This window comes from Rutidosis leptorrhynchoides, chromosome 5, assembly GCF_046630445.1.
Source record: "Rutidosis leptorrhynchoides isolate AG116_Rl617_1_P2 chromosome 5, CSIRO_AGI_Rlap_v1, whole genome shotgun sequence".
Taxonomy (NCBI): Eukaryota; Viridiplantae; Streptophyta; class Magnoliopsida; order Asterales; family Asteraceae; genus Rutidosis; species Rutidosis leptorrhynchoides.
The window spans coordinates 103,230,947-103,303,035 of record NC_092337.1 but is presented as its reverse complement, the minus strand read 5'-3'; positions in this window follow the sequence as shown (position 1 = coordinate 103,303,035).

Genomic DNA, 72,089 nt, shown 5'->3' with positions numbered 1-72,089 from the left:
CCGGTAAACCCAGAGGAGGTTCCAGCTCCACCCAGCTTTAGTTTTCCGGAGCCACAGTATCGTTGGCATGGACCCATGATCGATGGAGTAAACGAGGATTGTCCATTTCTAAACGAACATGGACATTGGGCCAGATACACCGCAGATGGGCGGGTTGTGAATATTACGCCTGGCAGATTTCGGTTCATGAGTACTGGTACATATTGTCGTACACATGATGCAGACAGTTTGTCATCATATTCTCCTACACATGACTCAGATTGTTCGTCATCAGACGAGATCAGTGAGGAGGAGGATTTCGCTAATGAAATAAAAGAAGTCACTAAGGAGAAATTCCAACTTACTATAGATAATAAAAACAACCACAATAATAAAAAGTCCTTAATTATTAAAAAGGAACAGGACCATTCGGTTCGTCACCACCCTTACCATAGTAAACCCACTGAGGCACCGGGCACCTCAAAACCCCAACCAAAAATTAAATACACTGCCAGAATGTCTGTCGGACCATGTGCACACAAACAATTGGCAGAGAGAACCAAATGGGAAGAAGTTTCTGATAGTTCTGAATAAACGACCTCGCAACGATAAATCTTCCATGCGCTATTCTATTGCTTATGTGTGCTACTCTATCTTGTTATGTAAAATAAGCTTATGTAAAATATCAGTATTGTATGGTATTGTATTATTTTGGTTTATTATTAATAAATGCATGGAATGATTATTTGTATTATTACTACTTCTTCTTATTATTATTACATAATAACATAGTAACTCGCTATAATTTTTCATAGTGGAATATTATTAGGATTTTAGTAGTTAATTCCTTGTACTAGCTATTATGTATGAACTTAACGGGTAGGTAATACCCTAGAAATAATTATAAAATGCTAATAAGAAGAAAAGGATTTTATAATAATTGGTTCATATTATTAATATGCTACGATTAACTATTGACAACTCATTTTACTTATAATATTCTATATGATTAAATTATCTCTTTTGTGTTTATTGAAGAAACATGTCTCAAATGTCGGATGCTGAGTTCGAGGAACTAGTCGAGAAACGTGTGAATGAAAGAATTGTTGCAGCCAAGGCAGCAAAAACAGCAGCCGAAGCAGCAGCCAAAGCAGCAGTTGTGAACACAAACTCACGAAACGGATGCTCATACAAAACTTTTCAAGGATGCAAACCACAGACGTTTAGTGGAACCGAGGGACCAGTTGGTCTAACCCGATGGTTTGAAAAGATGGAGTCCGTTTTCAAAATCAGTAATTGTGCGAACGGAGACAAGTCAAAGTATGCTTCGTGCACGTTGCAAGACAGTGCACTTACTTGGTGGAACAATTATGCTAAAGCAGAAGGAGTAGATACGGCATATGATATCTCTTGGGAAGAACTAAAAAAGATGCTAATCGAGGAGTACTGTCCTCGAAACGAGATCAGAAAAATGGAATCTGAGTTACGTAATCTGAAGGTTTTCGGCGCGAAACTCAATAACTATGAAAAGCGTTTCATGGAACTAGCCTTGTTGTGCCCCGAATTGGTGCCAAACGAGAAACGAAAGATAGAAATGTATATTGACGGTTTATCGATCAATATCAAAGGAAATGTTACATCGTCCAAACCGAATACGATGCAGGAAGCCATGAAAATGGCACACCAACTCATAGACCAGATCACAGAGAGTTCGATTAAGGCACCAAATACCAAAGTCAAGACAACTGAAGGAAAGAGGAAATGGGAAGACTATAAGGGCAAAAGTACTCACTTGAAGAAACAAGATGGGGCAACTGCAAGTCCAAACTATAAGGGACCCCATCCGTTCTGCAAAAGATGTTACACAATGCAGGTTATTGCCAAGTGGTCTGTGATAAGTGCAACAAGAAAGGACATGTGGCGAAAGATTGTTATGCCACCGTTTCTGAAGTAAAGACAAAACCGATCGATGTCAAAAAATATTTTGGATGCGGGAAGTCTGGTCACTTTATAAATCAATGCCCTGATAAGGAGAAGAACAAAGAACCCGCACGTGGGAGGGCATTTAATGTTAGTACCAGTGAAGCACGTGAGGATCCTAATCTTGTCACGGGTACGTTTACCGTTAATAATCAACTAGCTTCTATTATGTTTGATGCGGGTGCTGATAGAAGTTATATGTGTAAAGACTTTAGTTCTAAACGAAAATGTGCATCATTGCCTCTAGACGATAAATATACTATTGAATTAGCTAATGGTAAACTGATAAAAGCCGATAAAATTTGCCATGGTTGCGAAATAAATCTCGCTGGTGAAACCTTCAAAATCGATTTGATACCCGTAGAATTAGGAAGTTTTGACGTAATTGTTGGCATGGACTGGATGTCCAAAACAAGAGCGGAAGTTTTTTGTGCTGAGAAAGCAATCCGCATCCCTCATAAGGATGAAACGTCATTAATTATTTATAGGGAGAAGAGCAACTCAAAGCTGAACTTTATCAGCTGTATGAAGGCCCAGAAACTTATAAGAAAAAGTTGTTATGCTATTCTGGCACACGTAAAGAAGATCGATACTGAAGAAAGAAGCATTGATGATATGCCGATTGTAAGAGAATATCCCGGAGTATTTCCAGAAGAATTACCGGGGCTACCTCCACACAGATGTGTAGAATTCTAGATTGATCTCGTACCAGGAGCCGCACCTGTAGCCCGATCCCCATATAGACTTGCACCTTTAGAAATGCAAGAATTACAAGACCAGTTGCAAGAATTATCGGACCGTGGATTTATTCGTCCCAGTTTTTCACCTTGGGGTGCTCCTATTCTGTTCGTCAAGAAGAAGGATGGATCTATGAGAATGTGCATAGATTATCGAGAATTAAACAAATTAACGATCAAGAATCGGTAATCATTATCGAGGATTGATGATTTGTTTGATCAATTGCAAGGATCAAGTGTTTATTCTAAGATTGATCAACGCTCTGGATATCATCAGCTGAGAGTGAAGGAAGAAGATGTTCCTAAAACCGCATTCAGAACCCGTTACAGTCACTATGAATTTTTAGTCATGCCTTTTGGATTGACTAATGCTCCAGCAGCATTCATGGATCTAATGAATCGCATCTGTAGACCGTATTTAGACAAATTTATCATTGTTTTTATCGACGACATATTGATTTACTCGAAGAACAAGGAAGAACATGAGCAACACTTAAGACTGGTACTAGAGATACTCAAGAAAGAAGAATTGTAAGCAAAATTTTCGAAGTGTGATTTCTGGTTACAAGAAGTACAATTTTTGGGCCATGTTGTCAGTAAACATGGAATTAAAGTTAACCATGCCAAGATCGAAGCCATTAGTAAATGGGAAACACTAAAGCCACTGTGATGACCCGGAAATTTCCGACTAAATTTAAACTTTAATCTTTATATTATTCCGACACGATAAGCAAAGTTTGTTAAGTTAAATCTCAAGAATTTTAAACTGTGTTCATACATTCATTATAACCTCGACCAAATTCCGACGATTCACGAACCGTTATATATACATAGATATGTTATGTATATATATATATATATATTATAACTTGAGAATATTAATAAAGTATTAAACGTATAATACTTTACACGAACGTATTTGTTTCAATATGATTTTCCACGAAATAAAAAAAATATATATATTAAATGATTGAATTATCAGAAACATTGAATTATGATTACAAGTCTTTGTTGAAAGGTCCACTATGATTTGAGAAAATCTATTCCTCTTAACGATATTCAGAATAATTTGTAAAGCTATTTATAAATAAAAACAAAAAGTGTCATTTACGAAAGTTAGACAAAAGTTAGTGGAGAATTGGTTTCCATAATATTCTATTAATCTATTTTCAAACGTACAAAGACGTTTTCAGTTTAAAAAGAACTTTATTATTAAAACGTATATAACTTTTATAATTATCTAGAATCACTTTTGACAACTCATTACTTAACCAGTATAATAAATATAACGATATTTATATTTTATTTCATTAAATATATATAACGATTTAAATTAATATTATATATATTTATACGTGTATTATACATACATAGTTTTTATACTTTTACTATACTTTAACTATACCTTTACTTTACTTTTACTTTTACTTTACTTTAACTTTAATAATTCACTTTAATAATTCATACTTTAATAATTCACTTTAATAATTCATACTTTAATAATTCACTTTAATAATTCACTTTAATAATTCATACTTTAATAATTCACTTTAATAATTCATACTTTAATAATTCATACTTTAATAATTCACTTTAATAATTCATACTTTAATAATTCACTTTAATAATTCATACTTTAATAATTCACTTTAATAATTCATACTTTAATAATTCACTTTAATAATTCAAAAATCTATTATAAATAGAATTAAATAGGTTTCATTATTTCATAGAAACTTGAAAATATATTTCTCTAAACTCTCTCAATCGATATATATATATATATATATATATATATATATATATATATATATATATATATATATATATATATATATATATATATATATATACATATATATATATATATTTGCTCTGTTTTATTTCAAGATATTATTAGTATACATAAAATATTACGACGGAGTACTGTCCGAGTGATTTCAAAATAGTTTTTTTGAATGAGTCGAAGCTAGGAAATTATGGGTTATAGCTATGGAGGTGATGGGTATGGTTCATGAGTATGCTCGTGAGGTCAATCTAGTGTTTATCATCTCCGTTGCGTCTACGTACTTTCCTGCAATATTGAATCTCAATATTGATACGTTCGTGAATCCGAGGCCAACCTTGCACTTGTTAAATGACGTTATATGTATTTTTACTACGAAATACAGTATTGCGAGTTTCATTTGCTCCCTTTTATATATATTTTTCAGACTGAGAATACATGCGCTGTATTTATAAATATTTTACGAAATAGGCACAAGTACTAAAACTAATTCTACGTGGGTTTAAACCAGAAATATACCCTTAGCTTGGTAACATTAAACTACTTGTCTATGTACGGTAGGCGCGAATCCTAAAGATAGATCTATTGGGCCTGACAAACCCCATCCTGACTATGGGATGCTTTAGTACTTCGAGGTTATTTTAAACACACCTGATCTGGTGTACTTCAGAGGGTAAAACATGAATGTTAAGGCTTGTTACCGGGTGCCTACAACTTATAGAATACTTTTATACACTTGCGAGTGTACATATATTTATAAACGGAAATCTTGTGGTCTATTAATATATTGAAATGATTGTTATGATAAACCTATGAACTCACCAACCTTTTGGTTGACACTTTAAAGCATGTTTATTCTCAGGTATTAAAGAAATCTTCCGCTGTGCATTAGCTCATTTTAAGGATATTACTTGGAGTCATTCATGGCATATTTTGAAAGACGTTGCATTCGAGTTATTGAGTTCATCAAGATTATTATTAAGCCAATTATAGTTGGATGTATTATGAAATGGTGTGCATGCCGTCAACTTTCGTTGTAAAGAAAGTTTGTCTTTTAAAAACGAATGCAATGTTTGTAAAATGTATCATATAGAGGTCAAATACCTCGCAATGTAATCAACTATTGTGAATCGTTTATAATGTATATGAACGGGTCCTTTCAGTTGGTATCAGAGCGGTAGTCTTAGCGAACCAGGTCTGCATTAGTGTGTCTAACTGATAGTCGTTAGGATGCATTAGTGAGTCTGGACTTCGACCGTGTCTGCATTTCAAAAGTTTTGCTCATCATTCTTGTCGAAAATTACCTGCTTATCATTCTTAGTCTAGACACATCTTATTGCATTGATTGCATGAATAGTGTATAGACAAAATTCATATCTTAGCGTATCTGCTAATTCATATCTTAGCGTATCTGTTACTGTAAACTTTGCCTGACATATTCCGTAAATTCCTCCGTAATCTACGAAACCTTTTGCTCTATATAATTAGAATACCACCCGATAGCCGGAAAATCATTTCATATCGAAAAATTCTTTATTCAATCGTACGAAATGGAATTCGTCATTAGTTCAAGTCCCTCGGATTCCGAAATGGAATCCCACTTAAGTTCCGAAAGCAGTGTGACCGGAATGGATCAACCAATTAGTCATCATCTATTCTGGATGAATTGAGGATGGGTTCGTAGCCTCCTTAATCATTGTAGACAAGAAGAAGGTGATCCCTTCCATCCACCACATTGCCCTCTTGGCAAAGAACCTGAAGCACTTACCGGCGAACCTATCCGAAACACCATTTTCTCTCTTATTTCTAGAGTATCTCTTCACGATTACATACTACACCAAATTCTAGATTTTATTTATCCACTCATCCAAACTGACAATCACCCCGGTGTAATAGAAGAAGTGAACGAGCTTCGCGCTCGGGTAGTGGCTTTGGAGAATATGGTGCAAAGATTACAAACACCAGCATCAGCACCAGCAGCATAAACAGTACCACCATCAGCAACACCAACAGTACCATCACCACCACTAATAACAACATCCACATGACACACCACAACATCACAATCTGTATCTCAAACATCAACGTCATACCCCCTGTAAATATCCAGGAATATCAACAACAACAAACGATGAAGTATTAATTCATAAACTTCATTGAAGAGATATCTCTGCGGCAGTTATGTAATCTCCAAAATCTTAGAGATTATTTAATTCTGACCGTAAATCGGATGAGTGAACGGAGATGGTAGAGTAGAAACTTTGATCAAAAATGGTGTACGATTTACAAGCTAGATTTGTTTTACCAACAGCATCAACAGGACCGTAGCATCATCAACACAGTCAGTGCCGTCAGTATCGTCAGAATCAACAGCATCTGTAACATCACAAACTCTGTCAGTTCAAGAATCATTATGGACATCATTACGAATCAACAACAAATATATTGTATCAACGAGTTATGAAGTATTAACTCATTTCCAATAGAAAGATTTATATGTATATTTTATATGTATAAATTTTTAAACCATAATAAATCTTCCCGTACTAAGCTATTATGTTTGAATCTTAACTACTCAGTTAATTCATATTACAAATATGCAATGATGTACGTCCTTCGTTCGCAACTTAACCATCGTTAATTACAATCTCTATCTCAATTCAATAAAAATACAATTCATAATAAATCAAGTGTATTATTCGAATATATGTTTGATTTTACACTTTCATCATCGATGTACTCGAAACTTTTCAAATAACATCATTCGTACCTTGCGAAGTTCACAAGAATTTCACGAAAACCAACAAATAACAAAGTAATGACTCATAATTTCAATATTATTGAAGAAATACTTATGCAATTTATAAAGTTTTAGGGATTACTCAATTCTAGTTCCAACCATAAAACAAATGAGTTTAATTTAATATTAACTCATTAAATCTATATTACATCTAAAGAAAATATACACATATATTTTCATAAAGACTGTAATAAACTTCTTTTGTACAAAATATTAATTGTTAAAAAATTTTAACGGGTAGGTAATACCCGAGAGATATATAAATTCACAATTAATATATTACATTTTTTGAAACTGATTCAGCAATCATCAACTATACTCCCTACTTTCACAACAATATCCATTCTTTCATATAAATTAAAACAATCATACTCATTCAAATTCAATTACATATTCTGATTTTGAAATTGCATAATTCAATTCGAAATATAACCAATATCATCACTCTTAGATTCCTATATCTTTCAAAGCTATACTTTGACTTCAAAACTGTGTTAGAACATCATATGTATTAACGATTACAATATGTGCTCAAACCCTTCGAAATTCCTGAAGACACTTCAACTAAGGAACAATCGAGATGATGATCCAACCACATGTTACCCACAGTTATACACCTGAAAAACTCTCAAAACCCAAGTCATAATTCGACATGTATCCGTGTTAGACCCTTTAGCATTTACTAGCTAAAATAACTTTTCAATTCCGTTTCAAAATAGATAGTTTTGTCACATCTCCAGCAAGTCAACTTCGACTTCTTAATCAAAACAGTCTTATTATAACCTCAATAGATACGTTGCCCTTTCGCCAACGTTACCGGGGAATCATTTATATTCACCACATTAGCAATAAACTTACCAACAACTTCACTGATCTTTGACTTTCAAAAAAAAAAAATCATTATAATTATCGAAACCCTATCATATACTCATTCGTACCTTATAACAAGAATTGCCATACCAATTATTGAGAATCAGCAATCAGTATTTTGAAACCACGCAGCATGTCTACATCAACAATTACATATACACACAACGTCTACCTCCAAGACTTACATTCTTTGAATGAGAAATTTCTGAAAAACACCCTAAACTGCGAACCAGTTCTCAAAATTTTGAAAAATGCTGATGAAGCAGCAAAAACTGTAAACGACCTTAACAGTAAAAAGTTGGATGATAAAGGATAGTATATTGGCAAAGCTCAGAAAAAGAGAAGCTTTGGAACTGGAAAAGGGATTGAGCAAAGTATGAAGGAGGCTGTGGACAAATCACAAAGGCTGAACCTGCCTTCAAAGAATCCAAATGATTCAGTACTTGCTGAAGTCATTAACGAATACCTTGCTCCTGACTCTAAATCCCTGCGGATAATATCCTTCATCATCCTCTGATATTAGACATTCTAAGATATCATCGTATCTTTCATTATAAATATCATCCATACTTCTGAAGATATTTTTATAATTATTCTTATCTGAAATCATTTACCTCTTCGCGCTATCTGTATTATATCATAATAGAAACTATTTTAGTTTCTAAATTCTGAAACATTCGAGTTTAAAATAGGAATATTCTTGAAGAAGTGTTGGGAGTTGAAGCATGAGTTAGTATAATATAATGACACTTGATCAACGTGATTATATTACAGTAATTCATGCTGAGTTTCTAAATGGAACATGATGATTCACAGATCATAATGTCATCATGTGCTATGTTACACGACTCTTGTATTCTCTTTGATCTCTAAATATCAAGAAAATATTTCTTGATGATTCGGCCTTTTCCGAGGTATTCTGGTAATTTGACAAGTCAAGATCGTGTCATTACAATTTCCTTCCTAGAACATTAACAATGTTCATTCTGAAATTTATATCTGCGAATTCTGGACCATTACAAGCGGTGCTTAATCGCAAGAAGAAGAAACGAAAGGACAAGGCTCCGAACTAGAAATGGGAGTATAAATCATAGCAAATAGAAGAGAGCATTAACTGTGGATGACAATGATTATAGAAGAAGTAAGGACTTTGAAATATAAGGGAAGATATAAAACCCAACAACAACCCAGAAATCACAAACCGTATATATCAATGCATATAGCAATATAAAGACACGGGATAACTAAAAACACTATAAAACCAAGAGTATAGTAGAAGTAAATAGATTCTTCCGGAGGCAGATGAAAAAGAAGAGCGACAGATATGAAAGTGAGGAGTATATCAAGAATCAGCACTGGATGAAGCATATTGACAAATACTTTAAAATATGAGTTGAGAAGGTGTGAGTTGTAAGAAAACAAATGAGGTAGATTTATAGTGAAATATCCGACAGAGAAATCAAAATAGATTATCGCATTAATTCGAAGAGGATCATAATTTCCTTAATCGCCGAATAATCAAATCCAATATAGATTACAAAGATTTTATTTTCGGAGATCAATCGTGATGACGTTAAAAGATACAACGAATCACTATTATCTTATTTCATTCACGATAACTTCACTCACACGCTTCGAGTAATCGAATTATTTTATCCATTCTTCTTAAACATGATAAAACTCTATAATCGTTATAATAACATTCTCATTGTTAGTCATGACGACCTCTATCAAATTTCGGGGACAAAATTTCTTTAACGGGTAGGTACTGTGACGACCCGAAAATTTCTGACCAAATTTAAACTTTAATCTTTATATTATTCCGACACGATAACCAAAGTTTGTTAAGTTAAATCTCAAGAATTTTAAACTGTGTTCATACATTCATTATAACCTCGACCAAATTCCGACGATTCACGAACCGTTATATATAAATAGATATGTTATGTATATATATATTACAACTTGAGAATATTAATAAAGTATTAAACGTATAATGCTTTACACGAACGTATTTGTTTCAATATGATTTTCCACGAAAAAAAAAATATATATATTAAATGATTGAATTATCAGAAACATTGAATTATGATTACAAGTCTCTGTTGAGAGGTCCACTATGATTTGAGAAAATCTATTCCTCTTAACGATATTCAGAATAATTTGTAAAGCTATTTATAAATAAAAACAAAAAGTGTCATTTACGAAAGTTAGACAAAAGTTAGTGGAGAATTGGTTTCCATAATATTCTATTAATCTATTTTCAAACGTACAAAGACGTTTTCAGTTTAAAAAGAACTTTATTATTAAAAAGTATATAACTTTTATAAATATCTAGAATCACTTTTGACAACTCATTACTTAACCAGTATAATAAATATAACGATATTTATATTTTATTTCATTAAATATATATAACGATTTAAATTAATATTATATATATTTATACGCGTATTATACATACATAGTTTTTATACTTTTACTATACTTTAACTATACCTTTAATTTACTTTTACTTTTACTTTACTTTAACTTTAATAATTCACTTTAATAATTCATACTTTAATAATTCACTTTAATAATTCATACTTTAATAATTCACTTTAATAATTCACTTTAATAATTCATACTTTAATAATTCACTTTAATAATTCATACTTTAATAATTCACTTTAATAATTCATACTTTAATAATTCACTTTAATAATTCATACTTTAATAATTCACTTTAATAATTCATACTTTAATAATTCAAAAATCTATTATAAATAGAATTCAATAGGTTTCATTATTTCATAGAAACTTGAAAATATATTTCTCTAAACTCTCTCAATCGATATATATATATATATATATATATATATATATATATATATATATATATTTGCTCTGTATTATTTCAAGATATTATTAGTATACATAAAATATTACGACGGAGTACTGTCCGAGTGATTTCAAAATAGTTTTTTTGAATGAGTCGAAGCTAAGGAAATTATGGGTTATAGCTATGGAGGTGATGGGTATGGTTCATGAGTATGCTCATGAGGTCAATCTAGTGTTTATCATCTCCGTTGCGCCTACGTACTTTCCTGCAATTTTGAATCTCAATATTGATACATTCATGAATCTGAGGCCAACCTTGCACTTGTTAAATGACGTTATATGTATTTTTACTACGAAATACAGTATTGTGAGTTTCATTTGCTCCCTTTTATATATATTTTTGGGACTGAGAATACATGCGCTGTATTTATAAATGTTTTACGAAATAGGCACAAGTACTAAAACTAATTCTACGTGGGTTTAAACCAGAAATATACCCTTAGCTTGGTAACATTAAACTACTTGTCTATGTACGGTAGGCGCGAATCCTAAAGATAGATCTATTGAGCCTGACAAACCCCATCCTGACTATGGGATGCTTTAGTACTTCGAGGTTATTTTAAACACACCTGATCTGGTGTACTTCAGAGGGTAAAACATGAACGTTAAGGCTTGTTACCGGGTGCCTACAACTATAGAATACTTTTATACACTTGCGAGTGTACATATATTTATAAACGGAAATCTTGTGGTCTATTAATATATTGAAATGATTGTTATGATAAACCTATGAACTCACCAACCTTTTGGTTGACACTTTAAAGCATGTTTATTCTCAGGTATTAAAGAAATCTGTCGCTGTGCATTAGCTCATTTTAAGGATATTACTTGGAGTCATTCATGGCATATTTTGAAAGACGTTGCATTCGAGTTATTGAGTTCATCAAGATTATTATTAAGCCAATTATAGTTGGATGTATTATGAAATGGTGTGCATGCCGTCAACTTTCGTTGTAAAGAAAGTTTGTCTTTTAAAAACGAATGCAATGTTTGTAAAATGTATCATATAGAGGTCAAATACCTCACGATGTAATCAACTATTGTGAATCGTTTATAATGTATATGAACGGGTCCTTTCAGTTTCCAACACAAATCCACCAATTCTTAGGTCTTGCTGGTTACTATCGAAGATTCATTCAAGATTTCTCTAGAATCGCCAAACCCTTAACTGCATTGACTCAAAAGGGAAAGAAGTATGATTGGTCCACAGAACAGGAATCCTCATTCCATTTATTAAAGAAGAAGTTAACGTCTGCACCCATTTTGTCATTACTAGAAGGAAATGATGATTTCGTGATCTATTGTGACGCTTCGTGCTAAGGTTTAGTATGTGTATTAATGCAACGCACAAAAGTTATCGCATATGCCTCACGACAACTAAAAATTCATGAAAAGAACTATACGATACACGATTTGGAACTTGGAGCAGTAGTTTTTGCACTTAAAATATGGAGACACTATCTATATGGCACCAAGTGTACAGTGTACACCGACCATAAGAGTCTTCAGCATATTTTTGATCAAAAACAACTCAATATGAGGCAACGACGCTGAGTAGAGTTGTTAAACAATTACGATTGTGAAATTCGTTACCATCCCGGAAAGGCTAATGTTGTAGCTGATGCCCTAAGTCGGAAAGAAAGAGTAAAACCTCTTAGGGTCCGAGCTTTGAATATTACAATTCGTACTGATCTTACAAAGCAAATTCAAGCACCACAGTTAGAGGCTTTAAAAGAAGAAAATGAAAAAGGCAAAATGAGCAGAGGGTTAGAAACAGCTTGAAGTAAAAGCCGATGGAACCCTGTATTTTGCTGGTAGGATATGGGTACCAAGACATGGTAACCTAAGGCAACTAGTACTAGATGAAGCACACAAAACGAGGTACTCAATTCACCCAGGAAATGGGAAAATGTACCACGATCTCAAAAAGTTCTATTGGTGGCCTAATATGAAGACAGAAATTGCTACTTATGTAAGCAAATGTTTGACGTGTGCAAAGGTCAAAGCTGAGCACCAAAAGCTGTCAGGATTACTGCAACAACCAGAAATTCTACAATGGAAATGGAAAAGAATAACCATGGATTTCATTACAAAATTACCAAGGACTGCAAGTAGTCATGATACTATTTGGGTGATAGTTGATCGTCTAACTAAATTAGCTCACTTTCACGTGTCAAATTTAAAGAAATGTTTAGCTGAAGAGGATGTCGTAATTCCTCTTGACGAAATATGAATCAATGATAAACTCCATTTTATCGAAGAACCGGTTGAAATCATGGACCGTGAGGTCAAACAATTAAAACAAAGCAAAATACCGATGGTTAGAGTTCGTTGGAATGCAAGACGAGGACCCGAGTTTACTTGGGAACGTGAAGATCAAATGAAGCAAAAGTATCCACATTTGTTCACTGATATCGCCCATGAAACAGGTACTACTCAAAATTTCGGGACAAAATTTTCTTTAACGGGGAGGTACTGTGATGACCCGAAAAATTTCGACTTATTTAAACCAATTCTCTATACGATTTATTATTTTGACACGTTAAACAAAGTCTGTTAGATTGAGTCACAAAATTTTAGAACTGTTTCATATATTCAATTACCTTTGACTAGTCTCGACGATTCATGAACAATTATATGTATGTATATATATATGTACAAGTAAAAACGACTTTCCTACAGTAAAACACTATTTACTACAGTAAAAATGACTTTGCTACAGTAAACACTATTTGCTACAGTACACACTATTTGCTACAGTAAACACTATTTGATGTCGACGAACTAGCAAACAAAAACGGATAAGGCGGCCATGCGATCGCATGGCAAAAACACTGAAAACTCATGCGATCGCATGAGCTACAGTAAATGGAAAAGTATTATAAAAGGTCAGTTTGCTCGACGAAGTAATACACATTTCAATCTCTCTGATTCTTTTTTATATTTATATTATAATTATAATTATAATTTATAATTTAAGTTTAGTAATAATAAGGTATATACGCGGGTGTTTTTAATTCGAGTTTCAAACCGCTTTAAGCTAAGGAAATATTGGGTATTATTTGGGGTATTGTTCTTGAATCCAAGGCCAACCATACAGTCGTCTACCATCATCACGTCTACGCAATTTGCCTACAATATTGAGTCTCAATATTGAACTGTGAGTTTATAGTCTCCCTTTTTAAATACTTTAAATATTTTTCGGCTGAGAATACATGCAGTTTATTTTAAACGCAAATAAGACACAAGTACATACTAAATTCTACACTGAGTTAAACCGAAAATCCCTTAGCTTTGGTAACTAGTAGCTGCCAGTACATAGGATATGGACTGGTGGGCGCGAATAATTGTATATGGATCCATAGGGCTTGACATCCCCGTCCTAGCTAGAGCGCTAGCCTTTTAACGGACGTATGTTATTTGAGTTTAAGACACGTTGGTTTGCGTGTATTAAAACGAATGGGGTAATTATCACTATAGCGTTAAGTTTAGTTACCATGGTGCTCTGTTACGTAGAATCTATTGATAAACTTTTGATGAAATCTTGTGGTCTATCCTTATATATATTTATGGCTCGAGCAATTAAACCTATAACTCACCAACATTCATGTTGACCTTTTTTAGCATGTTTTATTCTCAGGTCCTTAGACTGCTTCTGCTGTGATGTGCTTGTTGCCTGCATGGAGTCTCTCATGCTTTGTATAAAGTTTATTGCATTCTAAATGAAACTGCGTTGTGTAATAAATAATTGGACTGTGATGTCAACCTGTAAATTAAAGACTTATGTATTTTAGGGTTTTTTTTATACCTTAGCACTCGCCCAAATGTTTATAACTTTCTATGTTTAGAAAGTCACTTATTTTAATGAATGAAATATTTTATCAAAACGTATCATATAGAGGTCAAAACCTCACTGTGGAATCAATGATTAACGTGCCGCGTCAATAGCGATTTTGACGGGTCGTTACAGACCACTTGGCGACCCTGTTTGATGCTGAGGTCCGTGGATTTCCAGCTGATTTTCGAGAAAACTTTTCAAGGTTTTTCGTAGACTCTACAACTGGTCTGGACAACAACTTCCTGACCTAAATCAAGAAGCGCGTTTCTTTTTCTCTCAGAAGACTTTACTTACTTTTAAATTACAATAAACTGGGTAAAACTGATAAATATCGTCCAAAACAAAAGTATCTTCAATTATTTGTAAAAAAAATATGTGATATATGTTCTAAATAACTTGGTAATTTTTCCCACACTTGGCTTTTATTTTCCTTTCTTTGCCTTTTTATTTTCCTCTATTCCATTTTAAATGAATTCAAGCGTTTTGAGTTGTTTCTTAATTTATGTTCTTTCTGAGGTAACAATAATTTCGGTGTTAACACCTAGTTTTATCGTTCATTGATATTGCTCTAAACATACATATTATTCGACGCAATATCAGTTATATTTCATCAGCTTTTATCATTTACAAAGACATTCAACGTATAATATTCAAGAAAAACGACAAAAGTAGACAAGAGCTTGCTATTTGAAGAAACAACGATAAACGATGAGTTTAAATCAAATATATATCGAGAAAACGTTTATCCGAGTTCAAGAATAAAAGTACAAGATAAAAGAAGAAAAGAGTTCAAATGGGAAGTGCCAAATCAGTACACGTCAACACGGGATCAACAAAGAATAAACAAAAAGGAAAAAATGAAGAAAACTGTCAATTGGTCTTACACTAATCGTGTAACACTACACGAAACGTGTAGCCTTTTGGTCATACGCGAATCATGTATCCATACACGAAACACGTAATGTTAGGCCAGATTACTGTTCCAGTTTCCAGAAGGGGGCGGCTACTTTTATGTTTTTAAAACAATTCTTTTGTCTAAGTGCTACAGCAAGTGGAGCTTTTTGACTCAACTACTACTTGAAGATTCAATGATAAATACGGAGTACTATCAACACAAAAGGAAGAGGAGAATACAACACAAGTTTATACATATCAATTACTATACATAAATACTACTGTCATTTTATTACTCTGTAAAATTAGTTTCAAATATTTAGGGGGTATTGTTCGTGATTAAGGGTGTATTTGTACGCGTGAAAGGGGTGTTATTATTGTAATTTTCCTACCGTTTGAAGTTAATGAAAGTGAAGATATTTTAGTAAGTTTACTCTGTTAAAATTAGCATTGTTATTATGTTTGCATATCTATATTTTTATGTTTACCCTAGTGTAATGAATAGCTAAATTTCCCTAGTGTTTGCTTAAATGTAGAGCCCCTAGTGAAATGGATTGTTACCATTTGTAAAAGTTAAAAATGTAACTTTAGTATTTTTAATATTGAGCCTAGTTAAAAGAACCATTTTTATGTAATTAGGTATTTAACCCTTGCCACTTAATTTATTAAATTTAAATAACGAAAGTTGTTTTTATTTACATAAATTAAGTTTCAACATTAAAAATGATCTAGACGAATTTATGGATAAGTTATTAACACCAATTTAGAAATAAACTTCGGTGGTTTGGGTAATATCAATAATTATATGACAGTGAAATTGTAAAAAGGGAAACCGTTACGATTTGGGTATTGGCGAAAGTCAAAACTAGGCTAGGTCTCAATTTAAATACTTAAGGAATAGTAGCTATCTAAAAAGAATCCGATGAAAATTAGATTTTATTTAGTTAGTCTTAACCTTATATTTATTCGAAAGAAAAATATAAAGTTTATTACTAAAACATTTTAAATAGGGCGTAAACTCAAAACAATCCATGGACCTAGGGGTGACACATTTAAGTAAACACTCCCATTTATCCCATTATTATTTCTTGTAAACGTATTATTATTATTATTTACGAATTATTATTATAAAATATAAAAAATTACATAAAAATACTTAAAATTCGTACCAGACTGTTTGTCACATCGTATAAGTCATACGCGAATCGTGTATGGTATACGCGAAACGCGTATGCCTGTAAATCAAACTGTATGATCAGAATCACACAATTCGCGTAGGTTTTAAATTATACGCGATACGCGTATAAATACGCGAAACGCGTAAGGTAATAACGCGGCTACAGTACCAGTTAGGGTAAAATTAGGGTTTTAATTATTTATATTTAGGTTATTACTATATAATTAATTTTAGTTATTATAAAATACCTTAATACATGTTTTAACCTTATAATTAGTGTTAATTAAAAGTTTATAACTTATAATTAGTTTGTAATTAGTTAAATTACTATTCCTAATAATTTATATTAATATAATTAAAACTTGTCATTTAGTTAATTTAAATAAGTTTATATTATAATTACTCAAAACAAAATTCTAAACATATAGTTTTATTAAAAATTACTATTTTACTAATTACCATCTAGTAATATAATTAATGCATCATAATTAGCATAATTTCATTTAGTTCCTTTTTAAGTTATTTATTGTAATCTTGTAATTTTATTTATGAAGTAAATTAGTTAAGTTATTTTTCTTTTACTGTTATATTATAAATTCCTAATCCAAAACCTCCTTTAATTAAGTTTGACATCAAAGACTATTAAAAACCATTAAACACTCCATCTCCCTGTGGAACGAATCAGATTTACCGACAAACTAAACTACACGGATAGGACTAGTTGCCTATATGTGTGTGGAAATCAAACTAAAATCAATAAAATACCACATATACAATAAATCAATTCGTGTAACAAAACAACTCAAATCCGTTTATAAATAAAGGTCTCGATCCCGCACATTAACTTTTTGGCGCCGCTGCCGGGGAGTTGGCAGTTAAATAAATAGATAATTTTTCTGATTCGTAGTAGTAGTTGGATTTGTACGTGGACCGGGTTGTTGGATCACCAATTTTATTGGTCAATAGAAGGATCCTGCCCCTCTGCTGCATCTTTTGGCTATTCGAAACGTGGGCAAAATCAGAAGGAAAATCTGTTTGTTTAAGGGTTTTTATCATTGTTTTTATGTTATTCGATCCTCTCGAGGAAATTCATTTCCAAGAAAGTTCAAAGTTTTTGAATAAATCCTTTAATTCTTTGTACAATTTCCCAAATTGTATGATCCGTTCAATCCTAAACTCGTTAAACTTAATCCGGAACCTCAAAGAATTAATAAAGGACAAAAACAACAAAAAGAAATAGGAAGTACTAGTAATTTTAAAACACCGAAAAACACTAAAAAAGAGAAACAAATAGGTAACCCTAGATAAACCTTTAGTGAAGTGATCTCATAATAGAAATTAATGTATGAACTTACGTTCCTCCAACGCTGAATTAACTCCTTCACATCCTGAACCCGAAAGGAAATTCCACGAACGCTTAAGAGCTCAAGAAGTAGAATCTCTTGCTAAAAATTTAGAGTCACTTTTCTTAGAATCCGACTCTGAACCAATAATTCAACCAATCATAGAGCCGATTATTAAAGAAGAAGAAGAAATGGCTGATACAAATCAAACGATGGAAGCATTAATGAAGGCCACAAGAAAAGGTCAAGGCCACGCAATCATCCAACCCACGATGAGTGATGGCTTTGAAATAAAAGGTCAATTTTTACACATGGTAACTAATACATGTCAATTCGGTGGAGCCCCAAATGAGGATACTAACGAGCATCTTCGTAAGTTTGTAAGCATTTGCAAGCTTTTCAAAATCAAAGATGTCACCGATGAAGTTGCATGTTTAAAAATCTTTCCATGGTCCTTAAAAGATGATGCAAGAGATTGGCTAGACTCATTACCAGAAGGTTATATTGAAAACTGGAATGATATGATGGATAAATTTTTGTCAGAATTCTTTCCTGCTTCAAAAGCAGCAAAATTACAAAGTGACATAAATCACTTTAAACAAAAGCCTAATGAAACTCTTTATGAAGCTTGGACCCGATTCAATAAAATGCTTCGAATATGTCCTCAACACGGGTTGAATACATTCCAAAAGGTCCAAATATTCTATAAAGGAGTCAATGTGGCAACTAGAAAAGATATAGATGTTGCAGCCGGAGGTTCGATCATGAAGAAAACACCTGAAGACGCTCACACAATCATTGCTGATTTAGCTTCCCATTCTCATAATTGGCATCAAGAAATAGAATTTTCTAGATCATCAAATGTTGCTAGTATTGAAAGCAATGATGAAATTGCTTCTTTAAAAGTTCAAATAGCAAATCAAGCAAGGCAAATCGAGAAAGTAACCAAGGAAATGCATGCTATCAGAGTAGGATGTGAACTGTGCCAAGGTCCCCATCTTACTAGAGATTGTGATCAAAGTACAATGGAAGAACAAGCAAATTTCTTAGGTTACTTACGAAGAGGTGAAATGAACTTCAGTGATTTTCCAGCTATAGAAGCAAACAACCGAAAATATCCTCCTATAAACAGCTATCAAATAGGAGGACCTTCAGGATCAAATAATAATAACTATCAAAATAATAATAACTATCAAGGAGGAAATCCAGGTTACCAAAATAACCGGAATTTCCCAAATCAAAATCAAAGAAATCCGCCACCAGGTTATAATAACCGAAATCAACCTCAACGAAATTATCAAAATAATTTCCAACACAATCAACCACAACCACTAGCATTCAATCAACCACAACCATTAGCAATTATGCAACCTCAACCTGAGAGGAAATCTGGTTTAGAAGATCTCTTAAGAGATTTTATGGTTAAGCACGAGCAAAATGCAGAGCTCCAAACTCAGCAAATCCGAAATCAACAAGCCACAATACAAAACTTAGAAAGGGATGTTGGAAGGATATCACAGTTACTATCAGAGAGACCACCAGGTACTCTCCCCTCAAATACTCAAGTGAATCCCAACAACCCCCAAACAAGGAACGAGCATGTAAATGCTATAACTACTAGAAGTGGTTTAACTACTAAACCGGAGACTCTTAAGTCCCCGAAAGTTTCTTTATCTCCTTCTGTTTTACAAATACCGGTTGATGAAAATGAGCAAGTTGATAAAGAACAAGAGAAAGATGATCCACCTGAGGTCATATCAAAGAAAAGTGAAGAACCAACAGTAAAGGTGCATAAGGAACCTATTCCATACCCAAAAGCATTAAAAAAGGACAGACTCGCAAGGCGATATGAGAAATTTGCGGACATGATTAAGCAAATTAGCATTAACATGCCACTCGCGGAGGTTCTTAGGGATATGCCCAATTACGGGAAGTTTTTAAAGGATCTCATATCCTCGAAGGGTAAATACCACGACGTTTCTGCCACATTCCTCCATGAGGAATGTTCGGCCATCTTAAAGAAACAAAATGTACCTCCAAAATTAGGAGACCCTGGTAGTTTTATCATACCATGTATGATGGGTGATTCGGTGGTTTACGATGCACTAGCCGACCTAGGTGCAAGTGTTAACTTAATGCCTTACTCGTTATATTTAAAACTTGACTTAGGAGACTTAAAACCAACCCGAATGGGTATTCGATTAGCAAACCAATCATTTGATACTCCCATAGGTATAGCCGAGGATATACTTGTAAAAGTTGGCTCACTTATCTTTCCCGTCGACTTCGTTATTCTAGAAATGCAAGAGGACACAAAAGTTCCTATCATTTTAGGACGTCCTTTCCTAAACACTGCAGATGCTATCATTAATGTCCAAAAAGAACAATTGAGTCTAGGTGTGGGAAACGAGAGAATAATTTGTCACATTGACAAAGCCATGAAAAGACCCACTTCTACCGATGACTCTTGTTTTCAAATTGATGTTATAGATCTTTGTGTCGAGAATGAATTGAAGGAGCTACTTGAAATTGATATCCCGGGGTTAGCCCCGGTAAGTGAGAATGAATACATCAATATTGATAAAGATTTGATGAGTTGATGAAGGTGGTCACGGATGACGAGACCATAATAGAAGAAATTCCCATGGAAGAGGAATCGTTTGAGGAAATCAAAAATGAAGATAGATTTCGTATAAAAAATTCCTTAGAAGAACCACCCGTACTAGAACTTAAAGAGCTACCCAAACACTTGGAGTATGCTTATCTCGAAGGTACATCTAAATTACCAGTAATTATTGCTTCACATCTTTCAGATAATGAGAAGGATAAGCTAATTTCTGTATTAAAAACCCATAAAAAGGCTATAGCCTGGAAAACAACCGACATTCCGGGAATAAACCCATCTTATTGTACACATAAAATTCTCCTTGAGAATGACTACAAACCCGTAGTACAAAGACAACGCAGGCTAAATCCCAACATGAAAGAGGTTGTTAAAAAGGAGGTCGTCAAGCTTCTTGACGCCGGGTTAATCTACCCCATCTCCGATAGTCCATGGGTTAGTCCAGTACAAGTAGTACCCAAAAAGGGGGGTACAACCGTTATATTAAATGAAAAGGACGAACTCGTCCCAACTAGAATAGTTACCGGCTGGAGAGTCTGTATTGATTACAGACGTCTAAATGATGCCACTAGAAAGGATCATTTCCCGTTACCTTTTATTGATCAAATGCTTGAACGATTAGCGGGAAAAGAATATTATTGCTTTTTAGACGGTTTCTCCGGTTACTTCCAAATTCCAATTGATCCCAACGACCAAGAAAAGACCACATTCACTTGTCCTTTCGGTACCTTTGCCTATCGCCGCATGCCGTTTGGTTTATGCAATGCACCCGGAACCTTTCAAAGGTGCATGATGGCAATCTTTGATGATATGGTAGAGGATTGTATGGAAGTCTTCATGGATGACTTTTCCGTGTTTGGAGACTCCTTTGAATCGTGTCTTTTCAATCTAGAACGTATGCTTATCCGATGTGAGAAAGCAAACTTGGTCCTAAATTGGGAAAAATGCCACTTCATGGTGAAGGAGGGCATTGTACTTGGTCACAAAATATCTCGTGCGGGAATAGAGGTAGATAAAGCTAAAATTGAAGTTATCTCTAAGCTACCTAAACCATCAAATGTTAAAGCAATTAGAAGCTTTCTTGGTCACGCAGGATTCTATAGGCGATTTATCAAAGATTTTTCTAAAATCGCCCGCCCATTGACCAAGCTTCTTGAAAAGGATGCTCCATTTGACTTTGGCACTAATTGCGAGAATGCATTCTCGATTCTAAAGTCAAAACTCACACAAGCTCCCATTATGGTATCTCCAGATTGGAGTATGCCATTTGAGCTAATGTGTGACGCAAGCGATTATGCCTTAGGTGCTGTTTTAGGACAACGTCAAGATAATCATTTTCTTCCGATTTATTATGCAAGTAAAACTCTAACGGGAGCCCAAATTAATTATACCACCACGGAAAAAGAACTCCTAGCGGTTGTTTATGCATTTGATAAATTTCGGTCATATTTGGTGTTGTCCAAGACCATTGTTTACACGGACCATTCGGCACTTAGGTATTTATTCTCGAAACTAGATGCAAAACATCGTCTCATACGTTGGGTTCTTTTACTTCAAGAATTTGACATTGAGATACGTGACAAGAAAGGAGCTGAGAATCTAGCTGCCGATCATTTATCCCGACTTGAAAACCCCGAATTAGATAAAATTGATGACACAATCATCAAGGACACATTTCCTGACGAATCTCTAATGAGGGTTGAAAAAGAATCTGAAATCCCATGGTTTGCCCATTTTGCAAACTATCTTGCTTCAGGCATTCTACAAAAAGGACTTACTTATCAGCAAAAGAAGAAATTCTTTGCGGATTTAAAGTCTTATTTCTGGGAATACCCAGACCTATTTCGTGTTGGTGCGGATCAAATAATTCGCCGTTGTGTGTACGGACAAGAAGCTCAACAAATTCTTGAGCATTGCCATCAAGGGCCAACCGGCGGTCATTTCGGACCAAACCACACTGCAAGAAAAATCCTTGAATCGGGCTTTTATTGGCCCACGATCTTTAAAGATGCCCATGATTTCGTTCGGACTTGTAACGCATGCCAACGAACGGGTAACATCACGAAAAAGGATGAGATGCCTCAAACCGGCATCCAAGTTTGTGAAATCTTTGACATTTGGGGAATCGATTTCATGGGACCCTTTCCAAGTTCACATAAGTGCAAGTACATACTAGTAGCCGTTGAGTATGTATCTAAGTGGGCTGAAGCAAAAGCTTTGCCTACAAATGATGCTAGGGTGGTGGTAAACTTCTTGAAAAATCTCTTCTCACGCTTTGGAATCCCAAAAGCACTCATATCCGACCGAGGAACACATTTTACCAACAACCTTATTGAAAAGGTGTTGAAGAAGTATGGCGTAACTCATCGTTTCTCTACTTCGTACCACCCGCAAACAAGTGGTCAAGTGGAGAACACGAATCGTGCTTTAAAACGCATACTTGAGAAGACGGTTAATAACAACCCTAAAATCTGGCAACGCAAGTTAGATGACGCGTTGTGGGATTTTAGGACTGCGTATAAAACACCAATAGGTACCACACCATTTAGACTTGTATACGGTAAAGCGTGTCATCTACCTGTTGAAGTTGAACACAAGGCGTACTGGGCTATGAGAGAATGTAATACTGACCTTGTACAAGCCGGAGAAAATAGGTTATTACAACTTAACGAACTAGATGAATTAAGATTACAAGCGTACGAAAATTCTAAAACATATAAAGAAAAAACTAAAGTATGGCACGATGCACGATTAAAAAAGAAAGAATTTGAACAAGGGGATAAAGTATTGGTATTCCAATCACGTTTCAAGTTTTCACCTGGTAAACTTAGATCCCGATGGAATGGGCCATATATAATAAAACAGGTTTTTCCATCTGGATATGCAGAGTTGTATGGTAAAGACGGTGGAACTTTCAAAGTGAACGGACACAGACTCAAGTTATACTTTGAAGAAATTAATACTACGGAAAGAGACGAAACCACCTTTTACCCTAAGGACAAATAAATTCAGGGTAACTCTAAGGTTTTAAACTCCATTCTCGATTTTTATTCTTATCTTTAAGAGTGGGGTTAGATTGGTCTTTCCCTAGCAGACCCTAAAGAACTAGTCTTCTCCCTCCATTCTACCTTTTTAATTTCTTTTTGTTTTTATTGTGTAATTTCAAGATGCGCAGTCAGTATATCTACAACCATTTCATTTTAAAGTGCGATAAGATTTTACCGAGGGATGTGGTGTTAGATATTAAGAAAAGATGCGATAAGGCGAGGAAAGAAGAAAGACAGAAACTAAATGAGACAAACTATGCAAGAGGAAAATCTAAATCAGCTAAAAGGCGTAGAGCACGTCATTTGGGTAAATGTGTGAAATGTGGAAAACCGACTCACTCCGGAGATTGCCCAAAGAACCAAACGGACTCTAATTACGAGTACGTAACCTTATGCCGAGAAGGGCCTTTAAAATGTGCAGAAGAAAACCTCTTAAACCAGCGAGGTTACGCCTACAAAGCAATGGGGAGCGAAATAATGCGACTCCACTACGAGGCGAGCCAACGAGGCTTCACTCTTTAAATCTTTTTCTCGCCAATTGTGTGTTTGTGCATTTTTGTGTGTAATGTTTTGGTGTGTTTGGTTTGTTTTTGTTTGTTGTATGTTCTTTTAAAACGGTCTACCATTTAAAAGTGATGAACCTTGAGTTCAATATGTTTTCATTAAAAACGATAAATGTTAAGTGTTTCAACTGAATTATCGTTTTTCAAATTGCACGAAATTTCTTATTGGATTCATGAGATATCTGTTAAATAGTAAACCACGAAAACAAAATAAAAATTAAAAAAAAAAAAAAAAATCCTTTCTACTAAATTGAAGGTGAAACGCCTTGAGTTTAACTTGTTTCTTTGAAAATGAAAATGTTAGGTGTCACAACTGAATTTTCATTCTTCAAAATTGCACAGAATTATTTTTTGTTAAATTCTAAAAGTCTATAGTAGATTGAAAAAAATATACCTTTTTATCAATAACCGTAAAAATATATAACTTGTAAATCTTTGTCGTGGATAATGATAGGTATGACGACCGAATTTATCTCTACCTAGTCGATAGGAAACAAAGTTTTAAGTTTGAAAATTAGTTGATTTAAGGGTATACAACAAAAATAGAGTGTATTTTAATTCATTTAATTTTTATTTTTCATGTACTTGTTTTTAAAATTAAAAACGTTAATCTTTTTAACACAAAAATAGAGTGTTTTATTTTATTTTAATTTTTTTTTCGAAAAAGATTTAAAACTTTAACTTTTAATGGATTGAATTTTATAAATTGAAATTAAAAATTTATAAACGGATTAAGATCAGGTATAACAACCGAATTTCCGTTCTAAATATAAATTTATAAAAGATATTTTAAAATCAATTGATTATAAGTTTTAAAATAAAAAAAAATATATTAGCGGTGTGTTTTAATATTCTCTTTTGCTTTTATTTGTATATACAGAAATTTTAAGTGTGGGGTAAAATTTTTGTACTCTTGAAGTACAACCCCATATTTTGTATGTTTTTAAAATGGTTTTGATAGGTACAAAAGAAAATGCAATTAGACGAAACGAAACATCAAATTCCATTGTGATACAAAAATTGGATACAATCATAGGTAAAACAATTTAAGAAAATCCAAATCGGTTAACAAAGGAAGTTCCAAATATTCTACACTTTTTGTCCTCTCAAATTTATAAATTATTATCTGATTTTATGTAATGAGGGCATTACATAATCTTAAGTGTGGGGTGGGAATATATAAATTCTCGAGAACTTATAAGTTATTGGTTTTTATGAAAAATTTGAAAATTTGGAAACAAATATATCTAATCAATTTTTAAGGTAACTACGAGCAATTAAAGATCAGGTGTAAAAACCGAAATTGTTGTCTCCATACAGTAAAAATACATAAGTATATTTGTTTAAAACGTATAAAAGAAAAAGAAAAAAACATTTATAACAAGAATTTATAAATCCTTATGTTAAGAACCATTTATCACATGTTTCTATGAAGTTATTGCAGATATCATTGCTTTGGAATGTATAAACCTGAATATTCCGTTATCACGAGTAATAGAGGATGAATCAAGTCCATCCCTTAAGGAAGTAAAGTCTTCCGAATTGACACACTTGCTAACTTATGTTAGAAGATGTAGTCCAGAACAGCTGTAGGTTGACGAAAAATCTTGAAAAGTCATCTCTATCATCGGCTGGAAATCCGCCTAACCTCAGCATCAAACAGGGTTTTTGGTGGTCAGACTTATCCTAACCATGAGAAGGATATGTTTCGTACAATGGGGGGGCACAATGCAAATTAGCTTTTAAGACTAATGAATCTAATCCCCAGATGGATGATCACCGTAAAGATCAACTGCATCTATGTTTGACCGCGGTCAACATACATATGCCATAACAAATTGAGGTGTGCAAACTCATGGTTCACCGATGATATTTGGACACGATATAATTTTGTTCTAAAACTTATGCTATTTTATGAATTATATTTGTGTAAAACCATTTTTTGGACATTCGGCTTCAAGTTCCATGATACTACAATCATGGGGGCGAATAGCTTGCTAATCGCCGACTGAGACTTCGGTTTTCAGTTACCCTCAACCGGAATTTGAGGTTAAAACCGGAAAACGTGTCTAGTGTAAAAACTAGCATGACATTTTATAAAATCATAAAACGTTTTCACAAGGTCCAATTTTCCCTAAGGATCCAAATTTTTAAACCCTAATCACGAGTTTCATGTTTGTTTCTGTTGTCAGAATTTCGTTTCGTGTGGTGTGCGTGTGATCCAATAAATACTGTGTTGTGTAATATATTTCATATAGCGTGTGTTTCATTTCGTGTAGTGTGTGTTGTGTGATCTAATGTTCGATAATAAAAATATATATAATGTTCTAATTCTGTTCAAAGATGTAATTGCTTGAGGTCAAGCAACGTTCAAGTGTGGGGTATTTTGATATTGCTCTAAACATACATATTATTCGACGCAATATCAGTTATATTTCATCAGCTTTTATCATTTACAAAGACATTCAACGTATAATATTCAAGAAAAACGACAAAAGTAGACAAGAGCTTGCTATTTGAAGAAACAACGATAAACGATGAGTTTAAATCAAATATATATCGAGAAAACGTTTATCCGAGTTCAAGAATAAAAGTACAAGATAAAAGAAGAAAAGAGTTCAAATGGGAAGTGCCAAATCAGTACACGTCAACACGGGATCAACAAAGAATAAACAAAAAGGAAAAAATGAAGAAAACTGTCAATTGGTCTTACACTAATCGTGTAACACTACACGAAACGTGTAGCCTTTTGGTCATACGCGAATCGTGTATCCATACACGAAACGCGTAATGTTAGGCCAGATTACTGTTCCAGTTTCCAGAAGGGGGCGGCTACTTTTATGTTTTTAAAACAATTCTTTTGTCTAAGTGCTACAGCAAGTGGAGCTTTTTGACTCAACTACTACTTGAAGATTCAATGATAAATACGGAGTACTATCAACACAAAAGGAAGAGGAGAATACAACACAAGTTTATACATATCAATTACTATACATAAATACTACTGTCATTTTATTACTCTGTAAAATTAGTTTCAAATATTTAGGGGGTATTGTTCGTGATTAAGGGTGTATTTGTACGAGTGAAAGGGGTGTTATTATTGTAATTTTCCTACCGTTTGAAGTTAATGAAAGTGAAGAAATTTTAGTAAGTTTACTCTGTTAAAATTAGCATTGTTATTATGTTTGCATATCTATATTTTTATGTTTACCCTAGTGTAATGAATAGCTAAATTTCCCTAGTGTTTGCTTAAATGTAGAGCCCCTAGTGAAATGGATTGTTACCATTTGTAAAAGTTAAAAATGTAACTTTAGTATTTTTAATATTGAGCCTAGTTAAAAGAACCATTTTTATGTAATTAGGTATTTAACCCTTGCCACTTAATTTATTAAATTTAAATAACGAAAGTTGTTTTTATTTACATAAATTAAGCTTCAACATTAAAAATGATCTAGACGAATTTATGGATAAGTTATTAACACCAATTTAGAAATAAACTTCGGTGGTTTGGGTAATATCAATAATTATATGACAGTGAAATTGTAAAAAGGGAAACCGTTACGATTTGGGTATTGGCGAAAGTCAAAACTAGGCTAGGTCTCAATTTAAATACTTAAGGAATAGTAGCTATCTAAAAAGAATCCGATGAAAATTAGATTTTATTTAGTTAGTCTTAACCTTATATTTATTCGAAAGAAAAATATAAAGTTTATTACTGAAACATTTTAAATAGGGCGTAAACTCAAAACAATCCATGGACCTAGGGGTGACACATTTAAGTAAACACTCCCATTTATCCCATTATTATTTCTTGTAAACGTATTATTATTATTATTTACGAATTATTATTATAAAATATAAAAAATTACATAAAAATACTTAAAATTCGTACCAGACTGTTTGTCACATCGTATAAGTCATACGCGAATCGTGTATGGTATACGCAAAACGCGTATGCCTGTAAATCAAACTGTACGATTAGAATCACACAATTCGCGTAGGTTTTAAATTATACGCGATACGCGTATAAATACGCGAAACGCGTAAGGTAATAACGCGGCTACAGTACCAGTTAGGGTAAAATTAGGGTTTTAATTATTTAATTATTTATATTTAGGTTATTACTATATAATTAATATTAGTTATTATAAAATACCTTAATACATGTTTTAACCTTATAATTAGTGTTAATTAAAAGTTTATAACTTATAATTAGTTTGTAATTAGTTAAATTACTATTCCTAATAATTTATATTAATATAATTAAAACTTGTCATTTAGTTAATTTAAATAAGTTTATATTATAATTACTCAAAACAAAATTCTAAACATATAGTTTTATTAAAAATTACTATTTTACTAATTACCATCTAGTAATATAATTAATGCATCATAATTAGCATAATTTCATTTAGTTCCTTTTTAAGTTATTTATTGTAATCTTGTAATTTTATTTATGAAGTAAATTAGTTAAGTTATTTTTCTTTTACTGTTATATTATAAATTCCTAATCCAAAACTTCCTTTAATTAAGTTTGACATCAAAGACTATTAAAAACCATTAAACACTCCATCTCCCTATGGAACGAATCGGATTTACCGACAAACTAAACTACACGGATAGGACTAGTTGCCTATATGTGTGTGGAAATCAAACTAAAATCAATAAAATACCACATATACAATAAATCAATTCGTGTAACAAAACAACTCAAATCCGTTTATAAATAAAGGTCTCGATCCCGCACATCATTCATAAATATGTATAAACATAATTTTGAATTCATTTATTTGAAAATTTTGAAAAATTTTACTAGAATTGGGTAGTCAGTATATACGACTAGAGCAGTTCTTTATTATCAGAGAGCACTAGATTCTAATACAACTACTGCGTTACTAGTATTTTTAATGGTAATCAAGTGTATAAGTCAAAAATTTAAAAATCCGAAAGAATTTAACCCTTTCCCACACTTAAGATCTTGCAATGCCCTCATTTGCAAGAAATCAGTATAATTTAAATTATTGAGGGTTATTAGCGTAGAAAAATAATTAAATTTTAGCAAAGTTTCCAAACATATTGGCGTTTTTTTGTTGAATGATAAATGGTGCACATCATTTGTTCATTCCTGCAGTTGTTATTTCACATATATTTTGCATCTTATCGTCAAAATTAGTTGCTTTTGCTGAACTTAATGTCAGTCTTTGAAAATGTGTTGTTTTACCCTGTTTTGTACATGAGATAAACTACAAACATATATATACATATTTTTGAAGTTGGGTATATCACCCCACATTTAAAAATGATTAAAAATCTAATAATAAAAGTTAGAAATTTATAAAAACTATTATAGTATCAAAAAGAAATATTAAAAGTATAAAATTACAAGCTACCAAATAAATAAAATAAGCATAAAAGAAAATCAGGGTTGATGAGGATGGTGCCAGTAGGGATCCCATTCATAGCCGTATGTGCTGTAGAATACTTGAACTGGGTCATATGTAGGGTACGGTGGTCGGGTCTGTATAGTCCAGGGAGGAAATACGGGCATTGGAGTAGCAATGTAGTTTGCATCTATGTGTGCACGATGACTTATGATTCGGTTTTGATGATACTGCCAATATTGAAATGCTCGTTGTCTAGCCATTTCATACTCATGATGAGCCATAAAAAGTTGCATTTCTATCATCTGATTCCCCCCTCCCGCATTACCTTGCTGCTGATCTCTTTCGACCTGTGGATGCGGGCCATCATATGGTGCTGCAGCGTTATGTCATTTCTTTAAAACCTTGGCACCATGATATACTTTCAAACCAATTGTATCACGGGGTTCTGGTGCTGGAAATATTAATCCTCCCTGACTTCTATCAACACCGAGATGCTCAGCAATTAAAGTAACAAAGATACCACCTCCTATTATACCATTAGGCCGTATACTCTTAACTATAGCTGATAAATAATAACCCACACAATAAGGTATACTCACAACGCTCTGTGGGTCTCGAATACACATGAGATAAAATAAATCATTCTCATTTACTTTCTCTTTGTTCTTACCTCGCTGTGTAATCGAGTTTGCTAAGAACCTATGGATTACTCTTAGCTCAGCTCTATCAATATCAGTATAAGAGTTATTCCCCCCACGAAATCGGTTATGTCTAGTCATTCTACTCCATATTCCATTCATATCAAAATTTTAATCAACCCTCCTAACATTATCTATCAACCTTTGACAATCAGTAGATGCTAGTTCCTCAGGCGTATATATACACAAAGCCTGAGCCATGTCTAGTAGAGACATATGGCGCATCACACCTCCTAATAAAAATCTAATAAAACTATGATCGGTTAAGGTAGCTACCCGATCATTTATTTCAACACTACATAATAATTCCACACACCATTCTCTATATACGCGCCTACGTATATTAAACAAACGTTCCCAATCATTAAAAGTAGAATTACCATACCTTTGTGTAAGTAATTCTCTGATTGGACCGGCCAATCCCACTGTTTCTAACGGTTCCCAATCTATTACTCTGGGTACTTCAACAACATTAGACTGAAGGGTGTGCAAGTTCCTCTTATATTTTGGATAATCTATCCAGTGTCGATCAAACCTTAATTTAGGATGTAAATCTACCAATTCTATATTTGAATATGAAATGAATTGATTCGGTAGATTTTGTCTATATTGGTCGTTAACCTCCTGTTCTTCTGCATTCTCAGGAGGAGCATTGTGAGCCTGAGATGCGGATGAAGATTCACCCCTTTCAGTCTGCAAAACAAATTAAACACAATTTTTGTGCATCCAAATATGCATTAGTGATAGCAAAATCATAAACCAAAATAATCATAATGACAAATTTAATCCATATTAAACTTTATACGCGTTTTCACAATATTAACAATTCTACACTTTTACAAATAAACATATATGAAAATGTATACAATGTTCTTTAGCTTTTATCTCAAATAACATGTCAAAATAATCATTACTAGCAATTAAACAAGTTCCAAATGGCATTCATATCAATTAAATCGAGTTCATGTATTTTTGACTCAAAAAGTCTACTTTAATACTTGAAAATCATGTTTAGGATCAAAGTTTTGATCATTTAGTAACCTAAACATGTTACACTACTCAATTTAGTATAAACTAACAACAAAATTCGGCCATAACCCGTTTATATCAAAAAGCCCCAATTTTTGAAAGGACCCGTTCATATACATTATAAACGATTCACAATAGTTGATTACATTGTGAGGTATTTGACCTCTATATGATACATTTTACAAACATTGCATTCGTTTTTAAAAGACAAAATTTCTTTACATCGAAAATTAACAGGCATGCATACCATTTCATAATATCCACTATCCAACTGTAAATTGATTTAATATTAATCTTTGATGAACTCAATGACTCGAATGCAACGTTCTTCGAAATATGCTATGAAAGACTCCAAGTAGTATCTTTAAAATGAGCAAATGCACAGCGGAAGATTTCTTTAACACATGAGAATAAACATGCTTTAAAGTATCAACCAAAAGGTTGGTGAGTTCATTAGTTTATCATAATCATTTATTTCCATCATTTTAATAGACCACAAGAATTTCATTTCCAGTTCTCATAAATATACGTCCCATGCATAGAGACAAAAATAATCATTCATATGGTGAACACCTGGTAACCGACATTAACTAGATACATATAAGAATATCCCCTATCATTCCGGGATCCTCCTTCGAACATGATATAAATTTCGAAGTACTAAAGCATCTGGTACTTTGGATGGGGTTTGTTAGGCCCAATAGATCTATCTTTACGATTCGCGTCAATTAGGGTGTCTGTTCCCTAATTCTTAGATTACCAGACTTTAATAAAAAGGGGCATATTCGATTTCGATAATTCAACCATAGAATGTAGTTTTAATTACTTGTGTCTATTTCGTCAAACATTTATAAAAGCGCATGTATTCTCAGTCCCAAAAATATAAAGGGTAAAAAGGCAAATGAAACTCACCATACTGTATTTCGTAGTAAAAATACATATAACGTCATTGAACAAGTGCAAGGTTGGCCTCGGATTCACGAACCTAAATTAATTATATATAATTATGTGTTGGTCAATATTTGTCTAACAAATTAGGCCAAGTCATAGTGTACCACAATCTTAATGCTCGAGACTAATATGCAAAAGTCAACAAAAGTAAATTTGACACAAAATAATTTACAAAAATCTATACATGATTAATATATAGTTTAAATATCGTCGTTTTATATTTTTAAAAGATTTATTGGAGTAAATAATATAATTTATTTATTAATAAATAAAATTTTATATTAAATTTATATAATATAATATACTTTTATATATATTAAGTAATAAAATTTATATGGTTCATTTAATATCATAAAGATAATATGATAGGTATTATTAAAGTAAGTTATTACACGTAGTAAAATATGTTTGTATCACATATTTATTTGATAAAATAATATCTATAATGATAGTAAGTAAAAGTTGTATTATTTTGTAATAATAATTATTATTATAAAAATATCAATATTTATAATTACTAAGATGACATTATGATAAAACGATAATTCTAATTATGATAACTTTAATATTTACGATAATTTTTAATATTATCTTTAAAATAATAAATCTATTTAAAATAATAATAATAATGATATTTTATAGTAACAATGACATTTCTATTAAAATGATAATTTTTGTTAAAATGATAGTTTTAATACTAACGATATTTTTAATAATAATAGTAATGATAAAAATAATAAGAACGATAATTTTATCTAAATCAATATCTTATAATATTTTAATTTCATCATGATACTCTTACTCATTATTTCCTAATCGTTTCGTTTAATAGCTTTTAATCGTCTTTTATATCGTGTTCATAATAATGATAATAATAGTAATCAAAATAATTAGGTGTTACAAATATTTTTTTTAATTACACTAATATTAATAATGATAGTTATTATAACATTTTTAATGATAATACTAATAATTATAATTATCTTAATGATAATATAGTAATAATAATAATAACAATGACAATATCCATTTTTAAATATTGATATATATATATATATTAATAATGATAATAATAATAATAATAATACTAATAATAATAATAATAATAATAATAATAATAATAATAATTGGATAATAATAATACTAATTATAACTTTAACGATAATAACGATAGTAATAATAAAAAAAAATAACAATTTTTAATGATAAATTCCTTTTATTGATAAAGATAATAATAATGATAATAATAAGATAAAACTAGAACGACGATAAAAATGATGATAATAATAATCATTTTTAATAAAAATATCAAAAATTCAATTGATTATAACTTCTAATCCGTTCACCGAAACCATTCGATATCTAAAGGAAAAGTCCTTAATTTTTCGCTAGCTTTCCAAGGACATGCATATCTTATACCTTATCTCAACCGCAAGTGTAACTAATTCAATATTCAACCTAACCTGTCTAAGGGTAATATCAAAAGTACAAGCATGCATAATCCTAAATACTCGAGCACTAGTCAGGGATACACTATTAGTATGTAAAAGTTAAATTATGAGTACTCACGTATTAATATTGAGATTCAATATTGCAGGAAAGGTACGTAGACGCAACGGAAATGATAAACACTATATTGACCTCACGAGCATACCCATGAACCATACTCAATCACCTCCATAGCTATAACCCATAATTTGCTTAATCCTATCCTACTCGAAAAACAATTTCAAAATCACTCGGACAGCACTCCGTCGTAATATTTTATGTACACTAATAATATCTTGAAATAATAATTCGGAGTAAATATATATATGTAAATCAATTGAGAGAGTTTAGAGAAAAATATTTTCAAGTTTCTATGAAATAATGAAACATATTGAATTCTATTTATAAAAGATTTTTGAATTATTAAAGTATGAATTATTAAAGTGAATTATTAAAGTATGAATTATTAAAGTGAATTATTAAAGTATGAATTATTAAAGTGAATTATTAAAGTATGAAATATTAAAGTGAATTATTAAAGTTAAAGGAAATTAAAAATAAAGTAACGGTAAAGTTTAAGTATAGTAAAAGTATAAAACTATGTACGTATAATATGCGTATAAATATATATAATATTAATTTAAATCGTTATATATATTTAATAAAATAAAATATAGATATCGTTATCTTTATCATACTAGTTAAGTAATGGGTTGTCAAAAGTGGTTCTAGATATTTATAAAAGTTATATACGTTTTAATAATAAAGTTCTTTTTAAACTGAAAACGTTTTTGTACGTTTGAAACTAAATAGATCAATCGAGTCTTTATGAGATTCAATCTTCCACTATCCTTTGTCTAGTTCTCAATGATTGACAATTTGTTCTTATTTATAAATCACTTTACCATTTTCCGAATATTGTTAAAACGGAAAGATTTCTCAAATCAACGTGGGCCTTTCAACAGAGACTTGTAATCATAATTCAATATATCTGATAATTCAATCATTTGATCTTATCTTCTAATTCCATTGATAAATATTTTGAAACAGATACAATCATATAAAGTATTTAATCTAATATTTTGTTTACATTTCAAGTTATAATATATATACACATATACATATATAATCATATTCGTTTAATGGTTCGTGAATCGTTGGAACTTGGTCGAGGTTGAATGAATGTATGAGCATAGTTTAAAATTCTTACAATTTAACTTAACAAATATTGCTTATCGTGTCGGAAACATATAAAGATTAAAGTTTAAATTTGGTTGGAAATTTCCGGGTTGTCACAGTACCTACCCGTTAAAGAAATTTCGTCCCGAAATTTGAGTAGAAAGGTCGTGAATGATAATAAGTATGTTTTCATGATGCATACGGGCTGAAAATTAGAGTTTTATCATCAGCGAATAATTTGGATAAACAATCCATTTATATGAAGAGTACGAATGAAGCTAACATAGAAGAGTGAAATGAGTAAGTGTAGATTCTTCTTATTATTTGACGTAGATATGATTGATTCCCAGATTTCAAAGGATTTAAAGAAAATCTTCTTAATAAGATTTGACTCTCCGGTAATCAAGGGAATTAGGATCCGCTTTAAATGCGATCGTCCATTTTAATTGTTCTGTTGGAGATTTTCTTATAAATTCACCTCCTTCGTTTCCTTACAACTCACACCTTCTGTTGATGCATTTTATGTAAGTCCCTTGACATCTACCCACGTCCATTGCAGGTACAACAGTTTACAGGCCACCATGATTGCTCGTTATTATCCTATCCGTGTTTGTATGTGGTTACAGGAACTGCAGGAACGAGATTTAGATGTTTGACTATGTTAGACTTAGTCAGACGTATGAGTGAAGCCTCACTAGTACAGCTGACAGGCTCATACGCATGGTTGATGCTGAGCTAAGTCATAATTACAACCTAAATGAGAAGACACGAGTGAGTGATCACCCGTACGACTGATGAAGCTAACTCGTACATGTGATGAATGAATCGTATGGGTGAGTCAACAGCAGGGGTATATAAAGTCTTATGTTCTTCATTTTAGGTTAAGCCTCTCATTTGTTACACACACTCAGATCTAGTGAGCTCCTCTGATTCTCTCTCAGTCCAAATCACCCAGGTGGTGAATAATAGCTCTAGGTGTTGATCTAATCACACTTGATTTAATTGTGGTTTGACTAAATTAATCAAAAAAACTTAACCTATTCACTAGAGGGTTTGATTCACTTATTCCGCCATTGTGTGAGTTAAATCTGTTGATTTCTAAGTTCCTAGTCATGTTTCATTACCTTCTATTCTTTCCCCCTCAACTCATATTTTAAAGTATTCATCAATATGCTCCATCCAGTTCTGATTCTCGATATACTTCTAACTTTCATATCGGTCATTCTTCTTTTTCATCTACCGCCGGAAGAATCTATTTACTTCTACTATACTCTTGGGTTTATAGTGTTTCTAGTTCTCCCGTGTCTTTATATTGCTATTTGCATCGATATATATGGTTTATAATTTCTGGTTTGTCATTGGGATTTATATGTTCCCTTATATTTCAAAGTCTCTGCTTCTGTTTTCTATAATCAGTATCATTCACAGTTAATGCTCTCTTTTATTTGCTGCAATTTATACCCCAATATCTATTTCGGAGTTTTGTCCTTTCGTTTCTTTTTCTTACGATTAAGCACCGCTTGTAATGGTCCAGAATTCACAGATATGAATTTCGGAATGAACATTGTTAATGTTCTAGGAAGGAAATTGTGATGGCACGATCTTGACTTGTCAAATTACTAGAATACCTTGGAAAAGGCCGAATCATCAAGAAATATTTTCTTGATATTTTAGAGGTTAAATAGAATACAAGAGTCGTATAACATGGCACATGATGATGTTATGATCTGTGAATCATCACGTTCCATTTAGAAACTCAGCATGACTTACTGTAATATAATCACATTGATCAAGTGTCATTATATTATACTAATTCATGCTTCAGTTCCCAATATTACTTCAAAATATTCCTATTTTAAACTTGAATATTTCAGAATTTTGAAACTAAAATAGTTTCTTTTATGATGTAATACAGATAGCGCGAAGAGGTAAATGATTTCAAATAAGAAAAATTAAGAAAATATCTTCAGAAATATGGAGGATATTTATAATGAAAGATATGATGATATTTTAGAATTTCTAATATCAGAGGATGATGAAGAATATTGTCCGCAGGGGTTTAGAGTCAGGAGCAAGGTATTCATTAATGACTTCAGCAGGTACTGAATCATTTAGATCCTTTGAAGTCAGGTTCAGTCTTTGTAATTTGTCCACAGCCTCCTTCCTACTTTGCTCAATCCATTTTCCAGTTCCAAAACTTCTCTTTTTCTGTGCTTTGCCAACACACTTCATCATTATCATCCAGCTTTTACCGTTTAAAGTCGTTTATAGTTTTTGCTGCTTCATCAGCATTTTTTTTTCCATTTTCGGAGAACCAATTCGTAGTTCGGAGTGTTTTTCAGAAACTTCACATTCAAATTAAGTCCAGAAGATAGATGTTATATATACACATATAACTGTTGGCGTAGACATCCTGCGAGATTTCAAAATACTGATTGCTAATTCCCAATGATTCGTATGGTAATTCTCATTACAAGATGCGAATGAGTAAATGATGGGGTTTCAATTAATAATTATAATGACTTTTTGGAGAGGCTAAAGTCAAAGGGTAATGAAGTTGTTGGTACATCTGCTAATAATGTGGTGGAATGTAAAAGGTTCCCTGGTAAAGAAGGTGTATATCTCAAGGTTATAATAAGGTTAGTCTGACTGAAAAGTTGAAGTTGACTTGCTAGAGCTGTGACAAAACTGGCTACTTTGAATAGGAGTCGCAAAGTTATTTTTGCTAATAAATGCCAAAGAATCTGACGCGGATACGTTGTTTAAACTTTTACTTTGGTTTCAAGAGTTTTTCGGGTACATAACTGTGGGTAACATGTGGTTGGATCATCATCTCGATTGCTCATCATTCGAAGTGTCTTTAGAAATTTTCGAAGGGTTTGAACACAGATTGTAATCGTTAACATACATTTGATGTTCTAACACAGTTTTGAAGTCAAAATATAGCTTGTGAAAGATGTAAGGATCTAAGAGTGATGATTTTGGTCATATCTCAAGTTGAATTTTGAGATTTCAAAATCAGAATATGTAATTAAATTTTGAATGAGTATGGTTGTTTTGATTTCTATAAAAGAATGTATATTGTTGTGAAAGTAGGGAGTATAATGGATGATTTGCTGAATCATATTCGAAGAATGTAACATATTAATTGTGAATTTATATATCTCTCGGGTATTACCTACCCGTTAAAAAAAAATTTCACAATTAATATTCTGTACAAAAGAATTTTATTACAGTCTTTATGAAAATATATATATGTATATTTTCTTCAGATGTAACATAGATTTAATGAGTTAATGTTAAATTAAACTCATTTGATTTACGGTTGAAACTAGAATTGAATAATCCCTAAAGGCTTTAAAAAGTACATAAATTTTACGCAGTATTTCTTTAATGACATTGAAATTATGAATCAATACTTCGTTATTTGTTGATGTATGATGTTCGGTTCGTGGAATTCTTGTGAATTTCGCAAAGTACGAATGATGTTATCTGAAAAGTTTCGGGTACATCGATGATGAAAGTGTAAAATCAAATATATACTTGATTTATTATGAATTGGAATTTGTTGAATTGCGACAGAGATTGTAGTTAACGCTGGTTAAGTTGCGGCCGAAGGACGTACATTATTGCATATTTGTAATATGAATTAACCGAGTAGTTAAGATTCACACACAATAGCTTAGCACGGAAAAATTTATTTCAAAAATATATATATATATATATATATATATATATATATATATATATATATATATATATATATATATATATATATATATATATATATATATATATATATATATATATATATATATATATATATATATATATAATATACATATAATTTCTTCAGAGGGAATGAGTTAATTCTTCATAACTCGTTGATACAATATACACGTTATTGATTCGTAATGATGTCCACAGTGATTCTTGAACTGACGGAGTTTGTGATGTTATCGGTGTTGTTGATTCGGATGTTGACTGTACTGACGATGCTGGTAACGCTGACGGTACTGTTGATGCTGTTGATAAAACAAGTTTAGCTTGTTAATCACACACCATTTTTTTCAGGGTTTCTACTCTTCCTTCTATCATTTTGGTTCGCTTAACTGATTTATGGTTAGGGCTAGATTAGATAATCTCTAAGACTTTAGAGATTACATAATCGCCGCGGAATGTTTCTCTAATGAAGTTATGAATTAATACTTCGTCAGTTATTGTTGTTGGTACTCCTTGGTATCTATGGTGCGTATGACGTTGATGCTTGTGGGACAGATTGTGAAGTTGAGGTTTACGACGCGGTTGTGGTTGGAGGTGGTAATGGTACCGTTGGCGTTGATGATGGTGGTACTGGTTATGCTGCTGATGCTGCTGCTGGTGTTTGTAATCTCTGCACCATATTCTCCAAAGCCACTACCCGAGCGCGAAGCTCGTTGACTTCTTCTATTACACCGGGGTGATTGTCGGTTCGGACGAGCGGATAAATAAAATCTAAAATTTGATGTAATATATAATCGTGACGAGATACTCTGGAAATGAGCAAGAAAATGGTGTTTCGGACAGGTTCGCCGGTAAGTGCTTCAGGTTCTTTGTCAAGAGGGCGATGTGGTGGATGGAAGGATCACCTTCTTCTTGTCTCCAATGATTGAGGAGGCTACGAACCCATCCCCAATCCATCCAGAATAGGTGATGACTGATTGGTTGATCTATTCTGGTCACACTGCTTTCGGAGCTTGAATGAGATTCCATTTCGGAATCTGAGTGACTTGAACTGATGACGAATTCCATTTCGTACAATTGGATAAAGGATTTTTTTTCCGATATGAAATGATTTTGGCTAACGGATGGTATTCTAATTACATAGAATATATATATATATATATATATATATATATATATATATATATATATATATATATATATATATATATATATATAGATCAAAAGATTTCGTAGATTACGGAGGACTTTGCGGGATATGTCAAGCAAAGTTTAAAGTAACAGATACGATAAGATATGATTTAGCAGATATGCTAAGATATGAATTTTTGTCTATACACTATTCATGCAATCAATGCAGCAAGACGTGTCTTAGACTAAAAAATGATAAGCAGGTAATTTCCTGAGGATGATAAGTAGTTAATTTTTGACACAAAATGATAAGCAAAACTTTTGACATGCAGACACGGTCGAAGTCCAGACTCACTAATGCATCCTATCGACTTATCAGTTAGACACACTAATGCAGACCTAGTTTGCTAAGACCACCGCTCTGATACCAACTGAAAGGACCCGTTCATATACATTATAAACGATTCACAATAGTTGATTACATTGCGAGGTATTTGACCTCTATATGATACATTTTACAAACATTGCATTCGTTTTTAAAAGACAAAATTTCTTTACATCGAAAATTGACAGGCATGCATACCATTTCATAATATCCACTTCCAACTATAAATTGATTTAATAATAATCTTTGATGAACTCAATGACTCGAATGCAACGTTCTTCGAAATATGCTATGAAAGACTCCAAGTAATATCTTTAAAATGAGCAAATGCACAGCGGAAGATTTCTTTAACACCTGAGAATAAACATGCTTTAAAGTGTCAACCAAAAGGTTGGTGAGTTCATTAGTTTATCATAATCATTTATTTCCATCATTTTAATAGACCACAAGAATTTCATTTCCAGTTCTCATAAATATACGTCCCATGCATAGAGACAAAAATAATCATTCATATGGTGAACACCTGGTAACCAACATTAACTAGATACATATAAGAATATCCCCTATCATTCCGGGATCCTCCTTCGGACATGATATAAATTTCGAAGTACTAACGCATCCGGTACTTTGGATGGGGTTTGTTAGGCCCAATAGATCTATCTTTAGGATTCGCGTCAATTAGGGTGTCTGTTCCCTAATTCTTAGATTGCCAGACTTTAATAAAAAGGGGCATATTCGATTTCGATAATTCAACCATAGAATGTAGTTTTAATTACTTGTGTCTATTTCGTCAAACATTTATAAAAGAGCATGTATTCTCAGTCCCAAAAATATAAAGGGTAAAAAGGCAAATGAAACTCACCATACTGTATTTCGTAGTAAAAATACATATAACGTCATTGAACAAGTGCAAGGTTGGCCTCGGATTCACGAACCTAAATTAATTATATATAATTATGTGTTGGTCAATATTTGTCTAACAAATTAGGCCAAGTCATAGTGTACCACAATCCTAATGCTCGAGACTAATATGCAAAAGTCAACAAAAGTAAATTTGACTCAAAATAATTTTCAAAAATCTATTCATGATTAATATATAGTTTAAATATCGTCGTTTTATATTTTTAAATATTTTTAAAAGATTTATTAGAGTAAATAATATAATTTATTTATTAATAAATAAAATTTTATATTAAATTTATATAATATAATATACTTTTATATATATTAAGTAATAAAATTTGTAGGGTTCATTTAATATCATAAAGATAATATGATAGGTATTATTAAAGTAAGTTATTACACGTAGTAAAATATGTTTGTATCACATATTTATTTGATAAAATAATATCTATAATGATAGTAAGTAAAAGTTGTATTATTTTGTAATAATAATAATTATTATAAAAATATCAATATTTATAATTACTAAGATGACATTATGATAAAACGATAATTCTAATTATGATAACTTTAATATTTACGATAATTTTTAATATTATCTTTAAAATAATAATTCTATTTAAAATAATAATAATAATGATATTTTATAGTAACAATGACATTTCTATTAAAATGATAATTTTTGTTAAAATGATAGTTTTAATACTAACGATATTTTTAATAATAATAGTAATGATAAAAATAATAAGAACGATAATTTTATCTAAATCAATATCTTATAATATTTTAATTTCATCATGATACTCTTACTCATTATTTCCTAATCGTTTCGTTTAATAGCTTTTAATCGTCTTTTATATCATGTTCATAATAATGATAATAATAGTAATCAAAATAATTAGGTGTTACAAATATTTGTTTTAATTACACTAATATTAATAATGATAGTTACCTTAACATTTTTAACGATAATACTAATAATTATAATTATCTTAATGATAATATAGTAATAATAATAATAACAATGACAATATCCATTTTTAAATAATGATATATATATATTAATAATGATAATAATAATAATAATACTAATAATAATAATAATAATTGGATAATAATAATACTAATTATAACTTTAACGATAATAACGATAGTAATAATAAAAAAAATAACAATTTTTAATGATAAATCCCTTTTATTGATAAAGATAATAATAATGATAATAATAAGATAAAACTAGAACGGCGATAAAAAAGACGATAATAATAATCATTTTTAATAAAAATATCGAAAATTTAATTGATTATAACTTCTAATCCGTTCATCGAAACCATTCGATATCTAAAGGAAAAGTCCTTAATTTTTCGCTAGCTTTCCAAGAACATGCATATCTTATACCTTATCTCAACTGCAAGTGTAACTAATTAAATATTCAACCTAACCTGTCTAAGGGCAATATCAAAAGTACAAGCATGCATAATCCTAAATACTCGAGCACTAGTCAGGGATACACTATTAGTATGTAAAAGTTAAATTATGAGTACTCACGTATCAATATTGAGATTCAATATTGCAGGAAAGCTACGTAGACGCAACGAAAATGATAAACACTATATTAACCTCACGAGCATACCCATGAACCATACTCAATCACCTCCATAGCTATAACCCATAATTTCCTTAATCCTATCCTACTTGAAAAACAATTTCAAAATCACTCGGACAACACTCCGTCGTAATATTTTATGTATACTAATAATATCTTGAAATAATACGGAGTACATATATATATGTAAATCGATTGAGAGAGTTTAGAGAAAAATATTTTCAAGTTTCTATGAAATAATGAAACCTATTGAAATCTATTTATAATAGATTTTTGAATTATTAAAGTATGAATTATTAAAGTGAATTATTAAAGTATGAATTATTAAAGTGAATTATTAAAGTATAAATTATTAAAGTGAATTATTAAAGTATGAATTATTAAAGTGAATTATTAAAGTTAAAGGAAAGTAAAAATAAAGTAAAGGTAAAGTTTAAGTATAGTAAAAGTATAAAACTATGTACGTATAATACGCGTATAAATATATATAATATTAATTTAAATCGTTATATATATTTAATAAAATAAAATATAAATATCGTTATCTTTATCATACTAGTTAAGTAATGAGTTGTCAAAAGTGGTTCTAGATATTTATAAAAGTTATATACGTTTTAGTAATAAAGTTCTTTTTAAACTGAAAACATTTTTGTACGTTTGAAACTAAATAGATCAATCGAGTCTTTATGAGATTCAATCTTCCACTATCCTTTGTATAGTTCTCAATGATTGACAATTTGTTCTTATTTATAAATCACTTTACCATTTTCCGAATATTGTTAAAACGGAAAGATTTCTCAAATCAACGTGGTCCTTTCAACAGAGACTTGTAATCATAATTCAATATATCTGATAATTCAATCATTTGATCTTATCTTCTAATTCCATTGATAAATATTTTGAAACAGATACAATCATATAAAGTATTTAATCTAATATTTTGTTTACGTTTCAAGTTATAATATATATATATATATATACATATACATATATAATCATATTCGTTTAATGGTTCGTGAATCGTTGGAACTTGGTCGAGGTTGAATGAATGTATGAACATAGTTTAAAATTCTTGCAATTTAACTTAACAAATATTGCTTATCGTGTCGGAAACATATAAAGATTAAAGTTTAAATTTGGTTGGAAATTTCTGGGTTGTCACAATTTTGCTCAAAAACACGAACCCTAGATTACTCAAAATTTGAAGTTTAAGGCTTCTAATCATGTTAAATAGCATCAATCTAGGTTATACAAGCATAATACACAAACAATTTAAGCATAATTAAACTAGAAATCATCAAAATTAAATTAGGTATAAATTTATTCAAGAACACTAAAAATCCGAATTAAAGAGTATTTAAATGTAGAAATTACCGATCTCCTTGAGTAACTTCTTGGTAGGATCCTTCTCAACATGATTTTTAGCAAAAAATTTGATGTTTAACGGTGAAAAATTTTGATTTTGAGAGCGTTTTTGTGGGTTTTTCGCAGAAAAATGAGTGTGGTGTGTTAGGGACTGGTCTGTTCGACCAGTTAACCCATCTGGTTTTTGCTACCTCCGCGAGTGCGGATGTGGGCCCCTTTCAAGTACCGCGAGTGCCATTTTTTTAAAGTTTTAACTAATAAAACATAAATTAATAAATTTTTAAAAAATTTGTTTCTTTTAAGAATGAGGGCGTTTCGGATCGGTGTCCTAGTCCGTCTCTCAACAAAATTTTAAAAATTTGTCATTTCAAAGCGTTGTTTTAAAAACAAAGATTTTTGGGTTTTTTTTAATGTTTTTGGCATACTTTAATTCAATAAGATTAAAAATAATGATAATAAAAGTTCTCGTCCCGCCCTCGGGTAAAGCAATTTCGGTTCAACGACCTAGTTTTCAACTCACGACAAATTTTGAATATCACATTTTTAACTTAATGAAATAAAGTAAATTTTTATTTTTAAATTCACACCAAACTTAAATTTAAAATACATAAAATTAAAAATTCATAATTATTAATATTTTTATACATACAAACTTATATTAAAAATATTATTTTTTCAAATATATACAAACTTAAATATATTGATTTTAAAAAGTTTACAATATTAATTTAATATTTATATATTAAAAACAAGGTAAAAATTAAAATTAAAAATCTTTTTGATCTTTTTATTTCACTTTAATCAATCAAATATTATCAAAAATATACGTCCCACTTTTCGGTAAAGTAATTTCGGTTCCATAACCTAGTTTTACTCCTGACGAATTTCTGAAATATTTTGGGTTGATTGATTAAAGATATTTATACCTTAAGAATAAACGGTAAATTTCGCAGTGATGTAATAAATTTTTGTACGATATCAATAATTTCGGTTACGCATACCTAATTTTATTGAATACCAATTTAATACTTTATAGCGAACGATTCAGCTTTTATTATCAAAAGGTTAAAAATAATAAATAAATAAAAAATAAAAACTGTACATACTTACCTGTGAGAAAGAATTCTCAGAGACCTGCTTTAGCTGACTCATAGGAGAGTTGTGTAATTTGGTTCTCCATAGCTACAGAAGCATAACCTCGATTCTTCAATATCTTTTCTTCTAAACATATGAACGGTCCTTCTCTGCATAGAGTAACAAATTCGGTATTTGAATATGTTTGATTGTTTGAACATTTACCTTCATGTGACCATTTTCCGCATTTATAACATCTTTCAACGTGTCGTGCTCTTCTTTTTGTTGCGGATTTTGATTTTACTTTACCAAAATGTGTCTTATGATGATCTTTCCTGAGTTCTTTCCTTACTCCATCCATTTTGCCTCTTATGAATGATACCAATTCACTCGGAAGGGTGTCATTATTACGTTTAGTAATCATCGCATGTAGCATTAGACCATGGTTCAGATCAAAGGAATTTTTCATCTCGTAAAACCTAAAAAAATAAAAATTCAGAATGGAGGGAGAAGACTAGTTCTTTAGGGTCTGCTAGGGAAAGACCATTCGGATTCCATTTTCGAGAACTACACGAAAACAGAATATCTAACTCTAACAGAAATACATATTATCCTAAAAAGATTTGAACCTTCCCACACTTAGTTAGCTGTGGTGTCCAAATTGTGATTAACTTCATCTTCAACTTCCATTGGACTATCTATGTAATGTTTAACTCTGTGACCATTAAACTTAAATTCAATCCCATTTGAATTTATTAATTCTACTGTTCCGTAAGGGAAAACTCTTTTAACTATGAATGGTCCAGACCATCTTGATTTCAATTTTCCAGGAAATAGCTTGAATCGTGAATTGAAAAGAAGAACTCTGTCTCCTTCCTTAAATTCTTTTGAACTTCTGATTCTTTTATCATGTCATTTCTTCGTTCTTTCCTTATAGATTAACGAATTTTCATATGCTTCATGTCTTAATTCTTCTAATTCGTTTAGTTGACTTAACCGTAGACGTCCGGCTTGATGTAAATCAAGATTACATGTCTTCAAAGCCCAAAATGCTTTATGTTCAATTTCTACTGGAAGGTGACATGCTTTTCCGTATACGAGTCTAAAAGGTGTGGTTCCAATTGGAGTTTTGTAGGATGTTCTAAAAGCCCAGAGTGCATCCTCCAATTTCATGGACCATTCCTTCGGATTTGATCCTACGGTTTTCTCTAGAATACGTTTTAAAGCTCGGTTGGTATTTTCAACTTGTCCACTTGTTTGTGGATGATAAGCGGTTGAGATTTTATGAGTTACTTCATATCTTTTGAGAACTTTCTCAAGTTGATTATTACAAAAATGAGTACCCCGATCACTTATTAAAGCTTTCGGTGTTCCAAACCTAGCAAAAAGACGTTTTAAAAAGTTGACTACAACTCGTGTATCGTTAGTCGGGAGAGCTTGTGCTTCCGCCCATTTAGATACATAATCAATGACAACGAGAATATAGAGATTATTATGAGATTTTGGAAATGGACCCATAAAGTCAATACCCCAAACGTCAAATACTTCACATACCTGAATGACATTTTGTGGCATTTCATCACGTTGACTTATTTTTCCGGCCCTTTGACAAGTATCACAGGATTTGCAAAGAAGGTGTGCGTATTTGAAAATTGTAGGCCAATAGAATCAAGCATCGTAGACTTTTCTTGCAGTGAGTTGAGGCCCATAATGCCCTCCTGTTGGTCCTGTGTGACAATGGTTTAAGATTTGACTAGCTTCATCTCCGAATACGCATCGGCGTATTATTCCATCGGGACAACTTTTAAACAAATGTGGATCTTCTCAGAAATAGTGTTTTATATCACTAAAGAATTTCTTTCGTTTTTGGTACGACAACCCTTTTTCAAGGAATCCATATACTAAGTAGTTTGCATAGTCTGCAAACCATAGAATTTCACTATAATCTATCTTCAATAGATATTCATCAGGAAAGTTATCTTGTATGGTCGATTCATTTAGAACTTCTAATTCGGGATTTTCAAGACGAAAAAGATGATCAGCGGCGAGATTTTCTGCTCCCTTTTTGTCTCGGATTTCAATATCGAACTCTTGTAAGAGTAAGATCCAACGGATTAATCGTGGTTTGGCATCTTATTTCGTAAATAAGTATCTAAGAGCAGAATGGTCAGTATAGACCACCGTTTTAGCTAGAACGAGATATGAACGAAATTTGTCAAAAGCAAAGACAATAGCAAGGAGTTCTTTTTCAGTAGTTGTGTAATTTGTTTGTGCTCCTTGTAACGTCTTACTAGCGTAATAAATAGGTTGAAATCGTTTTTCAATCATTTATCCTATAACAGCTCCCATTGCAAAATCACTTGCATTGTGTGATGCCCCATACAAAACCATCATGTACGAATCATCAACAACAGGATCATTACAAGGTTAAGTACTATATGCGATTCCAAAAAGAGTTTGCATTCATAAATAAAGTGATGCCTAAACCAACATCGAATGTTTTACAATCCAAAAGCATGCTTCACTAAGTAGAAGCAAATAATAAGTGTATGTGACCACAATGGTCGTTACAAGTCATAGTTCAAAAGTACTAATGTTTGAATGCAAAATAAAGTAGTTCATGCGATAACAACTCTAAGCAGCGGGTGTCTACAGCACGACTAGTACACAGCGGAAGCTAACCTTAAGCACCTGAGAAAAACATGCTTAAAAACGTCAACACAAAGGTTGGTGAGCTATAGTTTAAGTATAACAGTAAGTAAGGTAGGCCACGAGATTTCAGTGCTACAAAGAGCGTTTCAAAACAGTATGATAAAGTATATGTTAACCGTGGGCACTTGGTAACTAACTTAACGTTTATACCCCCTGAAAGTACACTTGGCAAGTGCGTATGTCTACGAAGTATTAAACACTCATTAAATGCTAGTGCTACTAGCCCGAGTGGGGATGTCAAACCCTATGGATCCATATCTAAGATTCGCGTTCACGGTTCAAAAACCAATGATTAAACGTTACCAAGCTAAAGGGAATGTTTATGCCGTTGTATAACCCACACATATATAAGTTTAAGTACTCGTTCCTAGTATGTAAAACATAAAATCCGCATGTATTCTCAGTTCCCAAAATAAGTTAAAGTAAAAAGGGAATGCTATAACTCACAATGATAATGTAGTCGTAAAGTCAGTTCGGAAAAGGTGTGCAAGTAATCGGTCCGAAGGTCCTCAACCTAAGTCAAATAGTACTAAGTCAGTAAATCTTCTTAATAGGTTTAAAAGTATGTAAATAAGGTCTTAAGGGTCATCATCATTCATCATTTAACAAAAGGTGTAAAGTAAGTTTCGTTTATGAAAGTAGTTTAAAACAAAAGCTGACTTTGATCAGTCACCACAGCCTCTAACCTTACTGAATTAAGGTGAGACCAGTGGCCATGGCTCCGTCTATGAGTCCTTTAAGTGTGGTAAAATTTATAGAAGTAAACTCGTCTTCGTTTAACTGTGGTGACGGTTTAAGTGCGAGTAGGTCTGAAATTTCTGCACAACATTAAAAGGACCTAGTGACGATCGGAGGGCCATAAATCCTAAACCGTAACTCGGATGAAGACGAGTCTTAAATGAAAAGTTATCTACTCGAAAAGAGCTATTTGAAAATCATAACCACAACAGCCCAGGTCTACTGGTATGTTACAGAATCACCAAAACACTAGGTATAAGACAGAAAGCAGTAAAATAATGGGTTCCGGTGCTCGATGCTTATCACGGTTCTCATCCTTGATGCATATAGCTTCAAGTGTACAACTCGTTGACGTGTTTGCATCATCTTGACCAAGATTTGACCATCATAACCCAAGTGCAAGTCTAAGACATGAAGCACAACTCACTTAAGAGTTGTATGAAGTTTGATGAACCAAAGTTACATCAAAGTCTTAGATCTAACACATACATGAACTTTAAAGCTAATAACAAGTTACAAACTTGAAAATAAACTAACAAATCAAGATCTTAAGATGTAGAACATAGTTCTTAGTTAGATCTTGAAGATCCAAGACCCAAAAGTCTAGATCAAGCATAAGTATACAAAGTTATATTTAAAGAAAACTTATTTACATGTTCTTGAACCTTTAAGTTAACTTTTAGTTCCAAGAGATATGAGATCAAGACTAACTTGTAGTACTTGAACAACAACAACCAAAATCATAAAATTAAAGTGCAAGTAAAACTAAATAAACAAGTAAATAAGTTCATGAATTTCATACTTTAAAGATTTAGGAAGTAAACATTAAGTTCACTTCATGTACTTCAAGTATGAGTTACAACACAAGAACTTTAAATCTTTTGACATAATGTATGTAGAACATAACTAGGTAGTTAGTTCTTGTATGTTCTTGAAAATACAAGATTAATATGAAGAATCAAACTAGAAAGTTTATTCTTGTAACATGAAAGTAAGTAACAACAATTACTAGTAACTACAAGTAATCAAACATTAAACAAGAATAAGTAATAACAAGTAAATGATGATGATTGAAGGGTGCTTTGGTTCGGTTTGTAACAAGAAAAGAAGAAGAGAAAAATGCTCATAATACTTACAAGTATTGGAGAGAAAGAGAGAAAAAGTTGGAAGCAAGTAAAGTGTGTGTGAAGTGTATGAAGTTTGCAAGAGTACAAGCACATAAGTCTTCAAAATTTGAAAGTAAAAACCTACCCCCCAAGGCCCTAACCTTCGGCCAGCAGCAGAAAAAAGAGGGGAAGGAAAGGTTTGTTGGTCACTTGTATGAAAAGCTTTAAAAAAGTTGGATATTAGAGGTGCATGCATGGGGAAAGTGTGAAACTAGATTCCATAAGTCTCTAAACTAACTAGTTACAACCTAAATGATACTTACAAGTGTTAGTGGGCTAACTAAGTCCATTAATAATGTAGGGTGGACTTCTAAAGTCCAATAACACTAGTAAAGGCCCAAGTTCAAATAAAAGCCCAAGTATGAATGTAATTAACAAGTTAATCCAATTAAAAGCCCAAGTAACTAACTAACAACTTTAGTTAATTAAAATGATTAATAAACTTAATCATGAATGCAAATAATATCTAAAAATATTATTCGTGAAAGTTCCGGGTGTCACAAAGACGTTTCGGGCAATTAAAGTCAAGTTCGGGCAATCATGGCAACATGTAAATGTAACAACATACATTCGTTTTATTACACGTATTAATAATAACAATTATTAATAAATAAACGTTGGAAAATCCAGGGTCGTTACATTACCCACCTGTTAAAGAAAATTTCGTCCCGAAATTTAAGCTGAGGTAGATGGAGGAGTCGGGAAGAGGTGAGGATACTTCCGCATCATTTGATCCTCTCGCTCCCAAGTAAACTCAGGTCTTCGTTTAGCATTCCATCGTACTCGAACAATCGGAATCTTGTTGCGTTTCAATGTTTTGATCTCACGATCCATAATCTCAATAGGTTCTTTCACAAAGTGGAGTTTGTCGTCAATTGTAAGTTCCTCAAGTGATATGATAGTTCAGGTGCAGCAAGACACTTCTTCAAGTTTGACACATGGAAGGTAGGATGAACTGAGCTCAATTGTGCTGGTAAATCCAAACGATATGCAACGGGTCCAACACGTTCCAAGATTTCAAAAGGACCAATGTATCGTGGGTTTAACTTTCCACGTTTTCCAAAACGGATCACACCTTTCCAAGGTGCAACCTTCAACATTACACGATCACCAACGTTGAATTCAAAGTCCTTACGTTTAAGATTGGCATAACTCTTCTGATGGTCGTGGGCAGTCTTAAGTCTCGCTTGTATCTGAGCAATCTTTTTCATGGTTTCGTGGACTACCTCGGGTCCGGTGATTTGCCTTTTTCCTACTTCGGCCCAACAAATAGGAGATCGGCACTTGCGGCCATACAATGCTTCAAAAGGTGCAGCATTAATGCTATAGTGATAACTGTTGTTGTACGAGAATTCGGCGAGTGGCAAATGTCTTTCCCAAGCCTTTCCGAAATCTATGACACATGCACGTAACATGTCCTCCAAAGTCTGAATCGTACGTTCACTTTGCCCGTCAGTCTGAGGATGATAAGCAGTACTCATGTCAAGACGAGTTCCCATGGCTTCTTGCAAAGAACGCCAAAATCTAGAGGCAAAAAGGGGATCGCAATCTGAGATGATCGATAAAGGTACATGATAATGCTAAAAACGAACATATATTTCATAGCATTATTTCTCAAGAAAGACAAGCTTTTAGTTGCAATTGTTCTATTTACAAGTGATATTCGTTTAAATAATAAAAGGTGAAGACAAAAGACAGATTCGACGAATTGAAGACGCAAACGACCAAAAAGCTCAAAAGTACAAAAGACAATCAAAAAGGTTCCAATTATTGATAAGAAACGTCTCGAAATTACAAGAGTACAAGATTCAAAACGCAAAGTACAAGATATTAAATTGTACGCAAGGACGTTCGAAAATCCGGAACCGGGACCAGAGTCAACTCTTAACGCTCGACGCAACGGACTAAAAATTACAAGTTAACTATGTATATAAATATAATATAATATATAATTAATTATATTAATTATATATATATTATATTTATAAATAAAAACCGTCGGCAGAGAAAGACTCCAAAGGGACTGAGCTGTAAATTCATTCTCCGCGACTCGCGGAGTTTGAAGAGGATTTCACTGCGAGTCGCGGAGCCCCCAGTTTTGAAACTCCCTATAAAGCAAATCGAATTCTGATCATTTTCATCCATCTTTTTCTTCTTCTTCTCATACGTAAAATATATATATATATGTATTTATAATTTATATTTTAATTTTAATTATAATTCTAATAATAAGGGTATGTTAGCGAATGTTGTAAGGGTGTAAGTCGAAATTCTGTCCGTGTAACGCTACGCTATTTTTAATCATTGTAAGTTATGTTCAACCTTTTTACATTAATGTCTCGTAGCTAAGTTATTATTATGCTTATTTAAAACGAAGTAATCATGATGTTGGGCTAATTACTAAAATTGGGTAATTGGGCTTTGTACCATAATTGGGGTTTGGACAAAAGAACGACACTTGTGGAAATTAGACTATGAGCTATTAATGGGCTTTATATTTGTTTAACTAAATGATAGTTTGTTAATGTTAATATAAAGATTTACAATTGGGCGTCCCTATAAATTACCATATACACTCGATCGGACACGATGGGCGGGGTATTTATATGTACGAATAATCGTTCATTTAACCGGACACGGAAATGGATTAATAGTTAATAAACTTGTTGAAACAGGGGTGAATTACATTCAAGGGTAATTGGTGTAATTGTTAACAAAGTAGTAAAACCTTGGTTTACACGCAGTCGATAACCTGGTGTATTCATTAAACAAAGTATTAAAACCTTGTTACAATTCGAATCCCCAATTAGTTGGAATATTTAACTTCGGGTATAAGAATAATTTGACGAGGACACTCGCACTTTATATTTACGACTGATGGACTGTTATGGACAAAAACCAGACGGACATATTAAATAATCCAGGACAAAGGACAATTAACCCATGGGCATAAAACTAAAATCAACACGTCAAACATCATGATTACGGAAGTTTAAATAAGCATAATTCTTTTATTTCATATTTAATTTCCTTTATTTTATATTTAATTGCACTTCTAATTATCGCACTTTTATTTATTGTTATTTAATTGCACTTTTAATTATCGTCCTTTTTAATTATCGCAAGTTTATTTTATCGCACTTTTATTATTCGCAATTTCATTATCGTTATTTACTTTACGCTTTAATTTAAGTCTTGTATTTATTTTATATTTTACATTAGGTTTTAACTGCGACTAAAGTCTTAAAATCGACAAACCGGTCATTAAACGGTAAAAACCCCCCTTTATAATAATAATATTACTTATATATATGTTTGTATTTTTATAAAAGTAAATTAATATAGCGTTGAGCTTTGTTTAAAAAAGATTCCCTGTGAAACGAACCGGACTTACTAAAAACTACACTACTGTACGATTAGGTACACTGCCTATAAGTGTTGTAGCAAGGTTTAAGTATATCCATTCTATAAATAAATAAATATCTTGTGTAAAATTTTATCGTATTTAATAGTTTTTCCTAGTAAAATATAAACTATTTCGTATCCCTTAGCTTTGACATCAAGTATTTTTGGCGCCGCTGCCGGGGAACTCTCTTAAACGCCGGTAGCGCAACGCTAATAAAAAAAAAAAGAGATTTTTTCTATTAAAAGTCGCTTTTGTAAAAATACGTTTTAAATATTCGAAAATATAAAAAGAAAAACAAAAATATAAGTATTTTTAAGATTTTGTTAAATATTTAAGTTGATTAAGTTTCTTTATTTTTATTTTAGTTTATAAAAAATATAAGTTTTATTTAAATATCTTTTATTTATATAAAAATAGAAAAAAAAATAAATAAATAAATAAAGAAAAACGCGTTGAAATTAAACCTGTCAGTTGAAATTCTGAACCCCGCGACTCGCGGGGTTTGATGTTTTAAATACCGCAACTCGCGGAGTGACTCTGACATGCGACAGAACCCTAATTCAGCATTAATTACGGGTTATTTAATAATTATTATTATTATTAACCCTAATTATTATTATTATTATAATTAATTTTATTTTAACTTTTACTTTTTATTTAATTTATGTATTTAGTATTAATTAGTTTTATTAAATTGTAAAATTAATAGTTTTAATAAATAAATAATATAAAAATAATATTTTTATAAAAATTGTACTTTTTACAACTTTTTGTATATTTTTATATTTTGTCCCTTTTTAATCGTTGTAGCGTAATATTTGTATTTTTCGCTCATATTTAATTTTAAACTTAGTTTTTGCCATAGTCATTTTTACTCCTAGATTTTTAGGCTTTGCCGTAGAATTTCTTAAGTGCTTTTTCTTTAGACTAAGATTTAGGTACTCTAGAATTTTGGACGCCTTTTTAAGTTTTAGTTTCTTTTTAAGTTATTTCCATTTGGGATTTAGTTTTTCCTGTAAGCTTTAATATTTTTAGACACTTTTTACTATGTATCAATTATCATTCCAATTAGTAATATTAATTTGCGATTATAATTTTAAGTTAGTTGTAGTAATAAGGTTAGGTTAGTCAAGTATTTTTAATTTTTTATAAGTTTCTTTTATTTTTCCGTCACCTTTTATTTTTTTCAACCATTTTTCTTTTTCAATTTTTTTTTTCCAACGAACTCTTTTTCTTTCTTATTTCTCGCTATTCTAGTTTTAGGACATAGATTTTTATTCTACTTCTTATCTAAATTTCTTAAAATTACGAAAATTTATTTTGATTGGTTAAATTGATAGACATCAAAATTTTCTGGTTCGTAGTAATAGTTGGATTTGTACGTGGACCGGGTTATTGGAGCCAAACAGTCCTCAATTATATTGAGACCAAACGAATCCTGCCCCTCTGCTGCATCTTTTGGCTATTCAAAACGTGGGCAAAATCAGAAAAGTCTATTAATTGGATAACTTATTATAATTTTTCTTTCCTTTTTAAAACTAATAGGATATTCAGTGAATGCACCGAGCAAGACGCTCACCACCTTTTGTACGTTCACCACCTGTAACTAGATCAAGACATTTAGCAAATATAACTGCCGTTGATTTTTCTTTAGAATCATCATCCAGTCGACCAAGTACTTCAGTTCAAATTTCCGATAATCCATTTTTTGAACCCGACCTCACAATTGAGAATCCGGAAAATATTCAGGAACGGTTCGTAGATCCTGAACCATTAAACTTTCCTCCGGAACCACCAATTATTCAAACAGAGATTGTTGAGGAACGAACCATTAAATCAGAATCATCTAGTGATACCGATTCAACAAATTCAATTATGGAGAATCTGGAACCTTTAAGTATGGAAGACCGAATGAGAGCTAAACGCACTGGCCAAGGTCACGCAATTACTCATCCAGACATTAATGCGCCAGATTATGAAATCAAAGGACAAATTCTACACATGGTGACTAATCAATGCCAATTTAGTGGTGCACCGAAGGAAGATCCAAATGAACATCTACGTACCTTTAATAGGATCTGCACACTATTTAAAATCCGAGAAGTGGAGGATGAACAGATATATCTCATGTTATTTCCCTGGACTTTAAAGGGAGAAGCCAAAGATTGGTTGGAATCATTACCTGAAGGGGCGATTGATACATGGGATGTTTTAGTTGACAAATTTCTTAAACAATTCTTTCCTGCATCTAAAGCCGTAAGACTTCAAGCAGAAATTGTTACGTTTACACAGAAGCCAAATGAAACTCTATATGAGGCGTGGACAAGATATGGAAAGTTATTAAGAGGATGTCCGCAACATGGTTTAGACACCTGTCAAATAGTACAAATATTCTACCAAGGATGCGACATCACTACAAGGAAAGACATAGATATAGCAGCTGGTGGTTCTATTATGAAGAAAACCGAAACTGATGCTTACAAAATTATTGATAACACTGCTTCCCACTCACATGAGTGGCACCAAGAAAAAGATATCATTAGATCATCTAAAGCAGCTAGAGCCGATTCTAGCCATGACTTAGATTCCATTTCCGCAAAGATAGATGCTGTGGAGAGACGAATGGAAAAGATGACTAAAGATATTCACTCAATACGAATTAGTTGTGAGCAGTGTGGAGGACCACATTTGACAAAAGATTGTCTCAGTATTGAATTAACAATGGAACAAAGAGAGAATATTTCATACATAAACCAAAGGCCTGGAAATAATTATCAGAATAATTATCAACCGCCAAGACCGATTTACAATCAAAACCAGAATTATAACCGAAATATTCCATACAACAACCAACAAGGTCCTAGCAATCAACAAGTATCCAATAATAATTACAATCAGCAAAGACCAAATTTTCAAAACAAACCACCACAACAAACCGATGATAAAAAGCCGAATTTAGAAGATATGATGACGAAGCTAGTTGAAACTCAAACGCAGTTTTTCACCTCTCAGAAACAAACCAATGAACAAAATGCTCAAGCATTTAGAAATCAACAAGCTTCTATTCAAAATCTGGAACAAGAAGTAAGTAACCTAGCAAGGTTAATAGGTGAAAGAAAACCGGGAAGTCTACCTAGTGATACAAATGCTAACCCCCGGAATGAAACAGCTAAAGCTATTACCACAAGAAGTGGTACAACACTTAAACCACCTGAAATACCTGTAACTTCTGATGAAGCTATTCCTACTCCACAAGAACCACAACCTGATCAAGATAAGGAAAAAGAACCGGTAGTTGAAAAGGTTAATGAAGATAACACAGTTAAGGATAAACCTTATGTTAAACCATACCAACCACCACTTCCTTACCCGAGTAAAATGAAGAAAGAAAAACTTGAAGCCGAGCAATCCAAATTCTTGGATATGTTTAAACAGATAAATGTAAATCTTCCTTTTATTGATGTGATTTCAGGAATGCCTAGATATGCTAAATTCTTGAAAGATCTAATCTCAAATAGAAAGAAAATGGAAGAACTCTCGGCTGTTACTATGAATGCTAATTGTTCAGCAGTGCTGTTGAATAAAATACCAGATAAACTATCTGATCCAGGAAGTTTCACAATTCCATGTTTTCTGGGTAGTCTTAGTTCAATAGAAGCATTGGCAGACTTAGGTGCTAGTATAAATCTAATGCCGTATTCACTATACGCTAAACTAGACCTTGGAGAATTGAAACCAACCAGAATAAGCATACAACTAGCCGATAGATCAATAAAATATCCTAGAGGGATAATGGAGAACATGCTAGTTAAAGTTGGTACTTTAGTATTTCCAGTAGATTTTGTTGTTTTGTACATGGAAGAAGATTCTCAAGTTCCTCTCATATTAGGAAGACCATTCTTAAACACGGCTAAAGCAATGATAGACGTGTTCGGTAAGAAACTGACCCTAAGTATAGAGGATGAGAGTGTTACCTTTTCAGTTGATAGAGCAATGCAACAACCACAATCTGCAGATGATACATGTTATTATATTCAAACTATAGATGCACATGCAGAATTATTAAAAGAATTTCCAGAATTACAAGGAACAGGAGAATGTTCTTTAGGAGAAGGTAATGAACCAATTGATGAAGCTGAAATGTTAGCTACACTTATAGCTAATGGATATGAACCAACAACAGAAGAAATTCAAATGCTAAAAGAAGAAGACAGATATCGATATAAATCATCGATAGAAGAACCTCTGAGATTAGAGTTAAAGCCACTTCCAAACCATTTGGAATACGCTTATTTACATGGTGAATCTGAATTACCTGTAATAATATCGTCTTCTCTTTCTGAAAATGAGAAATCACAACTCATTTCTGTGTTGAAAGCTCATAAACCAGCCATTGCATGGAAGATTCATGATATTAAAGGAATAAGTCCTTCGTATTGCACACATAAAATCCTTATGGAAGAAGGTCATAAAACGTATGTGCAACGCTAACGAAGACTAAATCCTAATATGCAAGATGTAGTTAAGAAAGAGATTATTAAACTGCTAGATGCAGGTTTAATTTATCCAATCTCTGATAGTCCATGGGTAAGCCCAGTTCAATGCGTGCCTAAGAAGGGTGGCATGACTGTCATCACAAATGAGAAAAATGAGCTTATTCCTACTAGGACTGTAACAGGATGGCGTGTATGTATTGATTATAGAAAATTAAATGACGCCACCAGAAAAGATCACTTTCCCTTACCTTTCATAGATCAAATGTTGGAAAGATTAGCCGGAAATAGTTACTATTGTTTTCTAGATGGATTTTCCGGATATTTTCAAATTCCAATAGCACCCGAAGATCAAGAGAAAACCACATTTACATGCCCTTATGGTACTTTTGCTTACAAACGCATGCCATTTGGACTTTGCAACGCCCCTGCAACCTTTCAAAGGTGTATGATGGCGATTTTTCACGACATGATAGAAGAATGCATGGAAGTATTCATGGATGACTTTTCAGTCTTCGGTGATACATTTAAATCATGTCTAGTTAATCTGGAACGAATGCTAATTAGATGCGAAAAATCAAATCTAGTACTTAATTGGGAGAAATGCCATTTCATGGTTAAAGAAGGCATCGTTCTTGGACATAAAATTTCAAAAGAAGGAATTGAAGTGGATAGAGCTAAAGTAGATGTAATTGCTAAACTTCCACATCCCACAAATGTTAGAGGAGTTAGGAGTTTTCTAGGGCATGCCGGTTTTTACCGACGTTTCATAAAAGATTTTTCTAAAATTGCCACTCCTATGAATAAACTCCTAGAAAAGGATGTGCCATTCATCTTTTTAGATGAGTGTATCAAATCTTTTAATATTCTTAAAGAGAAACTCACTAATGCGCCGATCATGATAACACCAAATTGGAATCTACCATTTGAACTAATGTGCGATGCAAGTGATTTTGCAATGGGAGCCGTTTTAGGACAAAGGATTGAAAAACGATTTCAACCTATTTATTACGCTAGTAAGACATTACAAGGAGCACAGACGAATTACACAACTACTGAAAAAGAACTCCTTGCTATTGTCTTTGCTTTTGACAAATTTCGTTCATATCTCGTTCTATCCAAAACGATAGTCTATACCGACCATTCTGCTCTTAGATACCTATTTTCAAAACAAGATGCTAAACCAAGATTAATCCGTTGGATCTTACTCTTACAAGAGTTTGATATTGAAATCCGAGATAAAAGAGGAGCAGAAAATCTCGCCGCTGATCATCTTTCTCGTCTTGAAAATCCCGAATTAGAAGTTCTAAATGAATCGGCCATACAAGACAACTTTCCTGATGAATATCTATTGAAGATAGATTATAAAGAAATCCCATGGTTTACAGACTATGCAAACTACTTAGTTTGTGGATTCCTTGAAAAAGGATTATCGTACCAAAGACAAAAGAAATTCTTCAGTGATATAAAACACTATTTCTGGGAAGATCCACATCTGTTTAAAAGTTGTCCCGATGAAATAATACGCCGATGTGTATTTGGAGATGAAGCTAGTAAAATATTAAACCATTGTCACACAGGACCAACAGGAGGGCATTATGGGCCTCAACTAACAGCAAGAAAAGTTTATGAAGCTGGATTCTATTGGCCTACAATTTACAAAGACGCACACCTACTTTGCAAATCCTGTGATGCATGTCAAAGGGCCGGAAAAATAAGTCAACGTGATGAAATGCCACAAAATGTCATCCAAGTATGTGAAGTATTTGACATTTGGGGTATTGACTTTATGGGTCCATTTCCAAAATCTCATAATAATCTATATATACTCGTAGCCATTGATTATGTATCTAAATGGGCGGAAGCACAAGCTCTCCCAACTAACGATGCACGAGTTGTAGTCAACTTTTTAAAACGTCTTTTTGCAAGGTTTGGAACACCGAAAGCTTTAATAAGTGATCGGGGTACTCATTTCTGTAATAATCAACTTGAGAAAGTTCTTAAAAGATATGGAGTAACTCATAAAATCTCCACCGCATATCATCCACAAACAAGTGGACAAGTTGAAAATACCAACCGAGCTTTAAAACGTATTCTAGAGAAAATCGTAGGATCAAATCCGAAGGAATGGTCCATTAAATTGGAGGATGCACTCTGGGCTTTTAGAACAGCCTACAAAACTCCAATTGGAACCACACCTTTTAGACTTGTTTATGGAAAAGCATGTCATCTTCCAGTAGAAATTGAACACAAAGCATTTTGGGCTTTGAAAACATGTAATCTTGATTTACATGAAGCTGGACGTCTACAATTAAGTCAACTAAACGAATTAGAAGAATTAAGACATGAAGCATACGAAAATTCGTTAATCTATAAAGAAAGAACGAAGAAATGGCATGATAAAAGAATCAGAAGTTCAAAAGAATTTAAAGAATGAGACAGAGTTCTTCTTTTCAATTCACGATTCAAGCTATTTCCTGGAAAATTGAAATCAAGATGGTCTGGACCATTCATAGTCAAAAGAGTTTTTCCATACGGAACGATAGAATTAATAAATTCAAATGGGATTGAATTTAAAGTTAATGGTCACAGAGTTAAACATTACATACATGGTCCGATGGAAGTCGACAACGAAGTTAATCACAATTTCGACACCACAGCCAACTAAGTGTGGGGAGAATCAAGTCTTTAAAGGATAATATGTATTTCTGTTAGAGTTAGATTGTCTGTTTTCGTGTAGTTCTCGAAAATGGAACCCGAATGGTCTTTCCCTAGCAGACCCTAAAGAACTAGTCTTCTCCCCCCATTCTGAATTTTTATTTTTTTTAGGTTTTTACGAAATGAAGACTGCCTGTGAACTAAACCATGGTCTAATGCTACACGCTTTGATCACTAAAAGAAATAATGACATACTACCGAGTGAACTAGTATCAGTAATCAGAGAAAGAATGGACGGAGTTAGAAAAGAATCCAGATGCGAAGATAATAAGTTACAATTTGGTAAAGGAAAATCAAAATCCGCAGCGAAAAGAAGAGCACGACACCTAGAACGATGTCACAAATGCGGAAAATGGTCACATGGAGGTAAATGTTCAAATAATCAAACCTATTCAAATACCGAATTTGTTACTTTATGCAGAGACGGACCGTTCATATGTTTAGAAGAAAAGACACTGAATGCTCGAGGTTACGCCTATGTAGCCATGGAAAATCAATTAAACCGACTATCTTATGAATGGGATAGATCATATAACTAAGAAATCTATTCCACAGGTATGTCTGTACAGTTTTTATTTTTATTTTTATTTTTAACCTTTTGATAATAAACGCTAATTTGTTCGCTAAAAAGTATTAAATTGGTATTGAATAAAATTAGGTTTGGCGACCGAAATTATTGATATCATTCAAAAAAAAATTTATTACATCACTGCGAAATTTAACGTTTATTCTTAAGGTATAAATATCTTTAATCAATCAACCCAAAATATTTCAAAAATTCGTCATGAGTTAAATTAGGTCTTGAACCGAAATTACTTTACCGAAAAGAGGGGCGCATATTTTTGATAATATTTGATTAATTAAAGTGGGATAAAAAGCCAAAAAGATTTTTAATTTTATTTTTACCATGTTTTTAAAATTAATATTTAAATCTTAAATTAATATTGTAAACTTTGTAAAAACAATATTTTTAAAATTGTAAATATTTGAAAAATTAATATAAGTTTGGTATGAATTTATAATATGAATTTTTAAATTAAGATTGGTGTGAACTTTTAATTTTTAAAATATGAATTTTTAATTTTATGCATTTCAAATTTTAAGTTTGGTGTGAATTTTTAATATTAATTTTGAATTTCATATTTAAGTTGTGTGAATTTAAAAACAAAAATTTACTTTATCTCATTAAGTTAAAAATATGATTTTTAAAATTCGTCGTAAGTTGAAGACTAGGTCTTTGAACCGAAATTGCTTTACCCGAGGGAGGGACGAGAACTTTTATTATCATTGTTTTTAATCTTATTGAATTAAAGTATGCCAAAAACATTGAAAAAACCCAAAAATCTTAGCTTTTAAAACAATCGCTACAAAAAGACAAATTTTAAAATTTTGTCGAGGGACGGACTAGGCCATCGATCCGAAACGACCTCGTCCTAAATAACAAGGGAAACAAAATTTTAAAATTAAGTACTTAATTGTTTTATAAGTTATTGATTATATAAAAAAAAAAAAAATATCAAACTCCGCGACTCGCGGAGTTTGAAGGGTTATTCACCGCGACTCGCGGAGGGACCGAAAATCAGAAAAAAAAATAAAAAGAGCTGAACGATTAGTTTCAGTCCACACAACCCAAAACTCAAAAACACAGCGAAATACTGCGCGAAAATACACCAAAACACCCCCAAAATCACAACTTTTAACCGTTAATCACCAAATCTTTTACTAAAATCATGTTGAGAAGGATGCTATCTAAGAATTACTCAAGAAAAACGGTAAATTTCTACACCTAAACACCATTTAATCCGAAATTTGGTGTTCTTGAGTCATTTTTTTCCCAATTTGATTTTGATGCTTTTTAGTGTAATTAGGCTTAAATTGTTTATGTATTATGCTTGTATAACCTAGATTGATGCTGTTTAACATGATTAGAAGCCTTAAACTTCAAATTTTGAATAATCTAGGGTTTGTGTTCTTAAGCAAATTTGGGGCTTTTTGATATAAACAGGTTATGGCCGATTTTTGTCATGAATTGTTGCTAAATTAAGTAGTGTAACATGTTTAGGTAGTTAAATGATCCAAACTTTGAGCCTAAACATGATTTTGAGAATTAAAGTGGACTTTTTCAAGTCTAAAATTCATGAACTTGATTTTTGAAAGATAATGCCATTTGAGACTTGTTTAATTGCTAGTAATGATTATTTTGACATGTTATTTGAGTTGAATGCTTATGAACTTGGCGAACATTTTCGTATATGCTTATTTGAAAAAGTGTAGATTTGATAAAAATGTGAAAATGAGCTTAAGTTTGATATAAATTGATAATGTCATTGTAATTATTTTGATTGATGATTTTGCTGACACTAATGCATATTTGGATGCACAAAAATTGTGTTTGATGTGTTTTGCAGAATGAAAGGGGTGAATCTTCATCCCAAGCCCGCAATGCTCCTGCTGAGAATTTGGAACAACAGGAGGTGGATAACTACTACAAGCAGGATATACCTAATCCAGTCATGACCTTTTCCGATATGCACTTGGAAGAGTTGCACCCGAACCTGAGATTTGACAGACTTTGGATAGATTATCCAAAATATCAAAGGAGTTTGCATACTCTTCATTCTAAGGTTGTTGAGGTACCGAGGGTCATAGAATGGGGACCCTTAGAAGCTGTAGAATTGGCCGGGCCAATTAGGGAATTACTTGTACAGAGGTATGGTAATTCTTCTTTTAATGACTGGGTACATTTATTCACCATGCGTAGACCTGTATATAAAGTATGGTGTGAAGAATTGTTATGTAGTATAGAGTTGAATGATCGGGTAGCTAGTTTAACCGATCGTTCTTTTATTAGATTTTTGTTAGGCGGTTCGATGCGCCACATGTCTTTAATGGACATGGCTCAGGCTTTACGTATATATACGCCTGAGGAGTTAGCGTCTGCCGATTGTAGAGGATTGATACTAAACGGTAGAAAGATAGATGAAAATTTTGATACACACGGTGTGTGGAGTCAAATGACAAGCCATCACCGTTTCAAAGGGGGAAATTACTCTTATTTGGATATAGATAGAGCAGAATTAAGAGTGATACATAGGTTTTTAGCTAATTCGATTACACAAAGGGGTAAGAACAAGGAAAAAGTAAATGAACAGGATTTGTTTTACCATATGTGTATTCGAGACCCACAAAGCGCTGTAAGTATACCATATTGTGTGGGTTATTATTTATCAGCTATGGTTCGGGGGATGCGACCGCATAGCATAATAGGAGGTGGTATTTTTATTACTTTGATTGGTGAATATCTCGGTGTGGATATAAGTCGGGGGGGATTATTAGTAGAAGAACCAGAACCCCGCGATACTATAGGTTTAAATGTATACCATGGTGCGAAAGTTTTGAAGAGGCGAAATAACGCCGCAGTACGATACCATGGTAGACATCCACAGGTGGAGAGAAACCAACAGCAAGGTAATGTAGGAGGGGGGAATGAGTTGCAAGAAATGCAAAGGTTTATAGCTTCTCAGGAATACGAAAATGCTAGACAGAGAGCATTTGAAGATTGGCAAGTTCATCAGAACCAAATCATAGCTCATTGCCAACATATAGGTAGAAACTATATTCCTACACCGAAACCCATCTTCCCTCCCTGGTCTATAGAGATGCAGCCACCGTATCCTACGTATGACCCTGCCGAAGCATTCTATAGCACCTATGGTTATGCCTGGAACCCCTATTGGTACCAGTATCATCCCTAGTATACTTATTTTTTTTTTTTTTGTAATTTGTAATTATAAATACGTTTAATGCTTTTGTTAATATTGTAATCATTTTTATAATTATCTAACTTTTATTCTTAGATTTTAATAATTTTTGAATGTGGGGTAATATACCAAACTTCAAAAATATGTATATATGTTTGCAGTTTATCTTATGTACACAACAGGGTAAAACAACGCATTTTCAAAGACTGGCATTAAGTTCAGCAAAAGCAACTAATTTTGACGACAAGATGCAAAATATATGTGAAATAACAACAAGACGGAATGAACAAATGATGTGCACCATTTATCATTCAGCAAACAAACGCCAATATATTTGGAAACTTTGGTAAAAATTTAATCATTTTCACACTAATCACCCTCAATAATTTAAATTGTTACTGATTTCTTGCAAATGAGGGCATTGCAAGATCTTAAGTGTGGGGAGGGGTTAAATTCTTTCGGATTTTAAAAATTTTTACTTTATACACTTGGTTACTATTAAAAATACTAGTAAAGCAGTAGTTGTATTAGAATCTAGTGCTCTCTGATAATAAAGAACAGCCCTGGTCTTATATACTGACTACCCAATTCTAGTAAAATTTTTCAAAATTTTCAATTAAATGAACTAAAAATCATGTTTATACATATTTATGAACGATAAAACTAGGTTTTAACACCGAAATTATTGTTACCTCAAAAAGGACATAAATTGAGAAACAAACTAAAATGTTAAAATTCATTTAAAATGGAATAGAGGACGATAAAAAGGAAAATAAAAGCCAAGTGTGGGAAAATTTACCAAGTTATCTTAAACATATGTCACATATATCTGTAACAAATAACTGAAAATACTTTTGCTTTGGACTAAACTAAACTGTTTTACCCGATGAAAGAAAAGAAGAGATGGATCTACACGATGAATCAATTCCATCATTAAAAGGAAGTAAAGTCTTCCGAAAAAGACACGCGCTTCTTGATTTAGGTCATGAAGTTGTCGTCCAGACCAGCTGTAGGTTGACGAAAAATCTAGAAAAGTCATCACTAAAATCAGCAGGAAATCCACGGACCTCAGCATTAAACAGGGTCGCCAAGTGGTCAGATTTATCCTAACCATGAGAAGGATTTATCTCGTACAATGGGGGGGCACCATGCAAATTAGCTGGATAAGACTAATGAATCAGATCCCCAGAAAGGATAATCTCCTTAAAGATTAAAAATCAGCTTTTAAGACTGATATTACTCAATCCTAGAGATTGACCTTAAAGATTGAGAATTCAAACTCATGGAATTCAATGATATCTAAACTCGAGCTTGAACGAGAAAATATTTTGATCAAAATTATAAACCGATTTGTTTTCTGAAAACCCATTTTCAATGCGTTCATTACCATTGAACGTAAAATCCTAGGAATTCACCTGGAATTCATTAGGTCACCTGAACTAAATCGGGTGTCAACCGTAAGAACGGTGGTTGCATAGCATGGTCAAAGACAGGACCTTGTGCCATACCGAAAAATTATAAGGGTGAGCTTTACTATTGCTCCTACCAAGGATAGTAATTGCGTCCGACACGTTATAGGCAATAATTAAAAGCATGTCAGGGGACATTGCCTTAACAGTTGCTTGTTCAACGCTTTCCTTTCAACCGGACGGTAGTTTACCGAAAGTTAATATACGGGACAAGTAAACTGGACGTGTTGCTTTTCAAATACAAGGTTAGCAAGTGGGTGACACAAAACCGCAAGTTTTGAGCTAAAATTTTCAAATCTGAAACCCACCAAACCCACAAAAATATTTTGCAAACACCGGTAAAGGGTTATCCCGGAAAACTTATCTAGGGTAAAAACTAGATTTAATTTTCAAAAGTTCAAATGTTTTCATAAAGATCCAATTTCCTTAATGGATCTAAATTTTTATAGTCATGTGGGACTGTAAACCATATCGTTACTACCATTGTTTATACCGCCGTATAGAAATCACTGATGTACAAAGTGTGAAGAATAAAGAAGTGATTCTAGTATTTCAAGACGATATTGCTTGAGGACAAGCAACGCTCAAGTGTGGGAATATTTGATAATGCTAAAAACGAACATATATTTCATAGCATTATTTCTCAAGAAAGACAAGCTTTTAGTTGCAATTGTTCTATTTACAAGTGATATTCGTTTAAATAATAAAAGGTGAAGACAAAAGACAGATTCGACGAATTGAAGACGCAAACGACCAAAAAGCTCAAAAGTACAAAAGACAATAAAAAAGGTTCCAATTATTGATAAGAAACGTCTCGAAATTACAAGAGTACAAGATTCAAAACGCAAAGTACAAGATATTAAATTGTACGCAAGGACGTTCGAAAATCCGGAACCGGGACCAGAGTCAACTCTTAACGCTCGACGCAACGGACTAAAAATTACAAGTTAACTATGTATATAAATATAATATAATATATAATTAATTATATTAATTATATATATATTATATTTATAAATAAAAACCGTCGGCAGAGAAAGACTCCAAAGGGACTGAGCTGTAAATTCATTCTCCGCGACTCGCGGAGTTTGAAGAGGATTTCACCGCGAGTCGCGGAGCCCCCAGTTTTGAAACTCCCTATAAAGCAAACCGAATTCTGATCATTTTCATCCATCTTTTTCTTCTTCTTCTCATACGTAAAATATATATATATATTTATAATTTATATTTTAATTTTAATTATAATTTTAATAATAAGGGTATGTTAGCGAATGTTGTAAGGGTGTAAGTCGAAATTCTGTCCGTGTAACGCTACGCTATTTTTAATCATTGTAAGTTATGTTCAACCTTTTTACATTAATGTCTCGTAGCTAAGTTATTATTATGCTTATTTAAAACGAAGTAATCATGATGTTGGGCTAATTACTAAAATTGGGTAATTGGGCTTTGTACCATAATTGGGGTTTGGACAAAAGAACGACACTTGTGGAAATTAGACTATGAGCTATTAATGGGCTTTATATTTGTTTAACTAAATGATAGTTTGTTAATGTTAATATAAAGATTTACAATTGGGCGTCCCTATAAATTACCATATACACTCGATCGGACACGATGGGCGGGGTATTTATATGTACGAATAATCGTTCATTTAACCGGACATGGAAATGGATTAATAGTTAATAAACTTGTTGAAACAGGGGTGAATTACATTCAAGGGTAATTGGTGTAATTGTTAACAAAGTAGTAAAACCTTGGTTTACACGCAGTCGATAACCTGGTGTATTCATTAAACAAAGTATTAAAACCTTGTTACAATTCGAATCCCCAATTAGTTGGAATATTTAACTTCGGGTATAAGAATAATTTGACGAGGACACTCGCACTTTATATTTACGACTGATGGACTGTTATGGACAAAAACCAGACGGACATATTAAATAATCCAGGACAAAGGACAATTAACCCATGGGCATAAAACTAAAATCAACACGTCAAACATCATGATTACGGAAGTTTAAATAAGCATAATTCTTTTATTTCATATTTAATTTCCTTTATTTTATATTTAATTGTACTTCTAATTATCGCACTTTTATTTATTGTTATTTAATTGCACTTTTAATTATCGTCCTTTTTAATTATCGCAAGTTTATTTTATCGCACTTTTATTATTCGCAATTTCATTATCGTTATTTACTTTACGCTTTAATTTAAGTCTTGTATTTATTTTATATTTTACATTAGGTTTTAACTGCGACTAAAGTCTTAAAATCGACAAACCGGTCATTAAACGGTAAAAACCCCCCTTTATAATAATAATATTACTTATATATATGTTTGTATTTTTATAAAAGTAAATTAATATAGCGTTGAGCTTTGTTTAAAAAAGATTCTCTGTGGAACGAACCGGACTTACTAAAAACTACACTACTGTACGATTAGGTACACTGCCTATAAGTGTTGTAGCAAGGTTTAAGTATATCCATTCTATAAATAAATAAATATCTTGTGTAAAATTTTATCGTATTTAATAGTTTTTCCTAGTAAAATATAAACTATTTCGTATCCCTTAGCTTTGACATCAGTACACCGTGACGAGATACAACCTCCTTAATGTATAGTTGAGCAAGTCTTTCCATCGTATCTGTTTCCTTCATCGCTAGGAAGTGTGCAGATTTGGTAAGGCGGTCAACAATAACCCAAATAGTATCGTATCCGCCCACCGTCTTTGGTAGCTTGGTGATGAAATCCATTGTTATCTGTTCCCACTTCCATTGTGGGATTTCTGGTTGTTGAAGTAACCCAGAAGGTCTCTGATGCTCGGCTTTAACCTTCAAGCAAATCAAACACTTACCAACATAAGTCGCAACGTCCTTCTTAAGATTCGGCCACCAATACCGTTCTTTAAGGTCATGGTACATCTTGCTCGCTCCAGGGTGAATCGAATATCTCGATTTGTGTGCTTCATCAAGTATTAGGTTTCGTAGATCTCCAAAACAAGGTACCCAAATTCTTTCGGCATAACATCAAAGTCCAGATTCCCTAACCTCGAATCGAGAGACAAGTATGTTCAAATGTTCGTGAGATATGTTCTCCTCCTTGAGAGCCTCATCTTGGGCCACTCAGATCTGGCTGTTGAGGTTCGAATGGATGGTGATGTTCAGAGACCTAACACGAAGAGGTGCCGTCCTCTCCTTTCGGCTTAAAGTGTCAGCTACAACATTGGCCTTGCCAGGGTGATAACGGAGTTCACAATCGTAGTCATTGAGCGTCTCGATCCATCAACGCTGTCTCATATTCAGTTGCTTCTGATCAAAGATGTGCTGGAGACTCTTGTGATCGGTGAAGATAGTGCTCTTAGTTCCATACAAATAGTGTCTCCACAATTTAAGTGCAAAGACAATGACTCCAAGTTCAAGATCGTGAGTAGTGTAATTCCGCTCGTGAATATTCAGTTGTCGGGAGGCATAAGCAATAACTTTTGATCGTTGTGTCAGTACACAACCAAAACCACTCTTCGAAGCATCGCAATAAACAACGAAATTGTCACTGCCTTCGGGAAGCGATAGGATAGGTGCGGTGGTTAACTTCTTCTTCAAAGTTTGGAATGCTGATTCGTGTGCGGGTTCCCAAATGAACTTCTTGCCCTTGTGAGTCAGTGCGGTCAAAGGACGCGCAATCAGAGAAAATCCTTCAATGAACCTTCGGTAGTAACCGGCAAGACCTAGGAATTGGCGAATATGCGTCAGAGTAGTGGAGGTCTCCCACTTGCTGATGGCTTCAATCTTGGCGGGATCAACTTTGATACCCTGGTCGCTCACAACATGACCCAGAAATTGAACTTCCTTCAACCAAAATTCACACTTGGAGAATTTGGCGTAAAGTTGCTCTTGTCTTAAGAGTTCAAGTACTAGTCGGAGGTGTTGCTCATGTTCTTCTTCGCTTTTGGAGTAGATGAGGATATCATCTATGAAGACGATAACAAACTTATCCAAGTACGGCTTGCAGACACGATTCATGAGGTCCATGAACATGGCAGGTGCATTTGTCAAACCGAATGGCATCACGAGAAATTCATAATGACCATAACGGGTCCTGAATGCAGTCTTCATCACGTCACTTTCCTTCACCCTCAACTGGTGATAACCGGATCGCAAATTGATCTTTGAGTAAATGCTCGATCCTTGTAGTTGATCAAAAAGATCGTCAATTCGTGGAAGAGGATACCAATTCTTGATAGTCAATTTGTTGAGCTCACGGTAGTCGATACACATACGGAAGGATCCATCCTTCTTCTTCACAAACAGAACAGGTGCACCCCAAGGCGAGAAGCTTGGTTGGATAAATCCTCGATCAAGTAGTTCTTTTAGTTAGCTCTGTAATTCTTGCATCTCGGAAGGTGCGAGTCTATAAGGTGCGCGAGCTACAGGTGCAGCTCCTGGCACTAAGTCAATCTGAAACTCTATGGCTCTCGGAGGCGGCAATCCAGGCAATTCCTCTGGGAAGACATCGGAAATTTCGTTCACAATTCGAACGTCGTTCACGCTCTTCACCTCAGTTTCTACCGCTTTCACATGTGCTAGGACAGCAAAACGTCCCTTCTTCATAATCTTTTGCGCTTTCACGCAACTAATGAGGTTCAACTTCGAGGTACATCTCTCTCCATAGATGATCAGTGGTTCGCCATCTCCTTGTGGTATGCGAAGTTCTTTATCTTCGCAGATAATATCTGCCTTTATCTTGCTCAACCAATCCATACCGACGATCACGTCAAAACTTTCCAGTTTAATAGGTATCAAATCAATTTCTAAATCTGCACCAGCTATGTTGATAATAGCTCCACAACTAATATGGTCAACCTTTTCAAGTTTTCCATTGGCGACCTCGACAAGTATACTCTCTTTTAACGGGACTAATGACCAATTAATCTTATCGCAAAAATGTCTACATACATAACTTCTATCTGCACCAGTATCAAACAAGACAGAAGCTAAAAGGTTGTTAATTTTGAATATACCTATCACCAAGTAGGGATTTTCTCGGGCGTCCCTTGCATTAACGTTGAAAGCTCTAGCGCGCGGTGGTCCGCCATCTTTTCGCTTGTTGGGGCATGCATTTCTGAAATGGCCCGTCTGTCCACATTCGTAGCACTTCTTCGGCCCATTGGTGTTTGGCTTCCCATTCAAAGTGGTGACCTTGCAGTCTTTCCCGATATGCCCAGCCCGTTGGCATTTCTCACAAACAACATTGCAATACCCAGTGTGGTGTTTGTAACACCTCTTGCATTGTGGTAAGGTTCCTTTATAGTTCGGGTTGGTGTTGGTGTTGTTGTTGGGATTAGGGTTTCCACCGTTGTTGTGCCTCTTGGCGGGGGTTTGTTCGTAGTTTCTCCCCCTGTTGTTGTTGTTGTTGTTGTTGTGGTTGTGGTTGTTGTGGTTGTTGTCCCATTTCCTCTTTTCGCTACTACCAGCCTCAAACTTAGCCTTCTCCGGCTCATCAATAAGAATCTGATTCATGAGAGTATGCGCCATGCGCATTGCTTCAGGAACATTCGGTGGTTTGGACGATGTGACGTTTCCTTTGATGGACTTAGGGAGTCCCCAGAAGTATCTCTCCATACGCTTGAATTTCGGGGTGACCATTGTCAGACATATAAGAGCTAGTTCCAAAAATCTCCTGTTGTAACCATCAAGGTCGTTCCCAACGACCTTTAACTGCATAAATTCGATTTTCATCTTCTGAATTTCGGTTCTCGAACAATACTCATCAATCATAGCAGCTTTGAATTCCTCCCATGGCGTAGCATACGCCTCATCGATACCTTTTGCTTGAGCTAACGTGTTCCACCACGTTAGTGCACAGTCAGATAGCGTGCAAGATGCAAACTTGGTCTTATTATCCTCCGAACAGTTGCTAACTCGGAATACTGACTCAAGTTTCTCGAACCATCTGGTGAGACCAACCGGTCCCTCGGTTCCACTGAAGTTATATGGTTTGCAGCTCTGGAATTCCTTGTAAGTACACCCATTTCGAACGGGTGGGATAACTGGTGGTGGTGGCGGTGGAGCTTGGAGATTTCTTTCTGCTAGGGCTGCGGCTACACGTTCTTGGATCATCTCTTCAATTTGAGCAGCAGTAGGTGTGGATCGACTGTTAGCCATGGTATTCTAAATAAAAGTTTTGACTT